Source organism: Parasteatoda tepidariorum, chromosome X1 (assembly GCF_043381705.1).
Source record: "Parasteatoda tepidariorum isolate YZ-2023 chromosome X1, CAS_Ptep_4.0, whole genome shotgun sequence".
NCBI lineage: Eukaryota > Metazoa > Arthropoda > Arachnida > Araneae > Theridiidae > Parasteatoda > Parasteatoda tepidariorum.
Window position 1 is genome coordinate 17,697,135 of NC_092214.1, and position 68,131 is coordinate 17,765,265.

Here is a 68,131-nt window from a genome sequence, read left to right on the forward strand (position 1 = left end):
TGCTGTATATTTTAATATATCTCGAAATTTTTAAGAGAATCTAAAACCTTTGGTGCATTATTATTTTTCGTTGTTCTATTTAATAACAAGCGATAAATGCTTGAACTGCAAGGTTTACAAGTTTTTACACCATTTTTAAGGAATGTAGATTTAAGTGACAATTACAAATTTTGAACGAAATCGGTCAAATACTTCTTGTTAAATCAAATTTTAAATATACGACTTTAAGACAATAACAATTATTAATAAGATATAATTCACATAAGAGTCAAAAAAATTATACGAGTTTAGATATGCATACAACACTAATTCTTAAAATAAGTTCCCAGCAGATCACCGAAGTCAAGCATCACTGGTTGCGGTCAGTGTGCGGGTGGGTGACCACTTGCATCAGTCTGCGTAGGGACCGAGGGTGTGCGGTATTGGTCCTCGTTAAACTGTGCTACCGTAAAGTGCTCGACTTCGCGCGCAGATCGTCGGGCTACCGAAGCGGGGGTGCCATCCCCTCCGCAGAGGATCAAAATTGTGATGGCATGTCTTCGGATCATCCTCCGGGATGTTTCCCAGACCGTCGCCAATAGCCCATTGTGCAGCTCTAGTGCGACGTAAATTAACAACAACAACAACAACAACTTAAAACAAAATTAGTTCGTAAATCAAACATATACAGAGCAAAGAAATAAGGTGAATTTGAATTAGGTTTAACAGCGGATAGAAATTTTATATTAAAAAATTATTTAATACATATGACAGATATTTGAAAACTAAAATATAACTATCCTAATTACACAATTAAAAACATACGTACATTTTGTAACGATTGTAGTGTATGAATAATAGTGAGTAATATCCTTTTATACCGACAGATGGTGGTCGGTAATGTTCAATTACGTTGGGTATAATAACGTAGTAGTAGTTCATTTACGTCACACCAGAGCTGCGCAATGGGCTATTGGCGACGGTCTGGGAAACATCCCTGAGGATGATCCGAAGACATGCCATCACAATTCTGATCCTCTACAGAAGGGATGGCACCCCCGCTTCGGTAGCACGACGACCTGCACGCGAAGTCGAGCACTTTACGGTTGCACAGTTTAACGAGTACCCATACCGCACACCCTCGGTCCCTATGCAGACTGATCCAAGTGGTCACCCACCCGCACACTGACCACAACCAGTGATGCTTGACTTCGGTGATCTGCTGGGAACCGTGTCTTAACGATCAGTCCACTGCGAGACGGGTATAATAAAATAAAAACGAAAGATATTGTATGGGATTCGATTGATTCAGTCTCCCTCCTAATTTTTTGGTGCGTTATTTGTTAATAATAGTGTCGTTGTTATAAAATCAGTTGGATTGATGACACAATTAATTGACATAAAACCGCAATCACCATAAAACTCATAGTCTCGTCGATATGTAAGAGGAGAGCAACGCCATTATTATGGAAAGCTTAGACCAACTTTGGCCTTAGAAGATGCCAGAGGTGTTACTCATTTCGCGTTACCCAGTGGGTACCTGTGAGCCAAAGTCACGGAGGCGAGTAACATTGCCCACGCCACACTGCCATAAACCCGTTCATAGGGTGGGATACATTCACTCATCACACACAACAGAGGACAACACAAGAGAGAGAAACATCCATGCCCAGAGCGGGATTCGAGCCCGCGGCCATTGGCTTTGCAGTCAGGCGCTCTAACCGCTCGGCCACCTGGCCGACTTCCTTGTAAACTGTTTTTAAATGATGTATAATTTCTATCTTCTTTTTCTCTGTTAATCCTAGTTCTAATTTATCTTTTCTCTGTGTAAGCGTATGCTGATTTACAAACTTGTTCTATTTGAAGGAATTAGTGTATGTATGCATTCGGAATTAATGATTCTTGCTTTATATTGTTGCGTAAAAATAACGTTATTGACTTATCTTACTGTAATTTTAAATATTAAAGTTCCAAAACTGGTAATAACTGCTTTACACCGAATGTAAAAGAACATTCTTGATGTTTCACTAAACCTTGAACTATTACACTACTTTGTTCCAAAAGAGTTGCTCCTATTTTTAGTATTAAGATACACTACAAAGTTTGAGAGTGTACAAGAAATTTTTTTATCTTATACTGTACAAGCAAACTAAAATTCTGGTACAAACATTTCGATTCTGTTATAAAATTGCAGATAATCTCAAAACTTGCACATGGACGCTTTAAAAATAATTCGAACGTTCATTATTTCTTAATAAATGCCATTGAATTCTTTAAAGAACATAATAAAAAATTTAAATTGTTGTAATACTTTGATAAGTACTGTGATAACTGTGTAACTAATGATAAAATCTAAATAAAAGTGAACAAAAAATAAAGAATTTTTAAAATGCTTTTCAGAACTTGAAAATAAGAACATTTACTCAGTTATTTTAATTCGAATAATTTTAGATTCCTGTTTAAAACAGTCATTGCAGGAATTATATTTTTTGATAAACTAATTTAGACTCATAAACTCCTGAATCTGTTTTTTAATACTTAAATATGACATTTTGGTTAGATATAGATATGATTAAAACTCACTAAATCTTAACTATTTTTGTAAGAATCTACAATGCATATTTAAATTTACTTCGAATACTTTCAAAATTTTTGATCATCAATATTCGCTATAAATATACAGACAAAATTTAATTTCACCTTTGTTTGAAATCTTATTTAATGCATACTTTATGAATGTTTTTCTGTACAGAAGTTTTATTCTTCCATTTAAGTAAGGACATCTAAAATTGAGTTAATATCTGAAATAAACTCTTTTTGATTTAACATTCAAAAGTAATATATTTTTTTCATTAGTATCGAAAAGCAATGTTTTATTTTTCGGTTGTTTCCCATCTATTGGTAATTTTTTTTTCTATAATTATGTGGATATAATATGTGAATGTTTGCTTTTGTAAGTAGGATATTTCATAAATATATTTTATTTGCTTTCCTAATTTATTTATGAATAATGATTGGGACTGTTTGGTAAATATTTTTATTCGAATTTTAATCAAATTTTTTTACATAATACTTTACATTTCTGCGAGTCAAGATATAGAGAGCTAAAAATATTTTATTTATCTGCGAATTTAAAATTTCATTCCTCTTAAGTTGTGATAAGCACTCATAATTTCATCATAACCACGCAAATTTCTTAACAAATTAATATACACGATTTTTGTTTTGCAAACACAGTTCTTTTTCCTTTTTTTGTAGATTTTACTAACATTTAAGTAAAATAAGAAATTACTAAATGGGGCAGAATTTTTCATAGTTGAATATTCCTTTCTGGTATATATCAGCATCTATCATACAATCAAAATTATGTGTAATATCGTCCAACTGTCCATAAGTAACAAAAGAGAATTGTTTGTGTAATTGGATTTATATACAAATGCCAGTATATCTATTGCATTTTTTTACTTCTATTTTAATGTAAGTTTTTTTATATTTTATTCTTATACAAAATAGCCATAAAAGTGAGGCTCTACCTGCAATACTTAATAATGAATAATAGAGAAATCTTGCATAGCGTTTGTCTTGCGCACACTGAGGAAGCGAAATGAATGCAGAAGCCAATTAGGATGTGCAGAGGTGATTGATTCCTCAGAGTGCGGCTTACACTAACTTTATTTACTACCTCTTAAGCATTTTTCATATACTGTAAATCGAAGCAGAAAGGAGATTTCGGCTGCATCGGTATGCATCGGTAAACGAACAACCCATCAGACATCGAAGTAATATATAACTGTAAACAGCTTATCGACGCGAAACTTTTTGCCTTCATTTGAATTTGCTTTTGCTCTAACAGATATTAAATTCAAGACTCGAATACTAACGATTTTTATTATTTATTAAAATTTGAAATAATAGAATCCTATGCATGGTAGAAGTTTATGGTTTAGGGCAGTGGCTCTTAACCTTTTTAAGCCGTGACCCAAATTTGAGAAATATGTTCATGTCGCGACCCAAAAAGAAGTCAAAATTAGGCTGAGTAAGCCACAATGACTTCTTCTAGGAGGTGTTGGTATTACTTATTATTTGGTGTACTACTAACTTTTTTGGTTCGACTCAGCGCGACCCAAGAAATATGCTTCGCGACCCATAGGTTAAGAACCGCTGGTTTAGGGTGAGCAAAATTTAAATTTAATTAATTATCAACGTAGCAAGATTAAGAGATCAATGAACTAAAATTGATAAATGGAACTGTTTACATACGGTTTTCGAAACCAACAAATAAATACAAAAATTAAGAGAAGGGAGATGTCATTTAAAATAAAGCTGATTTTTGCATATCTGTTCACTTTTTTTATTTGCTTCAAAATATTTTTTGATTCATATTTTCTGTTTTAATCTTTTAGACGATATTATGTTGTATAGGGCGTTAAAAAACTTCAGTTGGATAAAGTGATTTCAATTTGGATAATTATTGAGTTGTTCGAAAAGTAATTTCGTTTTTTTTTCTTTCTCTTTATGCAAATATAAGGCGGTTTTCTTATAGTCAATAAATATTGTATTCAGTCATATATTGTCCATTCTGGTCCAATACTTTTTGCCATCTTTCTGGCAGTAGCATGATTCCACGCGCATAAAATTTTTGTTCTTTTCTTACAAAAAACTTATCCAGTTGACCTCCTTATTCAAAGTAAAGGTTTTACGCCTGAAAATTTTGTGATGATGCTCTTTAAAAATTGATAATTTTTTTTGACGTCTGAGAAGTAAAAGCAACAGCACAGTTTTCTTTCTGTATGAACGTAAGAAACCCATATGTCGAGCTTTGAGATTCAACTTTTAGGCTTTTCAAATGATCGTGAACGATCGAATTCGATAAATTTAATCTCTCAGTGATCTCACGAGTTACTTTTCTCCGGTTTATATTAATTAACGTCTTTATTGTGCCTTTATAAACTTAATCTGACGTGTTGCTTCTTAATCGAAATTTCGCAAGCCTATTTTGGCTCAAGCACACTGCCAGTGCTGCATCTCCATACCCACCGGATACCTTTTTTTCTTGCTTAAACAGTATTTTTCGATAGAAAAAAAAATCAAAATATGCCGAAAATAGTGCTTTTAGCAAGGGCAGCAACCAAAAACTACAACATAGAATCAATCGAACTTTTTTGCGACCAAACATTGTTATATCAAATGTCAAAATAAATAATGGTTATGTGGCTTAAGTGTGATGTTGGCTGTTAAGAAATATAATTAAATCTTCTGTTGGTGAAAAAAAAAGGAAATTACTTTCCGGACAACCCAATAGTTAGTGGACACGATATTTTAACAGACGCAAAAACGTGCTTTCTCTGAATAAACATACCTTTTTTTAACGGATTCCATGCCCCTAAAATTTAGGATGTAGCCACTATCTTGAAAATATGATCCCAATGATTAGTTCAGGAGAGCGGTCGAAAATTTGGATCCCATAATGTTGGTTTTACTTTTTGCGTATTTCGCCATATCTGGAGAACTTTTCAATCGAATTGAAAAATCTTCGCTCACAATTCTAAAATTCTTTTAACCAAGGATAATTTCACGCAAAAAATAATTTTTTAAAATTATTTAAAATGATTTATTTATGCCATTATAGGCATTACATATTTCCTAGCCTTTCATAAATTTCTTTTATTTTCTCAGAGATTTATAATTATTTTTAATCATTAATTATCCTGCTCTAATTAAAAAAGTCAGCTAATTAATTTTTATCACTTTTCTTAAAAAGTGAATGTGAAAATATTTCTATTCTTGTCTTTTAGCAATAAATGTAACGTTTAACTTTTTATTAAATACAAGTGTATAACTAATTATACTTCAATGTCGCGACAAAACAAATATAGAAATCTATTTTTAATCATATTTTCTTTAAGCTGCTTTATTTTATTTACTAATTTTTTTTACCACAAAAATGTTTGGGTTACATTAAATTCTAACCGTCTTTTGAGAGATTAATTCGTATGTCGTTTGTTGGTTAATTCATCGAGAACTTCACATCGGAATTCGAATTTGAAAATGTTGGTATGATGACTGGGGGTTTTGGATGTCACATGATCCCTCAGTTCTGATATTTTTTTCAAAAAAACAATTTAAAAAAAGAAATTGATTATATCAAAAAAATTTTATTCTTTGGACCTTTGTCATGTTAAAATATGGGCCCATCCAAAACTCTAGTACGAAGAACTTTTCAGCGTAACTTGTTAGAATTAAATAATTGATTAAAGTTTGATTTTTGCTCATTTTCTCTATAAAATAATTTTACAGCCTATTATCATCATGGATGAAAGCGATGATAAATATTATAAGTTATCAGATGTCCATTTAAATATATGGGTGACGTATACATGTATAATATTTCCCTAATATTATATGCGTATACGTCACCGTACGTATAACACGTATAATAAAAATATTTCAATAATTTTATCATGATAAAAGAAAATTACTGAAATATTTTTCTTAAAAGTGGATCAAACTTCGCATTTTTTTCCTACCTTCAAAATTTTACTTAGGTCACACATAAAAATACTATACATAAAATGATGATCACGTAGTATAATTCTTTAATTTTACAGTGTATAATGATTTTATAATTATCTCGAGGCCATTTACAGCCAAAATAGAGTTGAAATAATCAAAGAACATCTTGTTATATCAATACTGAATCAAAAAATCAATTTGATGGATAAAAATAATTCTTCTTCTTTCATTCAGCAAACAATCGTTTTATTTATATTTACTCTAATTAAAATATACAATAAATAATACGTATGATTTTGATAACTTTCTTTGTACACTAATTCTTGACTTAATTTTTGACAAAGATTTTAAAAATGTTTTCTAAGGGTAGATAATAAGGAACACATTACATGCATTTTTACTACTAAATATAAGAAAATATCTTTGCCCTTATGCAATATATAAGAATGGAGCTATTGATTTTTAAGAACTGATTTAAATCATTTGATAGTTTTAACTTAAGAGCTAATTAAAGTTTATATCCCTAATTATTCTTTAATAAGTATTGATTATTTTGCAAACAAAAATTTTCATAATGCACGGTTTTTTTTTTTTTTTTTTTGAAAATTATAAATTTTTGTGATGCACATGACTGTTAAGCGCTGCTAATTTCAGCCTTTCTCTATTCAAGAACTGCAGTAAAGCCGTATAAAGATTCAAATTGGTTCTTTTATTCAGTAATCATTGCAAAAATTAATTTAGATACATTTTAAAAGCATAACGGAGACTTGAAAGATGATAAATATTATAATCAAATCGAATCCTATTTTAATTCAAGATAATTAAAATTTTTGTTTAGAAATAAATTTAACATTCATTCAATTACTAAAATCTTTAAAACTCTCTTTATTTGAAGTCTAGCATTAATAATTGGATCTCATACATTCAGCTCACTCGTTATGTAGGAATAATTAGATATTAAAAATTTAAATTAGCTTTACTCTGTAATCATAAAATAAAATTGAATTTTGTGAATATAATTAAATAACTTTATGGAAAAATCGGAAAGAACTCCCCCAAACCATGCCTATAACTATTTTTTGAAAAAGCATAAATTAATCGTCATTACTTCCAGAAAACCGTTTTGAAAAGCGTAAATAATCTAAAAATTTTCTGTATCATAAGGCTAGATGAAATGGGAAATTACCCTTATGTTTTTCTTAGAAATCCTTCTTTTTCATAATAATTTTTTCAAAGGCAAAGTTTAAAAAAATAAAATAAAAACTCTCTGAAGCCAGTCGAATAGGCTCGTGGGTAAAGATCGTGATTATACGTTCGCCGTGTAAACTCGGAGAACCGACTTATCCAATCATTTTTCTAGGAAACGTGGAAAAAGAGCCGCTGGGAAAAAAAGCATCCGCCGCGTCGTTGAGATGTGTGTTTCAATTCAAAAAAAGTACCAAAAGCAAAAAAAGAAAAAAAAGTTTATATCAGGTGAAGATGTGGGAGACGCATCTAATGGAATCTGATGGCATCACCGCACCCCCCAGGGATTCAAAAAGCCTTTCGTATTAATCAGTCCTTCTAGGGCGCCCTCCCAAACCTTCATCCTAACACCCCCTTTAACTCTTTCTCCATATCACCGCACAGAGATGAGATCTAGAATAAGTTATGTTTTCATCAGTTCTGTCATTCTTAGAAGAGCGTGTCTAAATCAAAAGTCAGGGCAGGGGAAGGAAATGTAATAACTCCGCTTTTTGTTTGTATGGGTTTATGCATACATATCCGATTCAAATTCAGAATGCCAATATACCTTTCCCGGGGAATATATCCGGAGAGACAGAACCGGAAAAAGGTGACCTGTTTCTATATTCTACCCGCTAGATAAACAAATAAGCTGTAACGGGTTTAGACATGACTTTGGGTGCAAAGTAATGCATTTGTTTCAATTTCTTTTTCCGATTTATACCGCAAGAATTTCATCTCTTTCGATATATTCTTTATCGGTCTTGCTTTTCTATTTAATTTTTTTTCTTTATTTTAAATTCATCTTTAATTTAAGGAAAAGAGAATTGTAACGCTTTTGCAGCAGATTGAGGCGGTATTCAACCCCCTCGCTTTTTTTCCTATTTTCTTTTCGGTAAATAACAGAAGTAATTTTTATTTTCATATTTATCCCTTATTCAAATCATTGATAGAAGTGCTCGAAATAAAAAGGTTCCAAGATATCTTTTTCTTGAGAAGTATGGATATGATTTTCAATTTCTTTAAAGGTCCCATTCCATAAATAACGCAATATTTTTATACATTTCAACCCAGAGTATTTCATTTGTTAGTAGTGAAAAAATATCATTCAAGGATAAAAAAAGATGCAATTCAAATTGGATATATAGAAAAATGAAGCCAATTTATTTTTTATAGCTTCTATATTCTCTTAGAAAAGAAAATAATATAGATATGCAAATAAAACTCTCATGCTTTCATATTAAAAATTGTTTACCAAATTATACCGGGCTACGGAATAAAATGTATTATATAATCTTTCAAAAGATAAATCTCCTTCACCGCATAGTAAGATTAAAATATATAGGTAATTGTTTCTATCGTACTGTATTTTGATATTGAAATTTTTGAAGATTAACCGGTTTATCTAACAATTAGGCTGGTTAAATTTAAATAATCTTTTCAAATTTATCAAGAATTAATGAGAAATTTTTTTTGTTTATATTACAAAAAAAAATGGTATCCAATTTAAATTAAAGCTTTTGATGTTTTGTTTATTTACTTTTATTCAAGAATTTGATTCCATTATTTTTACTTTTAAATATAAACCACTATAAAATGCTTCTTGCCTACCTGTTGTTTTATAACCGACTTCAATTAGATCCAGATTTTAGCAAATTTAGAATCACATTTTTCATACTTTTCAGACCGATAGAGCAATAAACAAAGAGATAGTATACAAAGAAATAGTAAAAAAAGAGATAGAGATAATAAACAAACAAAACAATCTAATAGAGCAATAAACAAAGGAAAGGCAAACTAAAATATTGGATTGAAATAGCTCGTTCGGTTTTGATTTAATGACATAAAAGCCAGGTTTGACTATGCTGCACTAAACTCCAGGTGAAAATGTATGTCCTTGCATACTCACTGTAATCGAAATAAATGGTGCTATAAGTTAAATCCGAACAAAATAACGCTGAAAGTGGCAATGCACTGTACAAAAAAATCTGCAGTATTACTAGAAATGCAGTAATGTTATTCAAAAAGCTTATGGAATCCCAGGCTTCTAGAAATTTTCTTGACATGCTACAGATTTTTTTACAGTGTACATGCAATAGATGGTAACGTCACTACAAAAGAACACATACTTCTGATTAATTATAGGAAAAAGTGAAATTATCGTTCTTTTCTTTTTTATATAATAAAGGGAGGAAAAAGTGATTGATTTAATTTAATAAATGCCGTGAATCTTCCTTTTGCTTTTATTTTACAATTTATACTTAACACTTTAAAACCTGAATTATAATTTATACATTAATTTAAAAATTCATAAAATTTTTGATAATCATACATTGCGTTCGTTATTATTATATAGTAATGTCAAATGGTATACCATAGTATCCTTTCTTTATTATCATAAATTATTTCACTGAAAACTCAAAAGTTCTTGAAAACCAACACTAATTTTTTAAGAACAAATAGCATATTGACTTAGTATAAGACTGATTTCGCTTAAAATAGACCAAAAAAAAAAAAAAANACGGGAAAAAAAAAAAAAAAAAAAAATCTCGTTACCACCATGTCACGGATTTTTATGAACATTTTTTGAGAAAAAGTACACGATGATTGTTAAGTATATGATAACCTAACTATGATTAGTGTCATTTTAAAATTTCCAATAATAATTTTGATCCAAAAAATTTCACACAATTATTTTAGTCCTTTTTTATTAAGCCAGTCTTGTTCAGATAGATCTTTTTCACACAAAAGTTCATAAAAATCTGTTACATGATTGCACAGTTTAATTCCCCTGAGTCATAAGTACAATAAAATTTAGTTTATTGTTAAGTAAATGAAAATGTTTGTTTTTATTCAATTCATACTTAGTTTGGAAAAAAAAACTTTTTGGAATAAAACCCCCCCCAAATAGATTATGGTTTTCAGATGTAAGTTAAAGCTTACAAAATAATTCGAAAGATTACATCTTATGCGAAAGTGATTTTTCTTACGTGTTGGAGCTGTGTTTGTGATTTCTCAATTATTACCCCCACAGATCACTGAGAAAAAAAGTATACTCAAAAGTACCAGAATATGATAAAATTTACAGTGTCTATGGAAACACCAAAAAATTCGGTAATTTCTACCGTAGCGCTTTGGTAATAATTTTGGAAAATTAACAATAAATTATGGTTTTATAATGCGTGATAAAATTTGATAAACGAGGTAAAGTTTAGTTATTTTATCATGATACCTTAGAGCAGTGGTTCTTAACCTTTTTAAGCCGTGACCCAAATTTGAGAAATATGTTCATGTCGCGACCCAAAAAAAAGTCAAAATTTTTTCATTGCTTTATTTTAGATCGTATTTTTAAAAAATCTTCAATCCTTTGATGATGATTTTTTTAACTTGCAAATTTATTATTTATTTTTTTAATAATAAAGATAAACAAAAGTACTTTTCGATCCAAGGAAAATTTAATTAATAATCAAGTGTTTTTAATAATTTTTATTGACCAAATTAAAATATATTTATAACTTTTTGAAAATAATTGACATTTTAACTTATTCCTAAAAAAAAAAAAGAAATATCAATACATATGTTAAGTCTTTTAAATTTTAAATGCAAGTCATACAGTTTTAATGAGAACCTTGTGCTTGAATACATTTTGAAAGATCTTCAAACCTCGGTTGAATGCTTGTCAAGGAGCACCTTATATCTATTTCAGGATTTAACTTGTTCCGGTAATTGTTTTTGATTACACACAGAGCCGAAAAACCAGCCTCACACATATATGTTGTTGAAAAGGGCAATAATACTTTTAGGGCTTCTTTAACAATTATTGGCTTTTCGGTTTTTAATTTTAACCAGAAAGCACATAAAGATTCAGTGTTTTTGTAGAAATTGTATCGAAGTGCTTGGTCACTTTGTATTTCTATTAATTGTTCTTGAAATTGATTAATATTAACAAATTCCTCATGCAAATCACTTACATCAAAATTAAATGGCATTCGAACCCAATTATATTTGAAAACATTGTCTGCAGGGAAATATCGATCAAAGTCTTATTATTTGGTGTATTACTAACTTTTTTGGTTTGACTCAGCGCGACCCAAGAAATATGCTTCGCGACCCAATTTTGGGTCGCGACCCATAGGTTAAGAACCGCTGCCTTAGAGCATGGCATAAAAGCTATTTATTTGATTAAATTTTTCTTTTCAGTTTTGTATTTTCAACTATATGTGTGGTAATAAAAACAATAATTTTAAAAATCAGAATTTTCAGAAAAACCGTTACCATTCGATCTGAAAAATTACCAAATGAGTTTTTGTTTTATTAACCAAAATTATTATTCATTAACCAAACTAATTATTACTTTTATTTATTTATTAAACATGTCATTACTATACAACAAGGTAGTTTTACTCCAAAAAAATTTCTCCGTGAATGATTAATCTGGTGCAATAAATACGTGAATCTTGTTATATATTTTAAAGGTTTCATTTTTCGGGCAAAAATTATTAATAATTTATGTTAGGTAAGTAGGTACTTTATTTACTTCGCACTAGAGCAGCACAATGGGCTATTGGCGACAGTCTGGGAAGCATCCCTGAGGATGATCCGAAGACATGCCATCACAATTTTGATCCTTTGCAGAGGGGATGGCTCCCCTGCCTTGGTAGCCCGATGACCTGCGCGCGAAGTCGAGCACTTTATGGTAGAACAGTTTAACTAGGACTGATACCGCGCACTCCCGATCCCTACGCTGGCTGATCAAAGTGGTCACCCACACGCTTACTGACCGCGGTCAGTGATGCTTGACTTCGGTGTTCGACTGGGAACCGTGTCTTTACGATCTGTCCACTACGGTACTAATGATTGATATTAAAAACGAGAAAAGTAACAAACCTTTATATTTAATCACAGGAATAATTTTTATATTTGTTATTGATTTTGGGCCATATATTTTATTTCTACATCTAAATTAAAAATTTATGAAATCAGAAGTTGTATATCCTCCTTATCGACCACTATCCGCTAGTTATTAAAAAAGTAATAACAATTGCTACTTCAGAAAAACGCAGAAAATGGCTTAAAACAATTCATAAAATAAATAAGTCAGTTATCTTTCAAAATAAAATTATTACTTATTTTATACAGATCTCTGATATTCATATCGACGAAGTAAAAATATTTTCATTATCATTTATTTATTAATAAACTTTATAAAAAAAATAACTAATTTGATATATTTTAATGAAAGGAAAATCAATACTTTTCGATAAAAAATTTTTTAAGTTTCAGTTATATGAAAGAATAGTTAACATCTTAGTTGCTGATATTTTAGGCTCTTAGAACTTAATGCTCATGAAGCATGTGAACTATTTTTCGTGCCTGTTCTACTTATTGAAAAATTCTAATTTAATTAATCTGCTTTATTGTGATTGCAAGGAATTATACACATACTAAAAAATAGCTTTAAAAAATGCAGAAAATAGCTTTAATATAAAAAACCTATAATAAATAAACTTTAATGTTAGAAAATAAAATATTATTTAGTTTATTTAGATTTACAATTATTTGTTTAGATCAAGTAACTCACTATTTTTTTTTAATTTATAAAATCCGTAAACAAAAATTACCGAAAAAGTATACATTGAAATTTCCATTAAAATATATCAGGCTAATTATTCTTTTATAGTTCCAGTTCTCTTTAAAATGCTTTAAAAGCTTAACTATTGCTATTTTAGTTGATATGAATTCAATTTTTTTAAATTTTTTATAAGATATTATAAGATTTCATTATAATATTCATTATAACAGATATCATAATATTCATTTTCTGATTTAAAGTTATAATTATTTTATTTATAAACTCCAAAAACAAAAATTACAATCAATTAAAGTTTTGATTAAAATATTTTAGGCTAATCTGTCACATTATCTTTAAAAAGCCTTAAAAGCTTAATTGTCGGCATTTTTCAGTTGATATGAATTTAATATTCATAAAACATTAAAACCTATTTTTGTAGGAGTTACGTCGAATGAAAATTTCTAATTGAATAAGTCTGCTTTTTGCGAGTTATCCTTTTTGAGTTTTATAAATATTTTATACATTGCTTAAACTCTTGAATCTCGATAATAACTAGCAACTACGCAGTGTTACAATATTGTTTGAAAGATTTTGCGCATTTATTTAATCGAAGAAGTAATCGTATGATTAACTCATTAATTATTCATATCTACAATTAATCAGGTAAACGGAGCTACAATTAAAAAAAAAATCTTTAACTTTTCCTTATATATCGTGAAGGGACTCACAAGAAAGCAATAAATTAATCAAATTCAAAGCGTAAGGAAAATAATTGTTTTAAGCAAATATTAATATTAAATTTAGCGAATGCATATAAATAACAGATCTTTGCACTTTAATTTAATAGAATCGAGACAATGTTTTATTCACAAATTCTCTGATTAATTCTGATTTCTGTTTGATTGCTTCACATTTCGCTGATGCATGCTATGCTGTTTCATTTAATGCGTATTTATTTCAGTGTTTTATTATTTAAGGAAATTAAACAATTAATTTGTATAATTCTGGGTCTCTTATGCACGTGCTTCCAAACCTTTTTACAATCACAGATTTTATAAGCAATAAAAAATATTTCAAACAACACTCTACAACAAACTTTAATAAATAAGTATCATTCCATTTTGTACCAAAAACTCGCAATTTCTTTACAAAATAATAACAACAATAAATAATACTAAATAAAAAAAAATTAACAATATTTTTGTCAATTATTTTCGAGAAACTCTTGGGCACCTATCCGAAAGCATAAAAAATTTTGAGGGAAAGCTTAAAATTGTCTTTAAGAACATAAAAAAAATTTTTTTTGAATCGAATCAATAAATCGTATAAATAATATTTTTGTCAATTATTTTCAAGAGACTCTTGGGCACCTGTCCAAAAGAATAAAAAATTTTGAGGGAGAGCTTAAAATTGTCTTTAAAGATATAAAAAAAATTATTTTTGAATCGAATCAATAAATCGTATAAATAATAATATTTTTGTCAATTATTTTCGACAGACTCTTGAGCACCTATCCGAAAGCATAAAAAATTTTGAGGGAAAGCTTAAAATTGTCTTTAAAAACATAAAAGAATTATTTTTGAATCGAATCAATAAATCGTATAACATGTTTCTTAAAAATAAAAAGCGATCTATCTATGTACCAGATGGTTTCTAATAAAAAAGCTACTGGATATCGTTGTGGAAAGCTCGCTTTATTTTTATCTAAATTTTTGCCCCCTCAAATGGTATAAGCTCGTTAAATTTAAAATTTTCACTATATTTCTTCACATGAAAGGGAAATATTTTGATTTTTTTTAATTCAAAATTACTCGTTTATACTTAGAATAATGTTATTGCAAAATGTTCTTTAATCAAATCCCCAGTAACATTTATTTTAAGAATCCATGTCAAAAATTAAATGGAAAAATTATATGCATAAGAAATTTTAAATCAATATTTAAGCATGGAAGAAACAAACGCTATCACTACTGAGGAAAACAGAATCAAAATCATTAAAACTACTGAAAATTGTTCTAGCAATAAAACAGGTTTTGTTCAAATCAGTCTCATCTTTCTCAGTGGTGATTCATTGGATTTCTATAGCGTGTCTGTGTCCGCTTAAGTATTAATGAACGACCTATAATGTAGTTAGTTTCATTTTTCACAATTGTTTTTAAGAAGGGTCAAAACGTGACACCCTCATAGATTATTCTAAAATTTCTATCTTCTTTCATCTTCAACTTATCAATAATATTTCTTAAAATGATTGAAACAAATAATTTTTTAACCCCATATTTATTAGCATTTTGATAAATACTTATTTTAAATATATATGCATATATATATATAGGGGTGGACATAATAATGGAAACCCTTCAATACTGATACATTTTTTCATATTTCTTCAAAAATACTTAACGAACTATTATATATCTTCAGAAATTTTTAGATCATGCAATTTCTCATACTAGAGGTTTGAGGGACAGACAATATCTTACTAACGAAAAATAATGTTCTTGAACACCCTATGCCAAAAAATGTAGCAATAGATTCGTAACTTGTGACAGTTATTTTAATTATTATATACAATAATTACACAAAATTTCGTAAGCCTAGCAAAAATGTTTATGGAGATATGGACATTTTTATAAAAATAACTAATAATTTTGTGTTACTTTCTTTTGCTATAACTTTAAAAAAATCAGTAGAATTAAAACATTTTAGAGTGATTTAAAATTAATTATAAAACTCTTGTTTTAAAATTTGAGAAAAATTCGTTGATAAACTACGTAAGATATGAGTAATTAAAGTAGTTCTTTTATACTGCTCATGTGCGGGGAAAATTAAAAAACAAATTTCCTAATTTTGTAGTGAATCGTATTTGGCAACTCAAAAAAAGAAATCCAATTTGAATATCTTAAAAATTTAAACTTTTTCAAAAATTTTTTCCTAATTTTGTAGTGAATCGTATTTGGCAACTCAAAAAAAAAAAAAAAAAATCCAATTTGAATATCTTGAAAATTTAAAATTTTTCAAAATTTTTTTCCTTATTTTGTAGTGAATCGTTTTTGGCAACTCAAGAAAAAAAAAATCCAATTTGAATATCTTAAAAATTTAAAATGTTTCAAAAAATTTTCTAAGTTGTTTTCGTACTTTTTAAAAGAATACTCAAAATGGCGCTGCATCGACTTTTCCGGCCTTGATGTTACCTGTATTAAAAGCTACCGAACCACAACGATATCGGAAGAGAAATCCGATCACATATTCATCCTTAACGAAGAGAAATTCGGCCTGAACCAAAGGAGGAATATTTCATTTTGTACTATTAAACAAGATTTATTAAAAATGACACCGGTTTTGCTGGGACTCATCCCATGTATCCTTTTTTTTTCGCCTGTTTTCTTTCCTTATTAAATCACATTTTGGTGCATGAACATTTATTGTAAAGCATTACCATTTCTAATTAAATTCTACCTTTCGAAACAAAATAATATTTGTAGAAAACCCCTGATCTTTTTTAGCTTTCTTTTAAAAAGTACGAAAACTACTTTAAAAATTGCTTTAACTTTTTAAGATATTCAAATTGGACTTTTTTTCATTAGCTGTCAAATATGATTCACAACAAAATTCTGAATTAAAGAACTACTTTAATTACCCTTATCTTGTGCAATTTGAAACGAATTTTTCTTAAATTTTACAGCAAAAGAATTTTGTAATTAATTTTAAACTGCACTAAAAATTTCCTTTAATTTTATTGTTTTTTTTAAAGTTATAGCATAAAAACGTAACGCAAAAAAATTGTTTGTTTTTTTTTATAAAAATGTCCATTTCTCCATAAATAATCCATTTAAGCGAGGTTTACCAAATTTTGTGTAATTATTGCGTAGTATATTAACAACAACAACAACAACAGAAAAAAAAACTGTCGCAAGTAACAAATGTATTGCTATATTTTTTGAAACAAGGTATTCAAAAACATGATTTTAAGTTTGTAATTTATTGTCGGCTCCTTAAACCTTTCAAAGCTTTAAACTTCATTGATATGTATGAGAAATCACCTGATTTAAACACTTCTGTTACGTTATAAAAATAATTCGTTATTATATATATATATATATATATATATNATATATATATATATATGCGTGTATGTGCATGTTACGCTTTGAAAGTTTGAGAGCATTGGCATTGTAAATTCGTAGTGTGGCCGGTGCTCATTGGAAATAAATACAAGAAAATGGATAAAAATAGAATTTTATTCCAGTAAGGGTAGGAAGCCCAAAAATAGAACATTACATGCTAGTGGATTGATAGAGAATAGAGAGTTTCATCTTAAAAAGGGGGATTTTATATCTTTTTGGACCAAATATTTAAATATTAATAGGTCTTAGTTACGAGGAAATGATCAGTTTCCCAAGATACAAAACACACATCATCACATTTTCTGAGATAATTAGATCAATATTATTACTTTCCATGTGGGAAAGATTTTAATTGATTACGCTGCCTACCAAAGGAGCATTGGGAATTAAAAATAAAACAATTTTATGTTAAAAAATATTTATTGTTAAAAAATGTGAACACTTAATTTATATTTACGTCTACTGAGTTAACAATGAAAAAGCATCATATTACAAAAATTAATTAAGCATTGTGACTCCCACCAGTAACGTTTATTTAATGAGACAAAAATAGTTCAAATTACGTATTAATCAATCAGACAAAGTTACATCGAGTATAAAATTTCACTTCACATTTCTTAAATCTTGAGTTTCATTTTAAAATGGAAGTTAGTTCTAGTGTAAAATTGAAAATTCTTTCATCCATGCAGTTTTTTCGTGCTACCAAGTGATTTCGTGACCTGGTGTCTCGATTGCTTTTCGAGGAGCCATAACGGCATTTCAATCCAACGAACCGGTGTTTAAACAAAGAGAACTAAGTAAGTTCTACTGAGCCCCCGAATAGCCGACCCCTGGGGATCTACCAAAGCTGAGGATGAAATGCGCGTAATCTCGAAGTGCACCCTGGGGCAAGAATCAGGCATCGAATGTTGACAAGTGGTTTCATCAAGGCATTCGGGAAACAAGTAGAAATAAATTTAATTTACTAGGTAAATAAGGAATGAAGACCGCTCTCCCAATTAATTGGCCCTGCGCTATAGATTCAGCTATATTTCCCCAAGTGACTTCACTGACTCTGCTGGAAAATCTGATCTTTGTTATGATGAGGGATATGCACTTAGAAAGTGATTGAAACACGATAATAATATAAATTTCTAACGGATTGCCTTGTCTAAATTGGAAGCCAAGTGGCGGTTGATTGCTATTGAGTTTTAAATGCGATCAACAATCGGCAATTGTAACTGGAATTTGGTGCTGGTTTGAACATCTATAAGCAATCGTCTATTAACATTTTTGACATTATTATTACAAACTAGAATGACAAACGGAAATTTGGTGCAGTGCAATATTTAAGTAGTGATGATTAATAGGTAGTGCAACTGGAATTCGATGGTGGTTTGGACATGCATCAGCAATCAATCGTCTATTAACATTTTTGACATTATTATTATTATAAAATAGAATGACAAATGGAAATTTGGTGTAGTGTAATATTTAAGTAGTAGTGATTAATAGGTAGTGTAGCTGAAATTCGATGGTGGTTTGGACATGCATCAGCAATCGTCTATTAACATTTTTGACATTATTATTATTATTAACTAGAATGACAAATGGAAATTTGGTGTACTGTAATATTTAAGTAGTAGTGATTAATAGGTAGTGTAACTGGAATTCGATGGTGGTTTGGGCGTGTATGAGCAATCATCTATTAACATTTTTGACATTATTATTACAAACTAGAATGACAAATGGAAATTTGGTGTAGTGTAATATTTAAGTAGTAGTGATTAATTGGTAGTGTAACTGGAATTCGGTGGTGGTTTGGAGATGTATCAATAATCGTCGGTTAACATTTTTGACATTATTATTGCAAACAAGTTTCAAAAATGTAAATTTGGTGTAGAGTAAAATTTTTTAAAATAATTTTTATTTTATAATATTATTCGAAACTAATATGATTACCTACTGATTTTTAAAAATTTTATTTCCATTTCTCAAGGTTACACTACAGTTGCACTTAATGTTTATTAAGGACGGCCTGAGACTCATCGTTAGTAATAATCAGAACTGGTATCCAAAAATTGAAAAACAAAAATGACGGCAGGTAGAAATTACCCTGTTTCTTCAACTGGCTCCTGGACGAAGAGTAATTCGGCCTTAACTATGGCAGGAAATGACAAATAAGATAAATGGATTTAAATATGAGTTCGATATTGAAAAGAGACTTCCTAAATTACTATTATATTACTGTCGATCAATAGCTTATTCTCATAGCGTAATGGATATAATTTATGAATCAAAAATCAAAACAAAATCGCTTTCCTGAATTCTTTTTAAATGAAATTAACCCGGATTTGAGTTAAGTGAAAAATGCTTAACCCAATGAAAATTTGACTCTCAGACCTACCACTGAAAACATTTAATATCAGCTTAGAGGTCATAGTATGACTTGGAAGAGTAGTATACAAATAAATCAACAATAGCCGAGATTCGAATCTGTTTTCCGATTACTTTCGAACGAAAACTATACTTCCTGAAACATACTTCTCTCTTCTTTTTCTTCTTTTGTGAGTGCGATGCATTTAAATTTACATGCAATTCTTCCACGCAAAAAGAGAAATCAATTGGTAGTTGGTTACAAATCTCAACTATCAGTCATGTTATACTTATATCAAAACCTGCACGAACAATGGGTTATTAGTGATATCCGGCGGTAATTTTGACACATAATTAAAATAATCAATTCAAAATACATTATAGTTCAATAGTACAAAGTTGAAGCAGTTTTGCCATAAATGCTATCATAAACCTTATTTATATAACATAACTTTTAAACTAATTTCAATGATATATTTTTTAAATTAGAATAGTTTTCCGAAAAATAAAATTTGAAATTTGGAAAAAGACCCAACTAATTTCGGGTGTTTTTCAAAAGTTCAGTCATTTAGTCATAGTTCCTAGCATTAGTTGATTTTGTTTCAAACCCTTCGGATATCTGCTAATTATTTTTAAACGCATCTAAATAAGTATGTTTTACATTTAATTTTAAATAAAGTAAAGTCTACTGATGTTATAATACTTTTGAAAGAAATCAACACTTTAATATATAAAACAATACTTTACTATAGTGTTGAATTTCTTACACTTTGTATTTGTGTTTCCAACTCACTGTTATTTTAGTCTAATTACAACGGCAGTTGAATTAATACCTGCCAGATGTCTTGGATATCGAGTTTCTAACATGAATGAATTTTTAAATATTTATTTTCTTACTAAAATTCAAATCTAATTTTGAATCATTTTCGTATATTTAAAATAGTTCTTCAGCAACTTGTGTGGTTTAGGAAATATAATGCTTAATTCTGACACAATAATCTTGAATGATGGGCGAATAATGAGTTTCGTGGTTTCCCTCTTTATGTTAGGGAAAAGATTCTTCCACGAAAGTGAGACTTTTGCATTAGACCAACACGTCCTGTTACTTGAATTAGAAGTTCTCTTGTTTGTTGGCTCAAAATTACAAGGATATGGAGGTAAACGTAGCTACCTTAAATCCATTTATATCGATAGGCTATTCATTGGTAAAATCCAATATCCATCTTTAAGTTTTAACATAAATAAAACAGTAAATCTCAATAGCTCGAACTTGAATTATTCGAACTAGAATGTAGTTCCCTTAAATCCATTTATACGGATAGGTTACTTCTAAACAATGATGATAAAAAAGAGCATTCCTTATTTCGTCAATGATGTATCATTTCTTCAATGATGTAAGAGTTATTGGAAGAATGCAGCCCTAGAATTATTGGAACTAAGAGCGTTGCTGCCTCAACTCCACTTTTGCAGGTAGGCTATTCATCGATAGTGATAAAATTAGAAAAAAAAATTCATTAATACTTCAATAGCCAGAAATAGAATAATTCCTTTCAAAATTATTCCAATTTCTTTTTTTTTTAAACAAAAATAGATATAGAAAAATGACACGTTTTCTTACTCATAACTTTTTTCCGCGTTCGGGATCACTACTTTGCATCTTAGAGCTGAGTTCATATGATAATGATACATTTAATTACAATATAAGTAAAATATGACGACCGAACTGTGTAGCTGTCAAGGAGCTGATTTCTCATCAGAAAGATCCTGGGTTCAAATCACGTACAAGGCATGGCTGCTCATTCATTCTCTGTACTATCTGTCCTTACTGGGCGAGCAACGTATACCCACCTAATATGGTGCCCCTGAAAGAGTCGCCAATAAAATCTGAATGACGACAGTCATCGGAAAAAAAAAGTTAATTTTATTCGAAATTGTGTCATTTTTTTCTATTTTGAAAGTTATTTCAAACTACTTTCTTTTCTTTCTTCTGATCGATTTAATTGCACGTATACAAAATAAAAAGTTCACGCACTATTGCATCGAAATTCTGGTCATTAAATAATAACATACAATTGTCGGCAATCGCGTTCAATCACTGAGTTATAGTAAAAAATTTGAAAAATGCTTCTGATAAATAGTTACACAAAATTCAATTAAAAGCTGACGTTGTCTTTCTCTTCATCGCAACTTTTATAAATTCTAGGCCTCATAAGCAACGAGCTTTTAAGGTTTTGAAAGGGTTTACATACCTTCTAAAGGATGAAACTTTTGGTCCTTTTATACATTCAAATAATTTTACACACTTACGTTGGTTTCACACTCTGTTGAACATGCTTGTTATTTATTTTTTTGCGAAAGTAAACCTATTTATTTGGATTACGCTTTTACTATTTAAATTGCAGTTGTTTTATGAACCAAACAGATACGTGAAAACAGATTTATCAAAATATAAAAAAATATCTTATCAAAAGGGCAATACTTTATTCTTCGTCTTTCGTGGCATTCATTTTTTTAAAAAAAAACTGAAAATAAAAAATAAATAAGGAACGGCGTCCCCTTAAATTCCATCAAAAAATATATTTCTCAAATATTGTTCTTAGAAATGTTTTCCGAACATTCAATACCTCTTCTCAGCAAATTAAGAACTGGGTATTTCACTTCTGGAGATATACTTTACCACAAATCTCTGGCAAAACCAACGATTAAACATCGATACTACTCTAACCATCTCTCTACCGCAGAAAGTAAAGCGTTGTGATAAGGCCTTTGAGTGATCCCAGGGTCCATTACTTTTGTAACGTATTATTCATAAATGAGAAGTCATTCAATTATCTGATGGTTGTTCCTGTAAGTCCTATCTAATGCTCTTGACAAACGGTTTTCCTCTTAATTATGAATTGTATTGACTCGCCTTAACACGTAGAGAGATAGAATTGGATTTTGTTAGTCGAGTAACTGGAGGCTGGTCAAAGTGCCATCCTTTGGGATTGGGAGTAGAGAGGCTGAGGAAATCGCCGGATTAATTTGGGAAAGATAACATTACACTCTCGGGAGAAGCTGGGCTCGGGTTTTTTTTTTTCTTTTTAGAAGAAAAGAGAGTAGTGACTAGTGAAAACCCCAAAGCATGCTTTTGAACACTTGTCTTTAATAGCGTTATTAAATATGTAGTTGAAGAAAAACCTCTTTTTATCCAAGTACATACTCGTGTTTGAGAATCATTTCTGATTAAAACGGTAGAGACTGGCTATATATATATATATATATATATANTGCTTCCTAGTGGAATTATTTAAACAAATATTTTCTTAAGAAGAAACTGAATGGAAAACATTATAACATTCTGAACCTCCAACTTAAATCTAAGTTACTTAGTTTGCCTTCCCTCAAAAAAAAAATAATTAGTCATAAATATAATTTGAGGAAAGATAATTTTAAGATAAAAGAATGGTTATCTCTGCTGGTTTTAATATCAGAGATACTTTTAATAATATAAAAAATTATAATTTAATATTACGACTCATTAACTTTTAAAAGAACTAAACACACAAAGCCCTCATTTAATTACGAAACATCTGGTTTTGATTTCCTACTAGGATGAGTTGTATGATGTTAATAAAACGAGATAAAATTGCGTGCAATGTAACTAAATATTGTTCTTACTTCCATTTAATTAATATTTTTTGGTACATAGCAAATTTATTACTTGTCAAGCTGTAAATATATATACTTCTCACAAAAAATTTTAATATATTTGTTTTTTTAACTACATGGAAATGCGTAGTTTTCAAATAAAAAAATACTATATTCTACTATTAAAATTCAATAAAAATCAAATAAAATGTAGATCTATTGCATATATATATATATATATATATGCCCGAAATTGTTGCAATTCGAAAACTATTAAATTATATTAGACTTTCTTCTACACCTAAATATTTTGAAAATGATTTCAATTATTTTTTAGTAATTATTTTTATTTAATATATTCAGTAATTTTAATTCTGTTTCAATTTCCCAAACGTTTGATACCATGTTTACTTACTGTGCACACTTAAAAAAGTTGATTTTATTTATGACATTTTTTTTTTACTTTTACAAATGAACCGAAACAAATTTTATTTGGCAGAGTGTCTTTATTATACAAGAAACAGCTCTCATGTTTTTTATTTCTTTTTAAAAAAAAAGTTCGATATTTCACCTGTTAATAAATTGAATTCTCTGATCTTAAAGTTTCAATTGTTAATAAGAAAAAAAAGTAAATAAAAAAATAAAAAAAGGTTAGGATATTTATTAACTTAACTAAACGAATTCTTTAACTTTAAGTTAAGAAACATCACTTATGTGTACAAAATCAGAATACTCTACTAAAATCGTTCCATGTACTAAAAAATGCTAATTAATTCATTCAATTTACACTAACTATGTTTGAGTATCTACCTTCGTTTCTCAATCTAATTTTTAATTAAGTTGTTTCTTACACTCATTTCGGCATTGTCTTCCAAAATAGCTATCTGAAGCTAATTTTTTTTTCATTTCTCAAATGCAGTAAAAGTTTTAACGTCAAAAGGGACAACTTAATCTTAAAGGATTTAAACGAGCTCTATTATGGTTACTTCAGTTAGGGTTTGTTCTTTAGAAAAATTGTTCAATATAGCACATTCATAATACGATTTATTTGCAACTACGTTTACAAAAGCACAATGATACAAGAGCGCAGAGAATGACGATTGTGAATCCGATGTAGTAAAATATTGTTAATTAGCCTGCTATAGCTATATAAACATTACTTCATTTTTTTTAACCCCTCGTTAACTTTTGCTAGTAACAACATTTATGTAAACTAAACTGTTCAGCGTTTTTATATATATATATATTTCTTAAAAGTTATTTGCAGAATGTCGCGCAAAACATAAGTGTAAAAATAGCTTTCCATTGGTTATAAAAAGTTAAAGAAGCTGGTGGGAAATATTATAACAAATTTTGTATTAGTTTAATATTTAACAAACTTGAGCTGCGAAACTTTTATTTTTTGGGTATAAATGTTTTAATAAAGGTTATAGTACAAAAAATGAGGCATACAAGTTGGTTGTGCTATAAATTTTACAGTCGAATTTAAACATTTTTTTCTTCTTTTTTCAATGAAATAGCAAAAATACAAATTTGCACCGCTTAATCGTTTTTTTCTAATGAATGTTTTAAACAGCGGTGATTATTTAAAATTTATTTTTTTCAAAAGAATCTTTTAGAATTTGTACTTGAAAATAATTTAAGCCACCTTTATTATTTTTAGAGAATGGAATGCAAAATTAAAAATAATAAAGTTAGGTATAAAAATATAATCTCCCTTGCAAAGATATGCAAATGTTTATTCACTCATTGAATTCCAAATTCTTAATTTCAATATGAATACGATGAGAAAAATATCAAACTATTAGGTCGAATATTATTTTAGTACAAAATGACATATATTGCTGTAGTGTTGCCATCTATGAGATAAATGCTGAACTATGCAGTTAGTTATTTTGCAAAATAAATCTCAGAGGAATGGTTCTTTATTAAAAAATTAATCCCATTTATTAAATTAGAATGATGATTAAAATTTTTAAAATCTGTTAATTGTAGAAAATAATTAATCACTATAACAAATCTATAAAAATTGCAAATATTTTATAACAGTAATTTAAATGTTATGTTATAAGGTATCAAATGGTAATGCAAAATTTAATTATTATTGGACTACGTTTTTGTGATATCTACTGCATATTCAGAAGTCGATAAACTAAATTGCCCAACTTACCGGATTGATCCAGTCAAGACCACGCGTTTTTCCTACACCTTCTCCAGAAATAAAGGAGAAAAAAATTCTTCACGAAAGTCCGTATTTATCTTACGATAGTCTGAAAAGGTTTAAAAAGGGCCTTTGTCCCTCGAAAAAAAAAAGCTCGCATTTGCTCTGCACGATTTCAATAAAGGTGTAAAGTAGGTAGAGAGAATCAGTTTAAAATCAAAGGAGCTACTTTTTTCAGCAATTAGATAGGATTCGTTTCCAGGGCTAATGATCAGAATTTGATTACATTTATATTTGTAAACTTTTAAGGAAATTTTTTAGATTTTTCAAAAATAATTTTGAGTATTTCAGATCTTTATTCTTACAACTTGCGCACATTTTAACAGGGTTACATATTTAATGAGCGGTAGTTCGCAAATATTCCTCTATAAAAATCAAATAATTCGAAATTATGCCAAATTTTAAAAAAGCACACACGTTTCATGTTATGCCTAACGAATCAATGTGCAGAAACCATTTTGACACGACGATTGTTGTATTTAAACTCTGGACTAAATGTTTAATTACAAGTAACTTTTTTTTATACTTAACCTATATTCATTTTTTTTTTTTTTTTAATGTTTCGATGAGATTTTTAGGAATTTTCAAAAATTTCCTTTTCCCCATGTTTGTTAAATGTGTACACTGAATGCATAGTGAATAATAGTTAAAAAGTAACAAAGAAAATTAAAAATAAGGCTTAAAACTCTAATTTAAAATGAACTGAAAACAAAATTGATGGTCAGGGGCTCTTTGTCAGATAAGGCTATTACTTTCAAGAGTGTTTAGTTATTTGGAATGAATCCTCACTTAAAAAGCATTCTAAATCTCAATTTATTTAAATTATGTGTGGTCGCGTAAAATAATGTATTATAAAGCAAATACTGAATGGTGTATCGTATAAAAATGTGCCCCAACATATGGACATTTCTATGATGAGGCTTCTTAACTTAATTTAGAATGTAAAGCACTGAAAATGCTAAACATTTTTAAAATTTAAATTTTTTTTATTTTTTCAAAACTTCAAAAAATAAAACCAATGTATCAAAAAAATATTTTTTTTTTTAAATTTTCTAAATAATATCTGATCAGTGATCCACATGGAAGCAATGTATAAGATCATCTCTATAACAATAATGTAAGAGAAAGCCTGCAAAATAAACAAAAATAACACACAATTTTGAGTCCTTTAAATAACTTCAGTAATCACAGATCTTTTTAGGTATACTAGTCAAATTAAAACAGACTATAAACTTACAATACTCACAGAATTATTTAACTTTTACATCAGGCATATTTATGAGTTCAGCAACTCAAAAACAACTTTTGTAAGAAAAAGTCTTTTTTTAACTATTATTCAATGGAACTTTTTAGGCCATCTAGGCTTCTTATATTTCTCCACTGACCTTCTCACACACGCATTCCTGGTTACATCATTTCAATGCCATTGGAATCACAAATTGCACCATGTATATGGTCAATTTAGTTTTGCATCTCATCTGGACATTTTGTACACTCTTTTGTGATTGAATAATGTGCTGGATATAGTCATAATATTTTCAGCAGCAATTAGTTTTATATATTATTTTTGCATTGTGCTAAAAAAGAAGTTTATAAATATGAGTTCATCTTATTCCTATGAATTACATATTTTGTTTATGTACATTAATGTGTGTTTGCATAAAATTAAGTTTTTAAGAGCTTTCACGAATTATTATAGCTCAAAATATTTCTTAAATCTGACCATCACACTTTAATGAGGATCTTAAAAAACAAAAGTAGGGTAAAAAAAATTTATTTGCTCGGTGTAATTTACTTTATTTTCGGTAACTTAATGCGTGAAAAAATATTGATTTTTATCTTAAATCATATTCATAACAGCTCATTCAAATTTATAATAATAAAATACGCAAGTAACAATTATTTGAGTTTAAAAAAGAACACAAATCAAAGAGTTATTTTTAAAAATATTTATTGTGATGATTAAAGAATGGTTAAAATAAATTACAGAATATACAAGAAAATCAAAGCAATTATCATTCAAACTATATTTATTACCTATATACAGTGGAACCTATAAAAGTGACCACCTGGGTAAAGTGAAAATCTGAGTAAGGTGACCATTTTCTGCAAGTTTTATTTAAAGAGTCCTTTTTAAAGACTCTTCATAAAGTGACCACCTCTATATAGTGACCATTTGACTTGGTCCCGAGGGTGGTCAATTTAGACAGGTTCCACTGTACTACAAAATTCCTCTAACATATATCGGCGTTGAATAAGGACCATTGTTATTCCAATAATCTATTGCTTTAACTCTATAAAACCCTTTGATGAAGCAACTTTTATCTGAAATTATTACATAAAAACAATTAAAATTAAAACATACATTTATTAAAATTTTTTATTTTACAGATTAGAGAAGGGGTGCATCATCTGCACCCAGCGAGCCACATGCGGCCCGAGGCAATCTAAACAAAATAAAAATAAAAATAATGACATTTTTTTGAAAAATAAAAAAAGTTGGGAAATTTGAAATTGCGCTTTTAAGTTTTTGTCCCACCCTATCTCAATCAATGTGGTTTTTCGATCGCTTTTATTCGATGGTTAACGCTACGGATTTAAGCATAGTTTTGAAAATCTCAATATTTCTAATACGATATTATTACGATACACGAATCTCGAGTTTTAGTTTTCACTTGTGAAGCTCTTCGTGTGTGCCGATTTCATCGTAAATCCAATGCCTTTTCGGTAGTTATTGCTACAAATTTTCCCTTAGTTTCAGAAACGCGATTCTTTTTTAATGTTTTAACGTCATGAAGCGCTTTATTTGCGCAAACTTCATCGCAAATCTTGATTTTTTGATAATATTTTTTGGCAGCTATTGCAACTCGTTTCCGTGTGGTTTTTAAAATTTCGATATTTTTAGCACGATATTATTACGGAATCGCTCATTTAAATAAGCACTTATTGACGTGGTTTATTTGTGCCGATTTTATCGCATATCAAATTATTTTTCGATTGTTATTATTGCTACGCACATCTACAAAGCTTTGAAATTCTCGATATTTTTTATTCACTATTGCGACACTTTAATTTCGAATCTCGCATTTAAGTATATCAGCTTTTGACGTGCTTTATTTCTGCCAATTTCATCGTAAATATAAAGGAATTTTGATAGTTTTTTCGGTAGTTATTACTACGCTTTTCCCCGTGATTGAAAAAATCCTGATATTTTTTGTACTATAGTTTCAAGTCACGCGAGTTTCCAATCGAGCATTAAAATAATCACTTTTTACGTACTCTATTATGCCGATTTTAGCATAAAAATATAAGTTTTTTCGAACATTTTTTTTGTACGATATTGCTGCATTTTTACTTGTGATTTAGAATATCTGGATATTTTAACAATATTACAACTCGAGAAATTCGATTCTGATTTAAATTTTTTATGTAACTTAAAAATTAATTGCGTATCTTAGCAAAACCGAAACCTTCCCAGAGAGAATAAAAAAACCGAGATGTGTAAATTTATATTAAAAGCAGAAAAATAATTAAATACACGTGCATATTTCTTTAATCCGATGAACACGGGCAAGCTTAACAGCACATACCCAACGTATTATTCGTATTTACCCACTTTAAAAATCATACGTTTTGATTCTTTCCCCAATTTAAGTCACACATCTTAATTCTTGTTCAAGCGATCTAAAAATCATGCATCGCATTTCGCATTAACATTAACGAGATTTAAAATCACATATCACGATTCGAATTCTGGCGTTTAAGAAATCATACGTTGTTACTCTTGCAATTCAAAAATCGTACACCGCGATTTATATTCACACGATTCAAAAATCACATATCGTGATTCATATTCACGTGATTTAAAAATACGTTATTAGTCTTCATCTCACAATTAAAAAAATCACACATCTCGACTCGTATTCACGCGATTTAAAAATCACGCATCGAATTTTTTAGTCACGCAATTTAAAAATCACACACAGCAATTCGTATTCAAGCGATTTAAAAATAACACACCGTTCTTCTTAGTCACGCGATTTAATAATCAGGGAAGGAAGAGCACCATCTAGGATAAATTCCCAAACTGATTAAGTTATTTACAATAAGTTAAATATTGCCCACAACAACAGCTTCTGTCGAAATATTACATCCCAGAATAAATTTGGCATGTTCAAAATCAAGGAGCAGTCTTTAAACAAAATCATTACATTTTCATTTAATGGCCCGAAAATGCTATCACATGATAAAGTAGATTAAATTATTACAAATATTTGAAAATTTTCTTTTTTTTTCTATTTACATGGATCATTTTACATAATTTATGATTATATGCTGGGAAATGATTTATGTATCATTAAATATTAACTACAAAAAGAAAACAAAATGTAATCAAGATAAGTATCTTAAAGTCAATTTTAATTAATTGTTAATATATATGCATATTAATTGTAAATAGCGTCATGCTAAAGAAGTATTGGTCATAAAGAGTTGCAAACAAGTATCTTAAGAGTTTTTTATTATCAAGGAAAATAGTTCGTTCAAAATTAATATTTTCTTTTCTTTCCTCTCCTCTTACAATTTATTTAAAATAAATGTTATAAATGTGAAGTATACTTCCTGCTAAATGCTGAATCTTATTTTGCATTGTAATGGTTTTGTCTTAATTATAATCATTTTTAAAACTATAAACTTTCTTTAAATCAAATTATTTTAACTTGCATTTATTTTAATATCAAGAATATTTATTTTTTTAAAAATTTAATTCTATGAACACATTTTTTAACGTTAAAATTTAAGTTTAAATGGAATTTTGTATTATGTAATGTGATAAAAAAAAACATGGATTTTCCCTTTAAGTGTGATAAATTAATTTTGATTTTCTGATTCTGTTTTTTTTTAATCTAAGTAATCAGTTTTGAAGTTTATAATTTTAAACATTTAAAAATATTTAATTTTATGAAAACATATTACAAGGTTAATTGATAAAAAGAATTTAGTGCCTAGAACAATGATGTATATATAACAATTACTACCGACAATTGTTGTCAACATGTCTGTCTAAATACTTTGGCATGCAGCCCTTCATCAGTCTGTCTGCTGTGCATGTTGCCCTTCACTCTAAAAGGTTGTGAACCCCTAGATTAGAGGTGCAAAAACATTTTTAGCGGAGAGTCAAATTAAGCTCTCAGAGGAAAAGTGCAATTTGTTGATTTTTTTGGGGTTACTTCAACTGGCATTATGGTCATGTACTAGTTACTCATCAGAGAAAGATTTAAAATTATGAAAGGAGAAGATATTTTTATATTTCAAAAGTTGATTACCATCTTTTTCTATGAGTGGTATTGTTAGACCATTAAAGTTTTTTTTTTTTTTTTTTTTTTTTTTTTTTTTTTTTTTTTTTTTTTTTACTTTTGCATTATCTTGTTTTTCCCCCAGCTGAAAATGGTTATTTAAGTAAATAACTGAATCACGTAAAAACCAAAATTTTTAAAACTCAAAAAAACATACAAAATTAATACATTATGCATATTTTCTTTTAACATTATATAAGTATGTTATAATGTGCAAATGTATTATCAACCAGTGACTAATTAAGTAATCAGAAACACAAACCAATAAACTAGTCGATGATTTTACACAAACAAGTGCAACATAAATTTTGCATAGAATTTTTTTTCTACTTTTATTTATAAGACACAGGCATAAATTAACCTATGTTTTTAAAAAGTGAAATTTAAATTATAATAATATTTCATTTTATCTAATGATAGTCTGCATCAGAATTTTTGCACGAAGAGAAATATTTTTGAAAGCAAGTGTGATATTCGAAAAACATTTTCCCAAAAGCTTAAAAAATATATACATTAAAAAATAAGTAAAACTGCTGGAAAATGAAATAGTCAGGTAACAAAATTACTCAAACCACATAATAAAAACTGATTTCATAAAAAAATCAGCCTCATTTAATAAATTGTAGAGCAACTAATCTTGCATTTGCATGCCTTTATACAGGTCTCTAGATAGACCCGGTACATAATGCTTCATAGATCTTACATTTTCCAAATTTGTGCTTAATTTATATGTTGAATTCATATATGAGAAATCTGAGGCTGCCACTCAACATATTTTGCATTAACATAAAAATCCAAAAATAAAATTTTTATTTTGAAAAGAAAAAATTAACATTTATATTTAAGCTAAAAAAATTCTTTATCTATTAGAGAAATTCAACGAAAATATTTCAAAGAAAGTTTTCATTAACTCTTTTGAAACTATAAATTGATACTTCTAAATTTTTGAATATTATAGTTTGTGTATTTTTACAAATTTATTGAAATATCGATACAAAAATAACATTTGCATTTGAAATTTATGCAGTTTTCACATTTTCTTTTACTCAAAGTCAAAACTAAGACCACATATTTCAGATCTTCAAATTCTTATTATAAATACAATGCTATTTATACATTAATTAGTTTAAAACATCTTAATTGAACTGCCCATTGGTCAATTTCTTTCCTCTAACTTCTTGTTGCAACTTGATTTTGTTACAGTTTTCTTCATTCTCGGTCTTGGCACCAATGATTATACTTATTTATTAAACTAAAATAACTGCCTGTCATTTGAGCTCATTTATTTTTGTTCTATACATTGTTTTGACATTATTTACTTACATTTTGGATATTAAGGTTAAAGTTATTGGGTATTAGATTATACATTATCTGTATTTTATTTAAATAAAGCATTTTAATATTTACAAATTTTTATCAACTGATTTTATAAAAATACTTACTATTTTTTAAACAAGAATGCCAATAATATGGCATTATAATATTTTTCTTATTTAGCTGATGATAAGGACCATGTTGTAGAAAGCTGTGCTCAACTATATATGTTAAAATACATCTGAAATTGCACAAAATATATTAAAAAAGCAAAACTGGATAAATAAAATTTAAAAAAAAATCTAATCATTTCATACCTATTATAATCATCTGTCCAAGACAATTGCAAAGTAAAATTCCATGTCTGGAGAAATCGAACATTTTGAATCTAATAAAATACAATAATATATCATCTTAAAATATAGTGTTAAGTAAAAAGAGGTAAATTTAAAAGGATATCATAAAATACCTTACCCTTGATATAGCTTTCTGCGCTCTACAGATGTTGATTAAAATTACACTTGGATTATGCATTTTCAAACCAAGTTGAAGAGGGGTGCCACACTTAATAAAATATGGTCCTTTCATACGTGGTGCCTACATTATGAAAAATATTCTTTTAAGATAAAATTGTCGTACTTTAAAGCAGTGGTTCCCAAACCCCGGGCCACTCAAAGAACAATAAACTACTTTTAATTTCATTTACTGTTGTGCATTTCTCTCAGAAGTGGGCAATTTTCCAAGGACAAGGGGTTAACTCGGCGATTGATACCACAGCAGGTAAATTCCCAATGAAATTTCCAAAATCCTATCTCTGTGAAGCGAGGTTTTCTACAGTGGTAGCAACTAAAACAACAGAATAAACTGGACATAAGCAACATACTTTGGGTGTTCCTGTCGCCTATTACTCCCAAATGGAGTCGTCTTGTTACAAAGAAACAAGCTCAAGTTTCTTATTGATTTAGCATTCTAGTGAGTTGAAATGTTAAATCACTTTATATTCATTTTTCGAGGCAAATGTATTTTATTTTAAAGGAATGCTTAAATGCAATTAAATTAAAATGATTCGATCAAAATAATCTAAATTAAAAATAATCAATGCCCCCTCCTCTCAGTGGGCCATGGTAAACCTATGAAACTTTGACCAGTCTACAGCAATACAAAGGTTTGGGATCACTGCTTTAAAACAAACGAAATATATAAGAGTCATTTCTTTCTACTTTACATCAAATGATATAATTTTCACCCGATCAAATTTTAAAATGTCAATGAAATTTTGTACACAATTTTACAAGGTTTTAAATTGAAAACTTCAATCTCTTTAGCAATTATTTAAAAAGAAAATAAAAATTATAAGAAGAGATTTTAGAAATTATTAAAAAATAAAAGAAGTAGCAGATTTAAAGAGAAAATCGTGTGAGTAAACCCTAAGTAACAATAAGATTTAGTAACAATAAGATTTGTATTATTTTGTAACAAAGAAATTTGCCTCTTATTTCTTCGAAAGCTTTGAACTTGAGAAGCCAAAGCAGTTATTTTGTGAAAAGTTTTGTTTTGTCTGAAAACTTTTTAACTCAACTCATAGTGATAAATAACCCTCTGGCACTTTGTAAATGGATGCATTTATAGGCATGTTTTTACCTTATACTATTTTCCACCACAATGAAAAGGAATTGGTTTAACAACAGAAAAGCATGTAGGCCAAAACATGACTTTTTTAGTATACACAGCAGTGAAAAAGTTGAAGTTATGTATTTTTTAATTCAATTATATAAGATATATTATCCTTTATTACACAAATTTTTGACAGTTACCGAAAATTGAATTCTAGCCAAACATTCAGTGTTATGTCCAGCTTTAGTCAATACTTGATTTCATATACTTTTATGCTACAATATTTTGATAACTATTTTATCATGTCACATAAATGTTTGCCTTGATAACTGTGATGTTTTCTGCGTGACAGCTATATTTAAAGCAATTTCGTTTCTTACATTATGATTACTTTGGAAGCCTTATTTAAAATATACTGAAAAAAAAAGGCGAAACGCCTGGATGCATATATGCAGAGAGTCGGGTTATACAAGTTAAGATTTAGTTTTGATTTTCTGTTTTATAACAATTCACAGCTAAAGCCGTGTCCAATAGGTATTTTTTTTAAAAAATACAGAGCTCACATGCTTATAAAAATCACAATCATTCTAAAGATATCTATATTTATAGAAAAATTTTATTTTATAAACTGACATATCTACATTTAAGAAAAAAGGTTTTAAAGTTAAAATTTACAAAAAGAAAAAAAATCTACATTAATTACTATATTTCTATTTTAAATGTTTTAATTTAAATTTAGCATTTTGTTCAAATGTAAGCTACGATTTTAAGTAACAAAAGTGTTTTAAGATAATAACGTACTGTAGTTTGATTATGACAATTTGAAAATCACTCTTGTTTGAAAGCTTTTAAACAATTTTGTAACTTTCAGCATTATTTCCAGAGTCAAAATAAATATGAATACATTTTGACACTCAAATCTTGCTGTTAAGTCATGTTGCTAGTCAACAAATCTATTTAAAAATAAATGTAAAATTGTACCTTTAACTTTTATTCTTAGCTGAATTATAATAGTACAGCATGATGTAAATTTTTCTGATATTATGGCCCCACTTTTTTCTTTGTTAAAATAACTAACAGACTTGATATCATTAAGTTAGTATCTTTATGGTTTATCTAATTAAATATGCATAACATTCAATATTTTATTTAGTTTAATTACATTTGAATTACTTTTCAACTCTGTTGTAGCTGCTTCTTTTTTTTCTTAATTGAGAGAGTTAATGACTGAATGATGATCGTTTACATTAAATGGTGATGTGCATTCAAATACTTTCGTTAATCAAAAGCAGTTTTCATTTGGATTCTTTTACATTCCATTTCCCTGTTTCAATCTTTTTTCTTTTAATGTGACCTTTCAATTTCCTCAAAAAGAGTAATTCAATTCCATAGATTTATTCTTTATGTTCCTGAGTGGCATATTGGAATTAATTATATATATGATGCTCTTCTTTAAATCTTAAGAAGAAGAAAAAGCATGTATTATTTTCATTTCTAAAAGATAAACTCCCCAAAAGCTTGATTTTATAAAATGGTGATAATGATTTTCATAAAGGGTGGTTTCAACATGATTTGATATTGTAATAATTCTGCTCTTCCAGATTTAATTTAATTTATTAGAGACAATTACTGTAGTTATTCAATATTTGTATGTATTGCTTTAAAGGTTGATCTTCCAGTATTCAGGATAAAAAAATGCTTAGCAAGAAAACATTGACTCTTTTAATGCTATTAGTTACCTCAGAATCTTTAATGAGAGAAAATTGCTTTAATGATGGATAGATCGGCTTTCCAAGTTTTTTCCATTTAAGATGAGGGTTTGTATTAATGTTGTCCATTTCAAATATTGCAAAAGTAGAATCTGAAATAGAGAAGTTTTTTTTAAAAAGTAGCAATAATATTAGGAAATCAGTCATACATATATTTGGCTAACTTTTGATAACAAAGAAGCAAGGTTTTGACTCCAAATAAGCTTGTTGTTTTATTTTAAATTTTCTTGTTTGACTTCAACATAACTTCATTTAAAAAAATTTAATGAGAATAAAAGGAACTATAAATTTTTCTGAAATTTAATTTTGATACTTAATCTAAGTTACTAATCTGAGTTCAACTTTGAATACATTTTGCACAAAACTTCACCATAATCAGTCAATTTTTCATATTAAGAAACATCGTAATTTTGCCTTTGAATACAAATCATTCACAAAATGCTTATGTAAATGCTGCAGTGGTAGGATTAAAATAAATGATTATTAGTTTTTTATTCATTAGGTAATAAATTTCATGTTTCATATGTAAAAAATACTGTATTTTTTTCGAAAATTAATTTACAGATGGTAGAAATAGAGAGTTAAGATATTGAAAATGCAATGCACAAAACTAAACAAAACAAAATCTTACTTTGTAAGCAAAAGAAATTGAAATGTAGATGAACATCTGTCATTGATTCCTTAGTTTGATTTCCAACAGAATTGTACATGAGAACATTCACAACTCTGCAAAGAAATAAATACAAAACAAATTTAAATAATTATCTAGAAGTAAAGAAAATTTAGTATTGTTACAGTAAAAATATTTATATCAAATATTTAATATCATAACTATTTCTTTACAAAAATAATACAGCAAGCTAATATCATGAGTAAAATCAGTAAATGCTGGAATAAGATAAATTTATTAAAATTTCGAGGTTGTTTGTTGAAAAAGTAGTTACTTAACTACAAAATTTTAATAATTAGAAAAGTTCATACAACAATATAAATGTGCACATAGTTCATACAATATACAAGTTCATACAATGTACAAGTAAGCACATTAAAAAGATGTTTCTTAAAATCCCATTATAAATGCTTCAAAGATTGCTGTTTCTCAGAAAGAAATTAGACTCTTAAATTCTTCTTACATAGTGAATAGTGTTTTTAAAAACTTTAATTTTAACGAGTCATAGTATCATAATTTTGCTAAACAAAATTTTATTAAATTTTTGCAAACAAGCTAAGTTAATGCTTGTTGAAAGTTTGCAGACAGAATTTTATAAATTTTTGGATATAAGCGTATAAATACAAAAAAACTAAATTTTCCACAATTTGATCTAACAATTCAATTAGAGAAAGAAAATTACCAATGAAATACAAAAGAAGGGGCTAATTTCAGGAAGAGGAAGCTACTTTAAATATTTATGTACAGTGAAAACAATTGCAGCAAGCTGTCAAGATTTATAAAATGACTCAGGCACTCTTATTATTCTTATCATAGAAAATAAAAATCAAATTTGAAACAACAAAAAAGGAAAGAAAAATGTTATATGCAAACTATACTATGTAATTAGAGTTAATTAGGGCATACATGCATTTTTTTGGTATCCCAGCAATTTAATTGTAACATTAGGTTATAACAAAACTAAGACCAGTTAATCTCACAAACTTGCTCCTTTGTCCCTTTTGGCTAAACCACTTTGAGCTTTTGCCACTGTGCTTGTCTTTTTACATCTCTAACATTGTTCAGTCTCTAGACACAGCGGTAGCTTTTAGAATTGAAACTATAGTCTGTTCATTTCTGTACTTTCATTTGTGTGTCATTCATGATTTTTTTTCCCTTCAGATAATTTAATGTTAATTGTTATAATACTTTTTAAGAACTTTTAAAAGGAAAATAAAAAATGAATTAACAAAACATGCAAAATTAACAAATTGCAATAACATTTTTGAAAACACAATTATAAAATATTAAGAACCGTATTCTCGAATTTTAACTGAAATTGTAGATTCCTTGCATTTGAGTGTGTTAATAGTGTTTAATGAAATATGCAATTCAAAATTTCTAAGTCAAAATATCATATTAAAATCTCAGAATCATGTTGACTTGATTCGATTTTATTGCTGCCAAATAAAACAAACTGCATTTATTTAATATGTATAGATATTAATATGTACATATACATAAATATATAGTTACAGATCGGAATTTGAAAAAAATTCATCCTAGTTAATGTTATACTGTCTTACATGCATCAAAAACTAGCTTCATCACATCATATTTTTTTAAAATGCAATTTTAAAAAAAAACGGTTTCTAAAATATAAGTTTTAAAAATATTAGAAAAATAACTATTTTTGCAGCAAACAATTATTTGAAAGTATGCGATTTTGGGACCATATCATCAATTTTATACATCTGTTTTTGTTACATTTTTACCATTGTTTTCTTAATTTTCTATGTAAAAACACATGCTACAGCCATGGTAGCATTCATACAGCATATTCTAAATGCACATGTGAATATTTGGAAACTACATTTAAGACAAACTGCTTGTGCATGCACTTAACACGTTGATATGTGATCACATGTAGTGAGAATGCTCGAGTAGAAAAAAGGATAATGGTAAGGGAAGGAATAATTGTTTCATTGATGGAATTTTGTGAAATTTTCAAATTTTAAATTTGTGAAAATGTTGTCAGAATATTAAGTTTTGAATTTGCGAAAGTCTGTGAATCAACAGCTTTAAAATTCATGAATTAACCCAGAAAATATCACTGTGTGTAATTTTAGACACAAATACTTCTCAGAAATAACATGAAAAAATTAAATTTGCAATTGTATCTTAGAATACATTTATTGAATCAAGAAAATAAAGACAAAAGCAATATATATTTCTTAGGATAAAAAATGAAAAGATTTTGCATTGAAATTAAATTAAGTGTTATGGTAAAACTATATAAAAGATTAAGTTAAATACATATGAGTAAAAATAAACCAATGAGTCATATTTTAAGTCACAACTAAAATAAAATTATTATAAAGAGAGGCTACTAGTACATTTAGCAATTTTCAAACCAGTTCTAGTGTTAAAATGTAAGTATATTTATTCTGCATAACGCTGGACACATAGAAAAATTTTAATTGCCACTTAGTTGTTAGTATAATATTATAGGTAAAAAGGAGAATCCATATTATTTAGACAAGAGACCCCCAACCCAATCACCTAGAACTTAGTTCCATGTAAAACCGGGTAGCTTTTCCACATATTATTCAATAGAAAAACTAAACATAGAACAAAAATTTTGACACAAATTTGTCTAAATAATGCATCAGTTAAAAGGTTAAACAATGTACAGTTTCAAAAGGTATCAACAAGAAAAAATAACCTTTTATTGTCACACGCAGTAGCAATAACTCCAAATTCAGATGCATTATCAGCCAATTTTTTCCCTGGCAAAGGAATATAAATTATTGAAGTTAATTCTGATTATGAGTATTCTGTAGACAAGATAAAATAGTTAACAAATTTTTATTATTTTTCTTTACGCATTAATAAAATTGAACAATATAAGAAGTAGGTAAACAATGTTTTAAAGAAAGCAAATGTAAGAAAACTGTTGCGTTAATTGTAATTAAAAGTAATTTATCCTCAAAAGCACTCTGTCAAAGGTCATATCTACCTGCTGAAGAGGAGTGATATTGGACCTGTTTAAATTTCAAAATAAATATTTATTTTTGCAAAGATATACTAAGAAAAAGTTATAAGGCTTCATAACAGAATTCCAGACACATCAATAGAAAAGTTTCAAGAATATCAAGAACAGATTAGAGTTTAAAATGGCTATTCTAAGGAGAAAATTATTTTCATGCTAGAAAATAACCTATAATTAAAATTAAAAGAATTCATTTCTTTGATTGTACATGTGTTTGATATGTAAACAGACAAAGGCTATTTATACCAATTCAGAAATGTAATATAAATTACCATTGGTATGCTCCTAAAATTATCAAATATGTATTATTACTTAAAACATTTAGTTTCAAATATAAAACTAATAATAAAGCTGATATTACTGATTGTTGGCTTAAGCTGAGTTAAGAAAATTCAATTATGATATACATCTTGAAATAGCATTGTTTAAAAATAATATTAGGTCAAGGAAAAACTTTGAATTACAACATTACCATTTATGTGTACTTTAGTTGTCAAAACATAAGGACATAGTTTACTAAGAAGGGCAAAGGCAGAGTATACAGGTTTCTTTACAAATTCTACATGCTTTGGAGAAGTATTATTGATTTGAAATCTTGCCAGCAATGTTCTTTGAGTAAATTGATTTGGAAAATAACTCAAAAAAGCATTATCACTACTCATTAACGTTATGAATACTTCTGAGCTCTTTTGAATCAACCAATAAATGTGTTTGAGAGTGATCTAAATAAAGACATAAAATTAAGAGTAAAAGTATAAAGGTTACACAGGTAAAAGTATAATGAACACAAGCCAATAAGGATCACAGAAGAAATTTAATAATGAAAATAAAGAAATTATAGTATTTTGTTTAAAATAAAGAAATATGAAAAAAATAAGATCATCCATATCTTTCAAAAATTAAAATTATTAAGGTGATAAATTAGCAGACTAAAAAAAAATTCACTTATTAATACTGACATAACTTACATAAACATAGTATAATTTTTTGCATAGTTCTACTTCCAAATTTTTTTTTAGCAAAATATAATTTTTAATGCTATCTTTATTTTTCTTTTAAACAACTGTTTTTGTTACCAAATAAACTTTTTACTTTTGAATGCAAAATATGATAATAATAAAAATTTTACATGCTAAAAACTAAAATAAAAAAATTTGAATTGAATAATTAAAAAATGCGTTTTAAACACAACTTGCAGAAGCAGTTCTTTTACCATTGATTTCAATTAACAATTTACAAACAAATCTTGATTGACTTCAGTAACTTTTTCAACTAAAACTTCCCTTTTTATTAAAGATCAGCTTGATTAAATCGATGCATTTTTCTAAGTTTAGTTAAAATTGAAGTCTAAAATTGCAATGAATGAGAAACAAAAGTAGCTCAATAATAATTAGGGATTGCCCAATTATTCTATTGAATTTGAATGTACATTATAGAAGAAGTATTACACAAAAGAAACAACAATATTCTCTCATTAATATCATTTCTCATATTAATTTTTAAAGTTTGGAAAATAACTAAAGAATAACTACAAAATAAACTATCACTCATAGTTTATCAACTGTTTCAGATTTTTACATTATTATTATGACATTAAATGCTAAAATAATAAAATTTTTCTTTTGTTAAAAACAACAATATGAAGATATACTACAGCATAAAATTCTTTAATGATGAAACTATCAGAAAAAAGGATAACTTGTAGCACATTTTTATATATACCTTAACAACCATTGCTGCATAAGTTGTGTCAGCTCTCCACTCCTGCGGGAGAGCCCAGTTCTTCAAAGGGTCTGCCTCACTACAAAATATAAAGCAAGTCAGTTATTATAAACGTTAGTTGTAGCACGAATGAAAACAAATTAAAGAGAATATAATGATACAGTTATTTGGATGAAATGTATCTGATTTCAGCCACATAATAAGTTATAAATAGTAAAAAAAACTGAAGCTATTCTCAAAGAACTACAAGAAATGTTCTACATTTCTGTTGAAGGAACCACTCAAATGGTATCACATTCACGCATGCATGAGTAATTTCTCTTACACGTACTTTCTAAACATTCACCCATGCCTGATGGAAAGAAGTTAGAACGGTTTTTAACATAAGAATGTAATAAGTAAGCCGATAAATAATCAAGACAAAATCATGTTTAATTTTAAACTACTAAATTAATCATTATTGATAACATTTAAATAAGTTTTAATACTTAATGGTTTAACTGAAATTTTTAAAGTTCTTTTGTAAAAATAATAACAAGAAAAGAAATTAAACTAACAAATTGATAACTTTATATAAGGAAATTAAAGAAACATATTAAGGAAAGGAATCAAATAACTTGTGTTATTAGATACTGAAATTTTCTTCTTCTTACATGAGTGAAATGAATTCAGTTTAGATTATTCAAAATAGAAAAGTTAAATCCGATTTGATAACGAGGGAATAAAAACTATTCCTTAAATTGGAAGTATAATAAAAATATTTCAACATTTTGTATTTTTGATTCATATTTTACATCATATTTAAGCAAGTAAATGAAAAAAAAGTATATAAAAGTATAAGTAATATATGATATAATATTTAAAATTTTTTGAACTTAAATGAAATAGCAAATGTCAACTAATTATTAGTTGATTAATAACAATTTGACTTATAAATTGCAAACATTTCAACTACATAAAAAAAGTATATTATATGAGCTTTCATAAGTAAAAATTTAACATTTGTAAATGAAATGATCAAAAAATAATACTCAAAGATATATAATAACTTTTAACAAAAGTAATTTTTTTTCAAAAAAAAATTTCTTATTTCAATTGAACTACTCCATTTTTTACAATAAAGATAGATATAAAACAATAAAATGTTTTAGAAAAGTCTAGAGGCTCAGAAAAATAATTTAAAAATGGTTGTGAAAGAAATTTCTTTTGTTCAATTAAGTTTTACACACCGAAAAAAAAATTTTTTTTTGAAATTTTAAGAATAAAAATTTTGGATCACTAATCGTTGAGTAAGAAGGTATCTAAACTATTACAAACAAAATGCATTATGAAATATGCAACTTTTTTTATCGCGTCTTTAGTTGTACCTAAAGGATTCATTCCTTAAGATAAATGCTTTTGTAAGCAGTAAATGTTTCACTAATGCTTCATCCCAATAATGTTAGAAAAAACGACTGTAACAGCCGCCCCTTTGAGTTTGAGCACAAGCAGAAATTGCATGGTAAACAATGCAAAGATAGAGATACTTATTTTTAAAACAAATTATAACAATATAAGATAAATAAACAAAGAAATGAGTTTGCAAACAATTTAAGTATTTCCTTTAATGATTTATTATCAAATTTTTTTTTAAAAAAATAGCAATTTCTTTTCAAAATTGGAATAGTAATAAAAAAACTTTTACTTTTTATTATTTGTCACTTTAAATATGAAATATTATAATTCTTAGAGTATATATATTGTATTATGAAGACACTTTGAATTTGATTAAATTTATTAAAATATCCTTATTATTAAACTTTGAATAATTTAGAAGAGATCAATTAAACTTTCAGATAAGCTGCATTATTTAATCACAATGAATTTTTGTATGTTGTTCTAATTTCAAAACAGTGAATGTTTTAAAGCTGTTATCATATGCAAAATGAAATTGCAAATTATGTAAATTTACATAAAATTATAAATATTTTCAAAGTTTTATTAATAAAATAAATATAAAATACATTATTTTATTAGATTTTTTGTTACTTCAAATTAGATATAATTGAGAAATGGAAAATAAAGAGAAATAATAAATATAATTTGAAAACCAAAAATGCATCAGACAAATCATTGAATGTTCATCCATCAGTTAACCAATACATGATGAGTAAATTTTATAATTAAAACTATATTGACACTACATATTTGCATATCTTTTTAAAAGAGCATAGGAGCAAGCTTCTTTAAGAAAAATAAAAATTTATTTTGATTACAAATACTACTTTTCTTTTTTAAATTTAACATAACATCTATTTAGCATATTTTGCCATTTTAATGCTGAGCTCAAGCCACCTACAAACAGATGGACACTCACTTTCCTCTAATGTCCTGCTATTATAACGTGTCATAGGTGACCTCCTCTTAAAAAAAATAAATGCTAAAAATATTAATTAAAATTTATCAATAAAAATAAAAATATCAAATTAGTGATATTTTTAACAAAGAATATTGTAACTTCAATATTATCAGAAGTGTGGACATATAATTTAAAAACTAAAAAATAATGATAGAAAAAATAATTACTCATTGTAGAATGGCACATGTGATAAAGAAGGATATGTCTTTCTAATATAATGCATAGTCTCCAATTCTTCATCAAAAATGAAATCTGTACTGCCATTTCCCTGTAAAAACATTTACAACAGAAAATTACAATTTACTTTATTTTAAAGAACAGATATTAGAGTTACTAATTTTATTTCCTTCATTTTTTAAATTAAAACTTCTCCTTTAAAGTAAGATTTTGGATAAATAATTAAAAATAACTATACTCTGACTGCTTTAAAAAAAACATTTGTATTTAATAAAATATTTTTTCAAAAGACTTATACTCTATCTTGAACATAAAAAAAAAAAAGATTGGCATAGGAGGATATTCAACGCAAAAGCATTTATATGCATTCTCAACTCTCAACAGACTTTTATCACTAATACCACACAATGAATGAACTAAATTTGTGAACATTTTCATCTTTACTTTTGCGGAACTGGTTAGTGACAATATGAGACTTTTTTAAGACTGGTGTTCTGGGATGGCTTTCATTTCATGCCTTCCTCTTAAGGGGGAAGGTTGTATATCTTCTCTCTTCCCAGGTATTTTTAACCTACAGGCCATGCTGAGCAAAAAGAAAATGCCTTGCAGAAAACTGTTCCAATGGAGATGCTGAATACAGCTGATATACTTCATCATAATCAATCCTGAACTTCATATGAATGCCAAATTAAAATGAATGCTTTAACATATGAGTGAGATTAATGCAGCTAATAACTCATTTTAAAAAAAACTTTCGAAAGAAAAAAAAACTTCAAGTAAATCCAGAAACAAACATATTTTATTAATAATCATAATTATAATGATATTATTAACCAGCATTAATATTAAAGTATAGTATTACCTCATAATTTATTAGTTTACTTGAATTTTTTTTTAATTACTTATAATTTTAAATAATAAATTACTTCTTTTCAAATATTTAAATGTCTTAAGCTAACCAATTGTCATAATAAATAAAAGCTGAAATTCCAACAAAAAAATAAAAAATAAATAAAAAAATCTGCTCTAGATCTAAAACATGATTAATTTAAAGCAGAAAAATAACTATAAAATTCAAACAATAAAATCTGTATGCATCGAACACTGAAATAACTTGAACCATTACATGCAATGACACAGCTATTATAGAGATTTAGAAGGATAAAATAGCAGACAGTGCATCGACACTATATAAATGATTAACAAGCACTGAAAAGAACAATAATTAACAAGCACTAGGAATTTATTGCGGTTATATCTTGTAAAAATTATCTCAATAAGAAGTATTGTTTTACCATTACAGACCTTCTTGTGGAAAGATATAAAATCTAAGCGAACACCAATTTCTCCAGAAAAATAGTTTTTCCCATAACTACAATGAGCAAGTAAGGCCCAGCACAAAGGTGAATGTCCAACAGAAGGAATTCTACATGATCCACCAGGTCCTCCAAGACGAAGTCTTGGATTAGCCGCCTTTAAACCTTCCGAGCAAGCATCATAGTAGTTTAGGAATCCTATAAAAGTTATGTATTTTTAAACCGCAAGATGCTTTTAAATGCTCAAAATATAATAACGAGCAAACTCGTTTTCATTTTTCCTATTACGACTAAAATAAACTGTTGAATGCACATAAAATATAGGAATTTAACTAAGAATCAAAAAAGACAAATAAATATTGAAATTAACAGAATTTAAGTTCTGTTTGATTTCCTGAGGTCAATTGTGAAGAAATTTTTAATATATTTTTAACCACTTTCAGAACATGTATTTTAAAATGGTAAGTTACAGTAGATTATTTAATCATACCAAATTTAACTTTAATCAGTTGATTTTGGGTTTCTCACTAGCAACTTGAACTTTAATTACCATAGACAACACACATATACAATAAAAGGTAAAACATGAATACTGAACAGGCTAAATGATCATCTATACATTATTTCTATATTATTATTTTCTTTATAGATATAAAGTAAATAATATTGGTAAAAATGCATGATCATAAAATTGATAAACTTTACTGTTTTATAATTTTTTTATGAATAGGCATTCTCTTGTTTTCATTTCAAAGTTCGGGTGTTTAAAAATTTGAAGCAATAAGAAATGTTAAGAATGCTACCATTTGTACGTATCTTCAATCAAGATGTTTCTTAGTAAATGCAAAATCTGAATATGTATTATTAACACAGTAGAATATAAGGATGTGTTAACATATGGATGCAAACCTTTAGAGATTCACAGTCCAGTTGCTATCTTCATTTCTTTTCCTTTTCATTTCTCTATTAATTTAAAATATTTTTTAACTGAAAAAAATATATTACCTTGAATATTTTATGCCCTTTTATATTAAAATTTATATTGATTCCATAAATAAAATAAAACAAGAAATGTATAATAATAACTAATTTACATTAATGCAACTAATTGTGTTCAGCTAAATAATGACATTAATGTAAATAATGCTGAAGTATGACATTTTTATCTATACTGATAATTAAGGGAGGAACAAACTTTTACACACACTACTAAAATAATGTTTAGATAATTAAATGCTTATTTACAAATTAAGTTGAATTGTATAGTAATAAATAAGCATATTTAAAATTTTTAAATTATTATAGATATGTTTTTTTTAATCATTCACTTCTATCATGTTGAATCTTTATTCAAAAATTATGAAAAATTAAAATATATTTTGCGAAATGCTTTTTTATGGGTTTAGTTACTTTTAGTTTGAGGCTTAAAATGTTATTCACGCTTTTGTTTTAAATAAATAAATAAAAAGAACTGGTTTAAAACAAAAATCTTAGTTTTGTTTTTTGAATAAAGCATTTTTTTTAAAAAAAAAAAAAAATATTTTTGTCTTCATTTTGTAAGACATTTGATTTTTGGAATTAGCGCAAATTTTTAATCTACCTGAAAGACATTCTTTTTTAAGAGCGATATTGTAGTAAAGTATTTTTATAGACATATTGCACAACATTACTAAATGAAAGGCTAAGAAAAGTAATGTTTAAAAATAATATAAAAATTTTAAAATTTTTTCAATTGTAATCTGTACTTACAGATAGTAAAGTATAAATTTTTCATTTATAGCTATTGTTAGCATAATGGTGGTAATAATTGATCAAATAATATCATTAGATGTTTTAACTTGCCTTGAGTGGTGAAATTCAAATTATCAAAATCTTTATGATCAGGTTCATTCCAAGTTTCAAAATTCCATTGAACCACATATTTAATTCCAAAGAGACCTATAATATAATATAATATAAAATAAGGTGATTCATGTTACTGTTTTGAACAAATTAGAAAAAGGTACCATGTGACTAAATCATAAATTTTTTTTATTGGTATTTTAAGAAATTTTATGAACCGAAGTTAAAATTTTAAACGTGTATTGCATGAAACTCTAATTCAATTTCTACCAATTTCAAATTTCGACCAAATGTGATCTTCAGTATAACTTAAATATCAACAGGTTGGATTTCTAAATTATCACTTTTTCATGCATGCAATATAAATTTTTTTTAGATAAAATTATATTTTCCCCCCATTTCAAATGGAACAAAGCAAGTTTTGAGTCATTTTAAAAGAAAACAATAGGTCAAGTTCAAATGAGGATTGATAAATAGCTTATCAACTGTGTTTTGAAACAGCTCTGACTTGTAAAAAAATCAATAACATTTAAAACAAAATTGGAAATTATAAATTAAAAATCAACCTTCATTCTATTTAGAAATTGTTGTAATTTATAACTATTGAGCAAATGGCAAAATGTTGGCATACTTTCTAGATATCAATAATAATTAAGGAGTTGTGATTACAGTTAGAAAGTTGTTGAAAAGATATGATCAGTTAAATGAAACGAAAACAAATTTTGCTGAGAGGAATAAATGATAAATATTACTTAAGTGGAAGATAGATGAAGTTTGAAAGAAGTGTTACCAGCCAGGTTTTGTATTGGTAAAAATCTTTAAAGTTTTCAGTAAAAAATCTACTCATTATGGACCTTGTTAAGTATTTTTTTTATTGTTAAATTGGATTGATTTACTTTTCAACTGTCAAGCTTATTTTTTTTAAATTTGTAGCTATCTAAATACTGGTGCTGGTGATTTTTCACATCAAATGGAATAGAACATATTTTTATTCATAAAAAGGAAAGTTCAATTATTACTACTTACTTTTGCATCGCTTTTTAATATTTTATCAGTGAAATATTAAAAACTTTTATTTCATACATTCCTAAGTTAAATAAATGTAATTTAACCAATAACATAATGTTATTGCATGCATTAGCATCAATTACTATTTATTTATTTATTGCATTGAATAATACAAGTTTGACCTTTGTTTAAATTAAAAACTATTATCCATACAGAAAGAGTCCTAACGATTCCAGATATGCCTCTTTTCAAAGTAATTTTAGAACGAGACTGGCTTTTTACAAAAAATAAACAGTGTCCAACCTTTTAATTTTCTAAATTTGTAGAATTTACAAAAATTAATCATAAAAACAATTTAGTTAGAAGTACTAAATTTTCTTTGACATAAAATATATTTAAGAATTCCATAAAATAAATGGCAATTTTTAACTTACATGTCCCTAAAAATAATAACATAAATGAGACACTAGAAATAAAATGAAATATAATACATCGCTATTTTAGTATCTTTCTTTTTTAAAGAAAAATATTATCTATATTTGCTATTATCTATAGAAAAATCGAACTAAAATGCCTGTTACAGTTTTCTAAATATAAAATTAAAAGATAATATTTCAAATTTGTAAAGATTGACAAATACGTAACTTGTGCAGTTTAATTATTTATATCCTAAATACTATCAATGAAAAGAAATAGTTTTAAGACTAATTTTAAAAAACAATTGAATAAAAAGCTACGATACAAACACTTTTGTTTTGTAAAATATAGACTAATACTTTAAGTAATATTTTGTTGCACACAGTTTTCAAGATTTGGAGCACACTTTAAGATTACTTCATATCCAGATTAGTGGTTTATTTGTAAAACCAGGAAACTTATAACTTGGTTCAAATTTGATATTCACACAGCCAAACTCAACTTTTATGGACAAATACAAATAGACAAGGATACTAATTAGGCTAGGATACATATAATAAAATAGGACCTCATTAAATTTGTTTTTCTCATAAACTTGACAAGTACACACAACCAAGCACACATGCATGCGCACACACATATCATAACAACAAATAAAATAAAACAATTTGGAAAATGTAGTCACTTTTGAAAAAGACCATGCGGGTGACCTTACAATACAACCAATGTTTTAAACTTACCAATGTAATGTTCAGCTAAACTTTGAATCATGTCTTTCCACAAATATACCTGGGTTTGGTTTTCAAAATCAGTAAAATAATTTGAAGGATTACCCATCAATTCAAAGCCTGGTTGAAGGCCATTTTCCCAAAGTGAAAGGATTAAATCATCCAGATACTTAAAATCAAAACTGACCACAAAATTTGGAAGAATTCTATACAAACAGATCATAAATTCAAAATATAAATTAGCCTAGTAATCATCAAAAAATTTTTAAAAAAATAATAACAAATGCAATTAACACTAAGACTCAAATAATTTTAACAGTGGAGACATTCCTTTAACCTTCAAGCAGGCGCACCTGAGCGAATTTTATGACAAAATCGGTTTTTCATGGATTTTTTCGCATATCACAGCTGAGACTTCAACAGGTCATTTCTATTCCTCCTTTCAACCCTTCCTTCCTCAAATAATGGAATGTGCCAATAGAAAGTCAAGTGACAATTTTATTTCTAAACAAGGTTTCGTACTATGTGGTTGTTTGTCTGAAAATTTATGACACGTGCGTGGTTGTGGGAGAAAATTTGAAAAATATTTTTTTCACAAGTGTTATATAATTTTGTGTTCATAAATGACAGGCATTATTTTAATTTGCATAAAATCGAATCTATAATTTTTATATTGGGTTTTCATGGCAAAAAATACCTACAATCAGGGGATTTTTCCCCACTTTCTATGAGAATTGTCTCACGAAGAAAAAGTAAAAAAAATATTTGGATTTGAGATTGTTAGCGATTAGAATGAAGAAGATATAGAAATAAATAATATCAGTAGTGAATCTGAATAACATATTTTGGGCAATTATAATGATAATAATTCAGCAAAAAAAAAAGATGACACGCCCCATATTAGCAAGGATAAATCTTCCAAGTGGTGAAAACTGAAGTATACAGACTGCTCAAAAACAAAAAAGAGGAATATTGTAAAAGTATCACCGGGCCTAAAGCACCATGACAAGGATGAAATAGAATCATTTCTAAAAATAATCGACATAAATATGATTGATAAAATTTTGAATTGTACAAATGAATGCATAAGTTTGCTAAAATGATACTCAAGAGATATAGACTACTGTTACCTCGAAAGTGGAAATGATGGCATACTTTGGATTGTTATACATGATAAGATTATTTCTTGACAAAATTATTATTAATAATCATTCATTTTTGTCGTTTTCCATGCAAAAAACGGAAAATAACAGCTGTCATAAAAAATATGATGTGCATGCTGAGGTAAAATTACTGAGCACGCATGCTGGAAGGTTAAAGATACTTCAATAATTGCATAACAATAACATATAAACAATTCTTGTTCATTCTGATACTATTGACATTAAGTCAAAAGGATTGTCTAAATACAATGTAAAGAAAATTTTCTTTATTATTTGTGGTCTGGAACTCTCTTTAAATACAGTAATTCAAACTTAGAGAAAATTTGTATTGCTAATGATTAATAATGAAAGTGTGTGGTATCTAATAATTTCTAAACAATCTTTTAACTATAAAATATTAAGATTCTTCGGATACTACCAGTCTTTTCTTAAAAGGTCACTGGGGCTTTTAGTGTCCCCACCAGGATTTAGACTAGGCAAGCCAGAGACTTTAAAAAATCCGATCAGGCAAGTAAATATTAAATTTTTATTGTAAAATAAATGAAATGAAGTTTTTTTTTTATTCTTCTAGTTACGCTTATTAAATGTTGAATACAAATGTTAAGATTACAGTGAAAAATATATATGACCACCATGTAACTTTTAACTTAACATCTGCTGGCAATTTTTCATAAAATTTCACAATCTTAGCTGCTAATTTTTTTTATGTAAAGTTTGTTTAAAATTTGTCCCAACCTAATATTCTAATTTCTTTTTGCAGCTTCATTTGGTGTTTCTGTAAGGTTAAGAGAAATATGCAACAGTGTAGAGTAAAAAAATGAGAATCACAAATTTGTAGAAACGCCAATATGTAGAAAATTTTTTTTCTTCAAACCGTCTTTATAATACAAAATTTTAGACAAATAAGATTATATTTTTAGCTGCCTAAATATCCTTAGATTTCAAAAATTTTGTCTAATTTGACAAAAACAAGACTGATAACTTTTGATTTATATTAAAAAACCGCTTAAATTCAATTGCTTAAGAAGGAAATAAGAATAATTTAATACGAAGATGACTTTCACAACAGGCTTCATTTTCAAGTGGGTACTAGCACACTGCACTGATGCTTTTTCTTTAGCTGCTGCCTGTACCAACTGTGTTATTTTTTAAATTAGATTCAAGCGATTTTCAGAATTATTATTAATACATATTACATTTTCTTTTCAGTGCAAGGTTTTTTTTTACTTATTTATATTTAATCATTTTTGTGCAGCCTATTTTTATTTATCATGTGAGATATAGAGCATTCCAACATGCCTCAAACTAGATCATTAGACTTTTACCCAATGTTTCTGCTCTTGGTATCTCTCACAATAATACACTCTCAATATATGTTGCAGAGGTGGAATATTATTTATGTATGAAGTGTTAGGTGCAATACGATGATAAGCCACACTTATCAAATCATTTTCCAGGAATGATTTTCTGGGGAAAATACATTAATTAAAAAGATGACAAAAAGCTGCTTATTTGTGTTGTGCTGTTATTAAATGGAAATTCTAGTATATTGATAAGCACTTATCGGGAAAGGGACAGTATAATGCAAAAATACAAATGAAATAAAAAGTTTGGCGAATTACCATATTTCTCAATGGCAAAGAAACCTTAAAAACAAACAAAAACCTCCTTTAATGTTTGTCAACCCTTAGTAAAAGTTCTCAAGTGCGTATGGATAAAATTTGTACCAGACCAATAAATATTACAAAAAGTAAGAGTTTAGCATAAAAATATTGAACTATTCAGAAACATTTGAAAAAAGAATATAAAGAGAATTCTTTTTTTCAAAAATGAATCATTTAAAGAATCAGCAGAAGAAAAAATTTTTGATGCTTCATAATGAAAATACAAAGACTTTCTAAACTGTATTTGAAAAACTAAAAGAATTAGCTTTAAAGAGTTTTCTTTCTAAAAAGATCAAAGAAGGTTTGGTAATTGGAAATATCACCCTTCTATAAAAGAGATTTAGCACCACATTGAGATCAAACTAGGTTCGAGGACTGAAATTTCTATGGTGGAATCAAAAGACATACTTGGTTCAAGTACCGGAGTTTCTGTGTACCTGTCTAACACATAAATTTCTATATCAAACCTGAACTGTAACGAACTGAACTGAAATAGATATATATACTTGTAGCGTGTCTACCATTACATTATTCAATTCCAATTCACTTGTATGTAAGATATGTGTAAATGATTCTATTTGGGGGTTCCTTTTCATGGAAGAAGGTTGACATAATCAATAACATTCTCCCCACATTGGTGATCCGGAGGTGATTGCAGAAGGAAGACAATGTTGCAGTCGTAAATAGCAAGTTAACTGCCCAATGTGGACTATCCATAAAACTAGGCGTTACTCTCAAAGAAGGCATGGTCAGATCACATCCGAAAGTCACCAATGTAGGGAGAGTGTTATCGACTATGTCAACCTTCATTTATGAAAAGGTACATGTCTTATATAATAGTGAATTGGAATTAAATAGTTGTAATGGTAGACACGCTACAATAGGATTTCCAAAATTTGTTCTTTCACCTATTCATCTTTTATGTTTGATATCTGACATTCAGTATGATGTTGATTAGTTGATTACGTTTTATTAAAGTTCTATGTCATTTAAGTTTTATTAAGGTTAAATTTAAAATTTTTCACTTCTACTTTTTATCTTTGATGATTGATAAATTTCTAGCGCTGACAAAATACATGCCACCTTTTCTCACCAAAACAACATGCATTGCACTTAGATAAGAAATTTACAAGATTCTTAAGAATTGTCTGAATAGATTAGTTACACCAAAAGCCAAACAGCTGACTTTCTATTGAATTTATTAAATTTTTCTTTTCACCTGTTAGAAAAAAAAAATAAGAACAAATAATCATTTTCGATATCTTATTTAAAATCATCTATATACAGAACTATCAAAGCATCATTGAATACGTATAAATAATCAACTCTGATATCATTTTTTAAAACAGTATGCCTATTACATTTTTTTTTCTATTTAGAAACAAAACAGAAACATAGGTTATGGTAAAAATGAGATTATATTCAATTGAAATTAAACATCAACAAGAAAGAATTATTAACGAAAATTTATTTTACCTGAAATATTTTGTCACGTTACGGATTTTAAAGAAATAGTTTTCTGTACCTATTTTAGAGGGATTTTGAGTAAGGGGATTTTTTTAAGAATTCAGTTTTTGGTACATAATTCCTTTAAATTAAAAATTTATTTTATGCAAATGAAGAGAATACATCAGCTAGTAAAAATTAACAATTTTTTATAGAAATAAATTGTGAAAAATATAAAATATTTAATAAACTAATTATACAAAAAATTTATTACTTGAGTTTGATTAGATCCAACAACCAATGAATACGGACTTGAATAATACCATGTTGAGGAAGTGAACCAATGTGGAAGAAATTTTGCTTCATGTCTGGTGCCAATAAAAATGCATGGGCATTTTGATGAGGATCTGGGGGACTATGAAAATTTGATTTTAATATTTTCAAACAAATAATAATGAAAACAAATAAAACTTTGAATGTACAGAAATGGGCATTAATATAGTTTTGGTTCGGTAAACAAGAACCCTCCTCAATGTCCAAACATCAAATGATGGTAAAAAAGTAAAGAGGCAAACTGTTTTTCAGCAAAGTGGTTTAACCAACAGGGACAGAAGAACAAGTTTGAAGAAGATAATAAGAGAAAGGGAGATAAGAAATGGGTGAGTGGGGATAATTAGGATTTTTCAAAATTTGGAATGACTCCCGAAAAATTCAAGCTCATGATTAAAGTTCTCGTTCCTGTAACTAAAACTATAGTATCTCTATTTCTGTATTTTCATTTGTCTTATATTCAAGTTTTTATTATTAATCTTATTTATTTATTTTTCACTTTAGTTTACATAGCACTGAATATACCTGAACTTTGCTGCATTTTTAAATTAAGAGAAAAATCCCAGCCTATAAACTTTAAAATAAGTCATTATTTGAAAATTTTTGCAATATGGTAAGGAATATGCATAAATGTTTTTTTTTTTTTTTTTGTCATGTTGCAAAAATAAAACTGCATTATTCTTTTCATGTAATTATTAATTATGAATAACTAAATATTTGTTGACAAAGTATAAAGCCATTCATAAAATGGTCTGTTACCAAATGGAAAAACAGAGGCTTAGTTGTTAGTAAGTTCAGTAAAGCGTTAATTTGTTTGCTTAATGCATTTTTACTGAAGAGCTTTTGATTTAGTTTGGAAACAAGCACTCAGACACATCAGAAAGAAATATAAGATTTTTAAACTAGGAAGCTCACAAAAACTATACAATATTTTATGAAGAACAAGTTCAAAAAACTTATTTTTAACTGAGCGACAAACATGGGTCTTGTTTTTCAGCTTAGTGGATAAGTACGTTGATTGCAGCTTCCTACTTCTTTATTTAACTAATTCAGAATTTACAATACTTTCACCTGTTGTTGTTTTTAGCACAAAAACCAATTATTCAGCAAGCTATTCAATGAGCAAATACTGTATTAAGGACATATTTATTCATATACTCGTCCTAATGCAATGTAAAATGCTCAATTATTTTTATTTTATAACCGTCGTTGAACAGCCGATCCAATTTTGGGTTTACGACTACTAATGTTCAACTCCATAGCCTTGCAATTTTTTTGCACTTTTGGTGCAAATTTTCAGTGTTGCTTTCGATTTTGCAACCCAATTAAGTTTGAAGTTCACTTGCATTATGGTAATTTTTTAACACAAAACATGCATTTCATAAATAACAGCAGATCTATAACAAATATTAATCATTAGACAATTGTTATGTTACGTGCCTGCACCCGCTGCAGAAAACGGGTAACAATAAAATTAAAGTAATCAAAACAATATATATATACATATTAAAAATATAGAGAAACATAATGGGAAAAAAATATAATGAAGATTAATAAAAAGAGAAGAAGAAAAATTATTAAAATATATTTTTTTTAAATAATTTAAAAAAAATTATTAGAGTTAATTTTTTCTAAAAATATTTTTAAAAAGTTATTAAAAAAATTAAAAAGCCTGTAAATAAAATAATGGAAAGATATAATCATCTCATCAGCTCACATGATTATATCCACAATAAAGAGTGTTTTCTAATATTGTATTGACATAGCCAAAGCAAAATATAACAATACAATAGTGTGAGGAGCACCCAAAATATTGAAATGAAAAGGGAACATATTAAGTAAAAATATACCAAATAAAACAAATCAAGCAAAAATAGAAAAATACAGAATAAAATACAAAATATAATCTATAAAATGAGTAGCGAAATCAAATGAACTGACATCTTTCAAAAATGATTTACAATATCTTCATAACAAGTTTGCCAGATTACAAAATATGAAAATAGATGCATAAATGGAGGGATATTTTTACGGCCCCTTCTTACTGCATTACTGGAGCGTGTTTGATTTGTTAGTTACCTTGGATTGGCCCGAAAATGGATATGCGTAAGGAAATAACATACAGGATAATTTAAAGTTTATAATTGAAAGTTTGATTTTTGATTATACAATTTTAATGATTTTAACAAAATTATTAGCATTTATTAAAAAAATATGATTTGCCTGGTTTTCATAGATTTTTAGCCACAGGTTTGTCTGAATTGGATTTGCATATGGCAAAAATATAAACTTAGTTAAAGAAATTTTTAGTTAATTTATTAATAATAATAACATACAATTAACTCAATAATTTTATATAGAACTTATAAACATTATTTGGGTATCCATTGTTTTTTTTAACATATTTTGAAAGAGTTAGTTGATTTGTTTTGTTGATAAACATTACTACAGATTCTTTTAAGTTTGATTTTCATTTGATTTAAAATGATATTGCAATAAATGTTTTTAGAAACATAAGAATTCCAAGTAATTAGTTTATTTATACTAAAATTAAAATAATTTCTTTTTTCAACAATTCAGATATTTTCTTCTTTTTTAATACCTAAATCCAAAAAATTAAAATTAATCTTATCATCATAATTACGAAGCAAGATTAAACCCTCGGGGTAAATATTATTTAACAAAATTGTATAATCTTGAAAATTAAAGATAATTAAATCATCAATAAATCTTAAAACAAATTTAATATTAAGAGCATATTTTTTTTCATAGTAGTGTAAAAATAAACTAACTAAGAGAGATGAAAAATTAGATCTTTGTGGGATTCCATCAATTTGAATAAATATATTAATGAAAATATTAATAAAATAAAATATAATAATAAATAATAATAATAAAATAAAACTTATTATTACTTTACTTAATTTTTTTCATTACTCTCTCTTTTCTTTTTATCCTTTTAGTCTCCATTGTGTTATAGTGTANGCCCGTCGCTAACCGATTCGAGAGAGAGGGAGGGGGGTGTTGAAGTTTATTTTGCCAACCGTCATATATATATATATATATATATATACACACATAATATTACCACTGATGGAAAACATATCTATATTTCAATAGAGAATAAATTTAAACTTTTTCAATTTAGCACTTACCATAACCCAGTACTTTTCCAAAAAAGTGTTTCTTTGTTTAATAGAAGGTCTTCAATAACAAACACTTCAAAATGCTCAGCACTAGAGATTTTTTCATTCTCATAATATATTTTAGGCTTTAAAATCTAGATAAAAAAATAAATAAATAATACAATTATTAGCGATAGCAATGAAGACTGAATCTAATATCACCCTCTTAACAATACACACATAAAGACCCACAAATCTGAACAAAATTGAATTCTTTAACATCTTGAAGGTGAATTGGGAAACTTTTTTAAGTTGCTATAGCTAATGAAGTATTTGTCCCATTTTAGAAGAATAAAAATGATGGCTATATAATTTGAAAGTTAACATTTTTTTTTATAATAAGAAATCTAAAAATTCATACATCAGGGTTTGAGAAATTTAAAAAAATGTAACACAACTGTCAGGACATGTAAAGATTTTTATATTTACATTGATTGTTATGAATTTTATATTTAAGTATAAGAAACAATTCATAATTAGTGTCAAATTATCAATGTTAATTTTGATTTGTTGTTATGATTGTAAGTGTACAAAGTATACAAGACCAAATACATGCCTGAACATCTATTTTGATTGCTTATAATTGAAAACTTATGAATGATCGTATAATTAATTACTTTTTTATTCTTAATGATTAATTTTTATGCTTAATGATTACATATATTTTTTAAATAACCATGACTAGGGAGATAAAGAAAGTATAAGCTTACTTTATCAACTGAATTCTTAAATATTTAATTAAATTTGATAATATTTAGGTCTTGCATCAAGTATAATCATTTTCTCCCTCTTCTATGCTATTTTTTGCCCAATCTGACATTATAACAATTTTATCAAAATATGGAAGGCACTTTTTTCTGACTTAATAAATGCGTTACTAGGTATGCAAGGATAAAAAATACTGGCCTGGTTGGAATTTTTACATGGCCAGGAATGTTGAGTAATAATATTTTTAAGCCGTAGTATACACATATTATTCTATTTCTGAAGAGAATTTTAAAATACATTAAGATCGATAATAATGGGTAATGCAAGCATTCCAAATTTTAGAGGAATAAAATCTAAATTCGCTGCAACAATTCGCTTCCAAAAACTTTACACATTAAAAAAAAATAATAATAATACTTTAATTTGTTAAGAATGTGCAGAAAGATGCTTTTTAAATTTCTAAACCTTTTTTTTAATTAAGCTGAAATTAAATTAATGATTCATTAAAGTTTTTTTCCTTTTGTATAAAATAATAATTAAATGAGACATAAAACCAATCTTTATCCGTTCATTATAATATGTAAAAAATTTAAACGCAGTATACTTCAACTTCAAATTTAGAATATATAGATTCATGAGTGAGTGAAATTCTCTTATTATACTAAATCATTAAAATTTGAATTGAAGTACGAAATATTTGGATGACTGGTATTTCCATTAAACATACTGAATTTCAATAAAACAAACTTAATGTATAAAGATAAATGTAGTATTATTCATATAAGGTTAAATAATATTCAGGTTTTTTTTCCGTATCAGTACTTGTTCAGGACAAGAACAATTGCCAAGGAGACAAAAGATTTTTAAATTTGCAAAAATTAAAATATATATATTGAGATAAAGAGAAGGGTTTCCCCATAGGGGGATATTACTATATCATGATCTGATCTATCACATCAACTACAATTCTCAAGAAGCCAAATGTATTTTTAAAGCTGAATTTTTTTTTTTTTATTAAAGCATGTAGAGGTTTGTTTAGAGGTGGCTATGAGTTTAATCAGGAACTCTTCGGTCTTTATTTTTTTATTTCTTTTTTAGTTTCTCACAAGCCACTGCCTGGAAGTTGCCAATACTTGGTGATAATTTTGCTGCAGATCATGATACAGGAATCTTCTTTTACCTGCCATATTACATAAGGATATAATTTTTTTTTATGACTCTGGTCAAATATAAATCTAAATAATTTCTAGATATTTAGTAATTAGAGATTCAAAGAATATTCGGTAAGATTTAAGTATCATACCCATGCCAAAATAAATGCCAAGTTTCTGCAACCTCGAGGCAGTGGCAAGAAAGGAACTTAAAAATAAAATCACAGAAAACCTAAATCCAAAATATTAAAACTAATCTTATCATCATAATTACGAAGCAAGATTAAATCCTCGGGGTAAATATTATTTAACAAAATTGTATAATCTTGAAAATTAAAGATAATTTAATCTTAAAACATATTTAATATTAAGAGCATAGGATCAATTTGAATGGTATATCTTCTATCCACCCTATGGGGTGGGGAAGTAAAGCACTAAAGAAAGTACAAGCAAAAATTAATTTAAAAAGTACGTTAAAGTACGTAAATTAAGTTTAAAGTCATTTAATAATATAGATAAAAGTGTAATTAACTAAAATGGTAGTGGTATTTATAAAGAATACAGTAATTTTATGAAGTATCGAACAGTATTGGCAAATAATATATATCAAAATCATAAGTTTTTTATAGGTTTATATATAGAATTAAGTTTATATATGAGAATTATATATGAGAGTTTATATATGAGAATTAAGTTAAAGGATTCAAAAAAAAAAAATTATAAATTGAAGCTTCTTGCCACTGTTAACTTTTAAGAGACATAACAGGTTTTAAAATTATTAATTATGTTGTTGTAAAATATACCTCAATTTTATTTGAGTTTGAATCTTTATAATGTAAACAATCAGTTTTTAAAATATTAAGAAATATAGTTAAGATTATAAACTTTAAAGAACAAATACACATATTAAAGGATTGTCACTTTGGTCTCAGCTGCTGCTTGTTGTTATTGTTGATATTGATAAATTGATTGCATCATTGGTTGATTTGTTGAGTGCAAAGAAGAATGCTGAAAGAGGCACCACTTTGGGTTTGAAAACATATGTTAGTTTGAAATGATAAGGACTACGTCAAATGATGCTGCCATCTAGTAAGATATATGGGACATAAAAGTTTCTCGGTTTTTCCTTCACAGAGTGTCGGAAATAAAATTTCCTTTTTATGTGACTCACCCGTCGTTAAAATATTTTCACATTTTGAATGTAGCTTTGTAATGATCCTTCTTTATTGTGGCTTATTAAATTTAAAAAAGAAAATTTTTTGATATTCTTTCTTACGCAAGCGAATACAAAATGGAATCGCTATTTTTAGAGACGGAAGGTTCAAAACACATCGGAAAAATATTTGCAAATAAGCAGGAAAAAAAATATGCATCTAATTTTTGTTGAAACCTAATGTCTCCGAAATCACTCTATTAAATTTAATGATCTAATATGAAAGGTCTATTTAAACTTTATATTCTATTCTTTGGGGATAGCCATCCAATAAGGTGAGCCGGGTTCGAATCCCAGCAATGGCTGGTCGATACAATTTCCTGCATCCGGCTTGCCGTGGAGGTCCTCGTGGTCTTCTTCTTCATGTAACGCAAGGGCAGGTTAGTTCCATCAAGAAGTCCTCCACGAACGCAAATTTCTTCCGATACTTGAGTCTCGCAGTGGACTGATCATTAAGACACGGTTAATAGTGTGATGTAAATGTATACAAACGTAATTTTCTCCTAAAATTAAAATAATTTTTAATATGAAAAACTGAATACAATTTAAATTTTAATAATTCCATTTTTAACTTAAAAAATAATTAAAATTCGCTAAATAGTCAAAGTTCCTAGTCATTACAAGTTTAAAAATTGATATTTTTCTTCAATTGATTAGGACAGATTTTTGCCAAAATTAAAAATTTTAAAATCTAATGAGTTAAATAAAGTTTTACTTCTAAATTTTCATAACAAAAAGAAAACCTAGAATGGATTTTTTTTCTTCATTTTATTAAATTAAAAATAAAGCAGTACAGATGTTTTTGCGAAGTTTAAATGTATCATAGGTACTAAATTATAAACGAATAAATATATTTCATTTAAAAATATTCTTATAATTTGTTTAGCAAAATTTTAAAAAAAGTATATATTAAAATATATAATTTAAAAAATTTAAAATAAAAAAATACTATACAAATGCAAAATAAGTGTTTAGTAGATGATTTACAAGTTTATAATGCTTCAAAAAATAAAGTGCTGGTGTAAAAAGTGCTAGTGTATAAAGAATGGTATTTTCTGTACTAGGGTGCACTGCAAACTTTTTACTGACTATACTTCCAGATTACTGTTTCCGGTGTATTTTGAAGCCATTTAGCTCACAACGTGATCATTGTGCTTTGAAACTCTCGTGATATTTATTATTTGTGTTAGAAAGAATCGTTATAAGACTCGTCGATTGACGACTTAACATTTCAAGACGTAAGAGCTGTCATTTGCAAAAAAATAATAATAATAATAATAATAATAATAATAAATGTTATTATATAAATTACTTCTTACCTTGTCAACAATGTACCAACTTCGAAATTTAAGCCTAAATGATAGTTCTTAAAATGAACTTAATCTTCCTGCTCAAACAATATGCAAACACATGCGACGAACAATATGCAAAACGATGGTGCACGGTTTGCAACAAGAACAAACAGAAATAAATAAGTAAAAAGAGGCCAAATCTGGCTTGCCAAAAAAGCGAGTTCTTTCTAAATCTAGCAACTATGTCACCTTTTTCAAAAATTTATATTTTCACCTTAAACCATGGGTCGCCAAACTTTTTTGATCATCGACCCCTATATAATTTTTCGAAATCTCCATCGACCCCCATGAAAGTAATTTTCTGTTAATTAAAATAAAACTCTATTAGATACTGTGTTTGTACATTTATTTTATGATTTTAAACATTTATTAAGGTAATAGTACATTGTGTAACAATAGTTTTATGAAAAATATACTAATGTTGAAATTTAAATACCTTAATATTTATTAAATAATAAGTAATTAAAAATATGCAGAAATAATAAGTAAAGTAACTACAGATTTATTGCTTCTTAATTAATGAGATGTGTGTGCCTGGTGCTCTTTTGCAAGATTCGCTATATTGGGTTCAAAATTGGTCAATTTTAATCTTAAATCCCCTCGAAACTCCACATTTAATTTATTTCTGTACTTAGTGAAGATTGAATTTACGTTACTGAAACCGGCTTCAACCATATAGGAACTTGGAAATGCTAGCATTTCCAAGCTGAGCTATTTCGTAAAGTTTGACATATTTTTGCATCATATTTATATTTGTCTAAAATTTGCTCATTGTTAAATTTTTAAAAAGCGTCTTTGCTTCAAGATCCGATAATAATTTAACAAGCTCATCTTGCAGTTTCGTCGTTAGCTGTACTAATCCATATTATTAATGCTTACCTTCTTTTTTTCATGTATTGATGATTGAAATTGATATCTAAACTAAACGAATGGTTTTATCGAAACACTAACTAATTGTCCAAAACTATAAAAATTTTAATAATGACACTGCAAATATTTAACACTGTTCACAGTTGAAAGTGCGTATGATATTTGTGTTTGTAACGGCAATGCTCGTCACACGTGACATTTGGACAAGCCCACATATACACATGACTTATAAACCAGAAGTGCAGAGTTCGTGCCACTGCGAGCTGGTGCGTAAGTATTTGTTTCACCCGATTAAATATGCGTTTATTAATTTATATGTTCTATAAAGAAACTGATATTAAGTCAATTATGAAAAATTCACAAATTTTACATACTGAATTAGGTATGTGTGATTTGCGTATTAAGAACTGTTTTTTCTTTGATCCCCAATCGACAATTTCGATTCGGATCGACCCCCATTCGACCCCCGCTTTTGTTAAATAGACCCCTGGGAGTCCATTTAATTTGAACGAAATCGGTCGAATAGTTATAAAAAAACAGATTTTAAATAACAGACTTTTTAAAGTCTGATTTTTAGGGAACCATTGAAACAATTTCGTCCAAAATTTGTATTTTAACATTTGAAGTTTTTTTTTTTTAAATGATTTAAGAATTTGTACACTACTATTAAATAAAATAATAAATATTTATTGAAAAAAACTTTTCTCGTGGTATTATCTTCAAATAAAGAAATTTTGTAACTGTGTGAAAAAACTTTCAATTCGCTTAAAAAGTTTTTGAGTTACGTTAAAATGCTCCAAAATAAAAAGTAAAATTTAGGGTTCCAAACCTCGGACAACTCTCCTGATTAAACTATTGTGGCCACATTTGCCAGATTGTGACTATTTCCTGTATTTTGAGGAAAAGAAATACAAATATATCGGGCAAAAACCTATATTTATTCAGAGAAAGTACGTTTCTGTATCTGATTTCGTAACTTAAAATGCCATCAGCATATTTGAGGTTACACTTTCAACTGACTCCTTTCACGTGAAAATACGACCATTAGATCAAAAGTTATCCAGGGTGTTCCGTTTATTTTTGTCCGCACTTTACAAGTTATTTGTCCACACCGAATATAACTCAATATCTTTATATATATTTCATGTAAATCAAGATATTCTTAAATTACCGTGCATAATGGTATATTGCAATGTATGAAAGTTATGAAAGTCTAAAAGAGGAAAAACTACTTATTTTTTATTGCACACATATATGAACATATAAAATCATGGATATAAAAATATGAATTAAACATACAAAAAACAAAAAATAATTATACATATAAAAATACATGGTATTAGATCAATATTTTCATAATCTTTTCAACAAAATCACAAAAATATCAGTGAATTTTATCTTTTGTCCGGCCAGTAAATAAATCCATTGATTCACTACCACCAAAAGCGTCATGCAATGCTAATAGAGATCTGTTTGGCATCATTCTAAAATATAAATAAAATTACTATTATCCATTTTATGCTAGACGAATAATGCTAATGTGGCATTTGAATTGATGAATACACAAAGTTGCACTATATTAAGAAAAATTCGTAAATACAATCGACGCTCCTCTGTTATTCGAACGAAAACAGACGCTTATAACTCTATTATAGTGTGCAAAAATACCGAAAAAGAGGTTTGATTGATTTGTTCATTTACGTCGCACTAGAGCTGCACAATGGGCTATTGGCGACGGTCTGGGAAACATCCCTGAGGATGATCCAAAGACATGCCATCACAATTTTGATCCTCTGCAGAGGGGATGGCACCTCCGCTTCGGTAGCCCGACGACCTGCACGCGAAGTCGAGCACTTTACGGTAGAACAGTTTAACGACAACCAATACCTCACACTCTCGATCCCTACGCAGACTGATCCAAGTGGTCACCCACCCGCACACTGACCGCAGTCAGTGATACTTGACTTCGGTGATCTGCTGGGAGCCGTGTTTTAACGATCAGTCCACTGCGGGACACCGAAAAAGAGGAAAAATTAAAAAATTTGTTTACCTAAGGATAGTACAATCCAAAAAAATGTTGACTTGAAATAAACATTGTCTTTTTGTGAAATTTAATAATGATAAGAAATTTTTTTTAAAAAAAATCAAGCAATACTTTTTTTCAACATCATTTAAAATTATTCTTTTTTAATGTAAAAAATACAAAATGTGTACGTAACGATCAAATAGAGCAATGAAAATTTAATTATACGCACGTACTTCATGAGTTTTTATTTTTTAGAAGAAATTAAAAAAATTAATAAATGGATGAATCAAACGAAATTGTAAGAAACCAGGTTCCAAGAAAAAAAAAAGAGTGATTTAATATTCTTCTTTGAAGTTTTGGATAAATAAAACTATGTAAAACTTTAAGTAGTATGAAACATTATTTTATAAAATTTACTTTTATTGTTACAAGATGATTCAAAAATAATTTGCAGCATTGCGTTATCTAGTTCAGGTCAAAAATATTTTCCAGAAATAGGTTTTTGATTGTTTTCATGTGATATGGAAAAACTATACGGATAAAGATGTTAATAAGAAAAAAAATCTAGATAATAGTTTCAGTTTATTTCTTTCAACAATTCAAAATCACCTTCAGTCTCTTAACCTTTATAATTTGTTTTACATTACTATAATTCATAATATAGTCATATAGTCATAATTTTAATAAATTTTTTGCTTATTTTTTCTCTGTCCTGAATATGTATCTGGTAAGTATTATGAAATTCAAATTTTTAGAATATATAACTTTTAGTTCTAAGCGGATTTAATTCTCTCCTTGGGAAGCAGCGTATGGTAATAAGAGAAATTGTCGGACAAAATGCAAAAAGTAATCAATTACTTGTGATCATGATAACAAGCAATTATGATAACAAGCAATCATAGTTGAAGATTAAAACTTTTATCATCATCAGAAACAATTATAATTTCCGCTTGCAATTGTAACCATAACTATAATTAATATTGAACTACAATTGTAGGTAATTGTGATTATTAAAAATCTTGATTGCAACTGGAAGTTTAATTACAAGTTATCACGATTATATGTAACTTTGATATCAAATTATCAGTATTGCACGTAAATTTGATTTTAAAAAAATTGATTGCTGATATCAATTACGTTTTGTTCTAAGCTAGTGCATAATTGTATTTTGATTGACAATAAAGCGATCTAATAAATAATTTCAAAGCCTTATGAGTTCTTGGAAATATTTTGGCTAGGCTGTGAACTGAACACCAATGTGGAGTTCAAGCATTAGTATATCTGATTTTTCTTGAATTAAACTTAAATTTAGAAAACTTGTTATTTAATTCATTTTCAAAACTATCTATTACAGTATTTGTTGTTTCCAGAATAAATTTATAGGTTTTGCCACTTCGTAAGGGCATCCAAATATTAAAAAAAAAAAAAAATTAGATTATTAAATATTACATTTAGAAGAAAAAAAATTCGAATATTTGAATTGCTTATTTATCTTAACCCTAACCACAATATTAGAAGAAAAAAAAATTTAAATTTTACCCATACAATCAAAAAATCATATAAACTGTAAAATATGAAACAATAAAATAGATAATAATCCATTCTAATTATGAGAGTGATTTCACTAATTCAAAAGAAAAAAAAATTGAGAAGGTAAAGAAACTCAATAATGGTGATAAATTTTAAGAATATTTTCGAAATGTAAAAATAAGCAAATCTGTTAAATAATGTGAATAAACTAAATATGTATACAATAAATATATATCAAAATTTATGAATCAGATACTTTCGTTTTAATAAAAATTCACAATTTTGAATTAAATGATAATCAAATACAATTTTCCAGAGGAAATAGATCAGATTGTATAAATTTAAAAGAAAATTTAATAATTATGAACACAGTTAAAATCGACAATTAAAAAACAAAACGAATCCACAAGTAACATATTTCAATCAAAATAATCTCATGAAAGCAAAAATGAATTATATCACGCTATAAATACGCATAAATTATAACATTTATCGAATTTGATACTTTTCTAGTTTTTTTTTAAATCAGCTAAAGACTTTGGCCGGGATAGCATGGTTGGTAGGGCACTGGACTCAAGTTCCCGAGAACAGGAGTTCGTATCCAGCCGGCCGAAGACTCCCCATGTAGTAAATGGTGACTGGTGCACGTTAAACCTAACCTGACGGGTCACAAAATCCTCTATGTAACCATAACAAATTATACCTCTGGGATTGCTGCATTTGAGATCGATCGTTATCTAGTTCAGGTCAAAAATACGATCTGTGGATGAATGAATGGATCTATGAATGTGTCTGCCCTAAAAACGGATTTGACGTATCGGTGTGACAGAAGTCGAATTCTTGACCATAGATCGCGCCACTGGAAAACAAGAACAATCGCACTTTAAGTGCCTTAATGGCTTACGACAGCAACAAGAAGCTAAAAACGCTATATTTTTTTATTTCAGTTAGGATATTTAATTTGAGTACCTTTTTCCCCAACTGTTCCACATAGGCACAAAAACACTACTTTTATTATTTTTTTTTTCGTGATGTCATGTCCTCTTGTTTTAAAGAACCGAAGAAAGCTCTGCGAGAAAGTCGAGTTCGCAACCTGATTATTGCTTCGTTCGAGTACATTATAACCGTCGTTATATAGCCGATCTAATCTTTACGACTACTAATGTTCAACTACGTAGCCTTGTAATTTTGAACTCAATCCAGAAGACAAGGGAACTCCTGTAGAGGGATTACATGGAGAGGAAGACCACGAGGAACTCCCATGGCTAGCATGAGGGAAAGGAGACTACCCATGATCCGTCTACCACTGAGGATATTTCACGTCAGCACTGTGGTCGCTGCAACTTGAATGTGGAATTCGTATCAACCAGCCATTGCTGGGATTCGAACCCGGTTCGCCTCATTATAAGGCGAACACTCTATCCCTTCAGCCATCGCGTCTCCCGTTCAAGTATAAAACGAATCTTTAGATGCTTCGTCATACATTTCACTTCACAAAGTTAGGGAAGCACAAATTTCTATCGTCACAATTAGAAGAGCCTTCACTTAAATCAGCTGCGAAAAAACTAGGGACATGGCAGGAACATTGTTTCCTTCAAGTATGAACATGAGATTGTTGGTTAGGTGCATCATCCAGATCCCTGTGCGAATGTCAGAATTTATATCGTCGCCATAATTTATATTCGTACTTCTTTGACCCGACTCTTCTATCCTGACGACTTATAATGCCATTGACAAGAGAGGCAGGATGTTGTTGTTGTTGTAGTTCATTTACGTCGCACTAGAGCTGCACAGTGGGCTATTGGCGACGGTCTGGGAAACATCCCTGAGGATGATCCGAAGACATACCATCACAATTTTAATCCTCTGCAGAGGGGATGGCTCCCCTGCTTTGGCAGTCCGACGACCTGCACGCGAAGTCGAGCACTTTACGGTAGAACAGTTTAACGAGGACCCATACCACACACCCTCGGTCCCTACGCAGACTAATCCAAGTGGTCACCCACCCGCACACTGACCGTTGTCAGTGATGCTCGACTTCGGTGATCTACTGGGAACCGTATCTTAACGATCAGTCCACTACGGGACTCGACAGAAGAAGAGGGCATCAATATTTATTTAACCATTATTAACAGAGAACATTCATCCAAGTAACATGCAAATTAAAGGGCTTTAAAAAAAATTAGAGAAAATCTATCAAAATAATCCCTTAATATGTTTCGCCCTATAGAAAAAGAGGAACCTGAGTAATTACAATTGGTGAATTAAATAGGTCGAGGGAAAATATGTTTCTCATATGTTAAAGGGAAAACTATAAAATGTTAATTCATACATACTTGAGATCTAAATAAGAGATAATAAGAAAGGAGGAAGTGAATAATTAAGTGTTGGATAGAGTTCAGTTTTGAATAATAAATGACGAAGATTTAGATAAAGTAATAACATAAAAATATTAGTTAGACATAAAATAAAAAAAGAAATATATATATATACATATATATATATAATGGAAAAT

The 68,131-nt window shown here is 27.9% G+C and overlaps 2 protein-coding genes across 3 annotated transcripts in view; both read right to left on the minus strand.

The window, feature by feature from the left end:
* Nucleotides 1-27,552: 27,552 nt before the first annotated feature.
* LOC107455475 (alpha-L-iduronidase) lies at nucleotides 27,553-59,632 on the minus strand. Of its 2 annotated transcripts, none has more exons than XM_071187339.1 (17): nucleotides 59,429-59,632; nucleotides 56,737-56,861; nucleotides 53,526-53,666; nucleotides 48,991-49,184; nucleotides 46,826-46,921; nucleotides 44,973-45,181; nucleotides 43,658-43,758; nucleotides 41,093-41,171; nucleotides 39,843-40,092; nucleotides 39,044-39,107; nucleotides 36,301-36,395; nucleotides 35,640-35,761; nucleotides 32,761-32,883; nucleotides 32,604-32,674; nucleotides 32,415-32,527; nucleotides 27,844-27,943; nucleotides 27,553-27,671 (listed from the first exon to the last, which is right to left on the minus strand). In XM_071187339.1, the coding sequence occupies exons 1-17, from the start codon at nucleotides 59,528-59,530 to the stop codon at nucleotides 27,656-27,658; spliced, it is 2,001 nt and encodes a 666-aa protein (XP_071043440.1). In that variant the 5' UTR covers nucleotides 59,531-59,632; the 3' UTR covers nucleotides 27,553-27,655. The 2 variants fall into 2 exon arrangements, with proteins under 2 accessions (XP_071043440.1, XP_015928540.1); XM_016073054.4 differs by having other exon boundaries at nucleotides 27,553-27,660; nucleotides 27,838-27,943.
* A 3,647-nt stretch (nucleotides 59,633-63,279) lies between these two features.
* Nucleotides 63,280-68,131, minus strand: part of LOC107455476 (short-chain dehydrogenase/reductase family 16C member 6) — a 32,921-nt gene continuing 28,069 nt past the window's right edge. Inside the window, exon 5 of the mRNA XM_016073057.3 lies at nucleotides 63,280-63,544. Within this exon, the coding sequence (XP_015928543.1) occupies nucleotides 63,445-63,544 (100 nt within the window). The 3' untranslated portion in view covers nucleotides 63,280-63,444. The remainder of the gene's footprint in view (nucleotides 63,545-68,131) is intronic.

Excerpts from the sequence above, each read along its gene's own strand:
- LOC107455475 (XM_071187339.1), bottom strand. The coding sequence starts at position 59,530 with ATGTGTATTTGTTCTTTAAAGTTTATAATCTTAACTATATTTCTTAAT. Across the intron at positions 49,185-53,525 it reads TTGGATCTAATCAAACTCAA|AATTCTTCCAAATTTTGTGG; the intron begins GTAATAAATTTT and ends CTGTTTGTATAG. Across the intron at positions 40,093-41,092 it reads ATGCAGCAATGGTTGTTAAG|ATCACTCTCAAACACATTTA; the intron begins GTATATATAAAA and ends GTCTTTATTTAG.